The 72,089-nt window shown below is 33.8% G+C and overlaps 5 protein-coding genes across 8 annotated transcripts; 3 read left to right on the plus strand and 2 right to left on the minus strand.

Annotated features, from left to right (window-relative positions):
- Window positions 1–1,340: 1,340 nt before the first annotated feature.
- LOC122593925 lies at window positions 1,341–4,175 on the minus strand. Its single transcript, XM_043766386.1, has 2 exons — window positions 3,989–4,175; window positions 1,341–2,648 (listed from the first exon to the last, which is right to left on the minus strand). Exon 2 carries the CDS (start codon window positions 2,326–2,328, stop codon window positions 1,630–1,632), a length of 699 nt encoding a protein of 232 aa, XP_043622321.1. The 5' UTR covers window positions 2,329–2,648; window positions 3,989–4,175; the 3' UTR covers window positions 1,341–1,629.
- A 1,198-nt stretch (window positions 4,176–5,373) lies between these two features.
- LOC122594530 (probable L-cysteine desulfhydrase, chloroplastic) lies at window positions 5,374–9,858 on the minus strand. 3 transcript variants are annotated; one of them, XR_006323027.1, is made up of 3 exons: window positions 8,394–9,858; window positions 6,119–6,266; window positions 5,374–5,813 (listed from the first exon to the last, which is right to left on the minus strand). XR_006323027.1 is itself a non-coding variant. In XM_043766975.1 (2 exons), exon 1 carries the CDS (start codon window positions 9,746–9,748, stop codon window positions 8,399–8,401), a length of 1,350 nt encoding a protein of 449 aa, XP_043622910.1. In that variant the 5' UTR covers window positions 9,749–9,856; the 3' UTR covers window positions 5,404–5,813; window positions 8,394–8,398. The 3 variants fall into 3 exon arrangements, 1 of the variants encoding a protein (XP_043622910.1); XR_006323026.1 differs by having other exon boundaries at window positions 6,119–6,252; window positions 8,394–9,857; XM_043766975.1 differs by lacking the exon at window positions 6,119–6,266 and having other exon boundaries at window positions 5,404–5,813; window positions 8,394–9,856.
- Window positions 9,859–15,176: 5,318 nt separating this feature from the next.
- LOC122594414 (aspartic proteinase A1-like) lies at window positions 15,177–20,673 on the plus strand. 2 transcript variants are annotated; one of them, XM_043766876.1, is made up of 13 exons: window positions 15,177–15,262; window positions 16,556–16,910; window positions 16,986–17,046; window positions 17,140–17,234; window positions 17,325–17,437; window positions 17,563–17,731; window positions 17,829–17,933; window positions 18,180–18,293; window positions 18,382–18,446; window positions 19,197–19,344; window positions 19,448–19,567; window positions 20,108–20,196; window positions 20,286–20,673. In XM_043766876.1, the coding sequence occupies exons 2-13, from the start codon at window positions 16,569–16,571 to the stop codon at window positions 20,368–20,370; spliced, it is 1,506 nt and encodes a 501-aa protein (XP_043622811.1). In that variant the 5' UTR covers window positions 15,177–15,262; window positions 16,556–16,568; the 3' UTR covers window positions 20,371–20,673. The 2 variants fall into 2 exon arrangements, with proteins under 2 accessions (XP_043622811.1, XP_043622810.1); XM_043766875.1 differs by having other exon boundaries at window positions 15,180–15,266.
- Window positions 20,674–27,326: 6,653 nt separating this feature from the next.
- On the plus strand, window positions 27,327–36,497 carry LOC122591307 (methionine S-methyltransferase). Its single transcript, XM_043763560.1, has 11 exons — window positions 27,327–27,670; window positions 28,457–28,650; window positions 28,852–29,058; window positions 29,150–29,245; window positions 29,833–30,210; window positions 30,719–30,955; window positions 31,510–31,644; window positions 32,104–32,424; window positions 32,967–33,146; window positions 33,858–34,817; window positions 35,996–36,497. Exons 1-11 carry the CDS (start codon window positions 27,400–27,402, stop codon window positions 36,290–36,292), a joined length of 3,276 nt encoding a protein of 1,091 aa, XP_043619495.1. The 5' UTR covers window positions 27,327–27,399; the 3' UTR covers window positions 36,293–36,497.
- Window positions 36,498–49,952: 13,455 nt separating this feature from the next.
- LOC122591724 (17.8 kDa class I heat shock protein-like) lies at window positions 49,953–50,564 on the plus strand. Its single transcript, XM_043763971.1, has one exon. It carries the CDS (start codon window positions 49,953–49,955, stop codon window positions 50,562–50,564), a length of 612 nt encoding a protein of 203 aa, XP_043619906.1.
- Window positions 50,565–72,089: the final 21,525 nt, after the last annotated feature.

The raw sequence follows: 72,089 nt of genomic DNA on the forward strand, positions 1-72,089 counted from the left end.
TGGTCATGGACTTGTATTTGATTAAATTGTATGGATTACCAATCCTTTTAATGCATCTAGATTTGTCTCTACTTAATTTCCATGTCATGCTGTGTTTTTCTTGTGATATCCCATTATTCCGCCTTGTTGGGGTGTTACAGATTAGGTGTTCCGGTATAGAAATTTCCCACGAAAGACAGGTCAGGACTCGGATATTCGACAAAAGGAAATCTGTTATGACCCGAGCTTATTTTGCCACCTCTAAGTAAAACATATAGTGGATATGGTTATAATCCCCTCATGTGTTATCCAACCCTGTCGTGAGCTAGTAACTCTTAGATCACAAAAGGTGTATAACGAACACACTATACACGAGACGTTACCCTGTGCTGATTTTGTAGTTTTTTTTTTAATAGCAGAGGCTACAACATATGATACAAAGAGGGTCCTTCCAAATTAATAGCTACTAGCTAGGCCAATTTCCAATCACATTTTTGCATTGCTGGATGGATTGCAGATTTTTAGGCCAATATCCTATAATATTTGGGTTAAGTGTTTGAAAGTGTATACCACTATAGCTCGAAATCTGCAGAATGCATCCAACTATAAATGTTGGCATGTTGCTATTATATATATATATATTCAACCTTCAGATATTGTTGCTCTAAGAACCCGGCAATATTTTTGCACGAGTGGCCAATTATACCAACGCCACGTGGAAACTTATATACACGTCGCTTCAGCAAAAAGACCACAAGATGCATATCATAGCAATAACTGAAAGTTGGATACACATAATATCAACATTTGAAACTGGATAGATACTAAGGTTTAGAGTTAGAGACTTAAAGCTATAGTTGGATAGTTACTAAGATTTAGAGTTAGAGACTTAGAGCTATACATTTCCAAACACTTTTCCTATAATATATTCGCATTCTTTTGTAGCAAAATTCACATGTGTACCCTAAAGTATGAGATATATGAACCCCATTTTTGGTTTGTGTTAACTGTCTAAGTAACAACATCATAGAAAAGCATGTATATGTTGATGCTACTATAGAAGACACACCTATATGTTGCTCCCAAATGAAAGTATCAGAATCAGTGATACTTAATCTTACGGCAAACAAGTCAAGAAAATTTATGTTGATTTAATTAATTCACTGTTATAAAGCAGCAAAAATGACATGCTGTACAATGTGTGTGATAATTCTCAACATCATTACAATGAGACAGTTTTTAACAAAGTGAATGTCCCAAGTAGAAATTTACACAATCACTCGAAGAAATAATATAGCATCATTGGAAGGTGAGGATAAAAATCATTGCAGAAAGGACTGAATAAAATCATGGATACGAAATGCAAGAGGCAGAAGGCATAACTTTTTGGTTTCCAAACGTAATACAAAAGTTGATAACCATCATAACATCACATGTTCAAATTATAAAATTACTAAGAAATATCTTGGTACTTGTATAACTCACATACCTTATTATGTGCAGCTGTAAAGCCTAGAATATTGACCTTCAAAAAGAAAATATCTAAAAATAGTCATAAAAAATTTACCCATATTACACTAACCTTCTAGATAGTCAACAAAATAGCTGATGCAGGCCAATATTCTTCCACATAGCTGCATCATTTTCGGGCTAATTCTTGTTAAGGTCAATTTCCATAGCCACCCTTCCGTTCTGGCCTTCAGAGGTTGCATTTCCAATTAATAACCTATGCAGCTTTTTAGTCTCCCTTAATGTTTCCAGAGAACTGTCTTCCTCATTATCAGTGACCGAATCTATCAAAGATGGTCCATGATTACTCTTTTCAAGATTCATAGTCTGTTCCACTGCCCATTTAGCCGTTTTCTTTGCTGAAACGGCCTTAGTTACGTCTATCATGGCATCATAATCCGCGTCGTCAGTTACCTTAACTAAAGACTTGCACACTATTTTTGCAGCTGTTAGGAGTAATTTCGCTGCATTCTTATCAATCCCCTCATAACGCCCATTATCTCCTTCCACTTCGAATTTTTTTAAAGTAAAAACCAATCGGCTCGGATCCTTACAGGTTGAGCACACAAAAGGCGCTCCTGCAGGTTTTTCATTAGCAGCTAAGCATTTGGCGTGAGTGAGTGAACGGCATCTATTGCAGATGACAACAAGCTCAGATTGTTCTGAAGGGACGTAAAAACAGGTGGGACAAAAGTACAATCTATTGGAAAACAGCACGCATGATGTGCAGATCTTTTGGCTTTTATGTCCATCCCAGACATGGTGAAGGAACTTCTGATTGCCACAAAAACAGCTGCTGCAAATGGTATCTTTGATTTCCGTAGTAACTTTCTGATTCATCTTTAAGATCAAAATTCGCGAAATGACCAAAATTAAATGAGGCGGAAAGAACAATCTAGGGTTTCGGATACGAAATGCTAATGAATGGCGGAGCTTGGGCTTTCGAGATTATATAGTAGCTATGGTGAGGTGGATGACTGACAGCCGTTGGATCTCAATTCAGATTTTTAGATGACTTTTCATTTAAGATGCCAAATTTACAAGGTAATTCTACATACACCCATATGCTTTCATTTTACCCTTAATATCACCTCCAACGATGGTTAAAAACCTCACTAACATCCAGTGTACACCTTTAAAAGCTTACCCTACCCCATCACCTGCAGAAACAGAAAAAGAAACAAGACAAACAAAAGCTCAACTTGTCAAGATAACATTAGCGCATAAAGCTCAAACCATTAATCCTTGTGGGATTCTTTTCACATATTACTAAATATAACTCACATATGAGATCAAAACTTTTCCGTATATAACAACAATCTATAACGTTAACATTAGAACACAATCTCGGTTATTAAATTTAGATTGCATTCTTGTATGATCATAAAAGAAAAAAGTAAGTAAGTAAGTAAGTAAGTAACTGCTCAGTGCCGCCTTCCGCGAGTTTTGAGCGCCAATACCTCGACGGTGTATGGGGGAGGTTAAGATGTAGGCAGACCTTACCTCTACCAAAGTAGAGAGGCCGCTTGCAGTTTCTACCTAAATGGTAGAAAAGGCCCTCCAACCTTTGCATAGGATGAGGATCGAACCCATGACCTCTGTCTCCAGAGGCAAGGGTGTTTACCACTGATCCAACTATGCTGTTTTTTATGATCATAAAAGAAAAAGGAAAAAAATGCTCGCAAACTCAAAAAGCCTATACTGTTTTACGCTAATGAAAATGCAGATTATGATTTGTTATCAGTGATTGTAAAACAACCAAACAAAGGACCTGAAGTAAATCCGAAAAAATTGAAAATCAAGAACTTGAAATACACAAAGGCAGTAGAAAAGGAGATATATATTTTAAGCATAAAGCGAGATACAGCCAACCGTTAATTAGCAGCTCATACAACCGTTAATTATATATGTTATTAATGAACGTATATAGGCCAAAACACTTAACTGCAAAAATGCACATATGGTAATTCCAGATTAAAGTACAAAAATTCCACTTTTTTTCTTAAAAAAAAAAAAAAGAAGAAGAAGAGAGGCCAAAACGCGTGACTGCAAATACGGGGTTTATGTGTTTAAATAATGAATGCAATAACCTAAAAAAAGGTATGTATAAAAGCAAGCTGATCCAAACACCCCCTAATAAGTACATTTTCTATAGGCAGGCAGGTATAATGTAGATCATATCTCGGGTTTTGATTGTAGGTGTGGGGGGCAACGTCAATATTATCTATACAAGTTGCAAACTACTCGTAGAAAATAGTAATTGTATAGGAGGTCCTTTAGGTAGAACCAGGAAGCAGCTACCTTAGGCAGGGGTGGACACTGTTTACATCTCAACCTTCCCCATACACCGCGTAGACGTTATTGGGACTGTAATCCGTAGAAGAGCCGAAGAGGGTATTGGGTATTACTAAATAACTGCTTAATATAATAATAATAATAATAATACAGTAATAAATATAAATTGAAAAAATAGATGAATAGTTGAATGAAGGTTAGTTACCGAAAGCAGACATGTAAAGCAAGTAGTGACACGGAGAGTAAATAGTTTCCAAAAATGAAGGTACTGTCTCCTCAATCAAGCAAGCAGCTGCAATTCATAATTTTGATCATCCACAGCCACCAAGGCAGTAAATCCCGTGGGGATGGGGTAATAATAGAAATAAAGAATTCCATCAAAATGTTCCCAATTATTATTATTATTATTATTATTATGATTATTATTATGGTACTTACATCTGGAATACACGAATGAAACCAGTATAGGATAACTTGTTTCCCAAACTCCAGTATTCATCTTTACTTCAGATATCAAATAAATGCTCAGTCTCGAGATTCACATTGGGCAAGACCCACCCTGATCACTTTGATTCTAGTTGGAGGTAAAATGTAAATTTGATAGTCTGGTGCCTGGTGGTCTCTCCTATATTCTGATTCGAATAAATTAGGTGTTCGACTGTTCGTTGTTGGTGCCCCATTCCTAGCTAGGGTGGCCTTTCAGAAAAGTTAGTTACATACGGAAAATGTTATATACTTACGACGACGGGTGGTGGTGACTGTTGGTGGTGGGTGTAAGTAATTGAAGTAAAGATATAATGGATATATTTTAAAAGATAAAAGATTGATGATGTAAATTAATTAATCAAGAGTAAAGTGGTAATTTTGCATTTAACACTTTTATGAGAGAGAAAATGATAATTACTATAAGATGTATAAATATATTTTTGTTTTTTTCCCAAGTGGTGTTGTTTTTGTTCGTTGGTTTTCGGTCAAGAATAAACTTATGTTTGGTTATACATTTGTGAACCATTTCTTTTGTTAAATGAGCAAACATATGACATACAATTTCGTTGAAACATGTCAATCTTTAATGGATATAGCATGTTGTTTATCATTGGGGGTGGTTGTTATTGTCAATGTTCATCATTTATTGAATTTACTCATGTCTTTTTAGTATAAAGCGCTCCCCGTAAGGTTCACATCATGTAAAAGGTTAATCATCGACTATGCAAAATAAGAACACCTTGTATGCAAATTTGAAAATTTTCAAATACCATGTGACCCTCGTATGCCATTTTCACTTTGACCATATCCAACGTCAATACAACATAAAGAAACAAAATTGATCATGAGCTACTATGTCATAGAGATGTTAACCATTTGTTCACTAATTGCAAATTTTATTAAACTCGGTCTTTACATGAGTTCTATCATTTTGTTTTGCTGATAGAGATTGTGCAGAAAACAGGGTAAGTAGATGCTTTAAAATTAATATAGAAAAAGGGTTTCAAAGCATGAAGAGGGTTCCATATTCTCAACTTATTGTTCTCGGTACAGTATGTTTGTATAACTGCAAAGCTTTACAAGGAACTAGATTGCAGGTTGACATGATCTAAGAGTGAGTTTTATAAGACAAGAAAAAAAAATTCCAATCATCATCTTCTTTTTAGGTTGTCCCAAAGGTATACAATTTGTATTTGAAATGAAGTGTTTTCCCTACTCTCCAGAATTGTAAACCAACCATCTTATTTGCTATAACAATACTTGTACAAATAAAAACCCACTTTAGGCTTTCTATAATGGTACAATGTGAGAGTTCAGCGTCGAGCCTTGGTAGTTAACCAGGTTAAATGCAACTTCAAGCAAGTTTTACAAATGTGGGAGCTAAACAACAATAACCACAATGCCCATTGAGATTTCTAATTCATGAGGTGCTACAAGCTTTGTTACCTTCAAATCTAGAAGATGGTTTTCTGCATCTCAACTTGAGATGTTGTAAGAAGTATTATTGTCACCAGCCTCAGCAGCACGGTGATTTTACATCCAAGCTACAAAAAAAAAAAAAGAAGCAATAATTGGTGAACTGTTGGCTTCCATTCTAATGCAAAACAAAATTGATTGAAGAAGTCAGACAAAATTAGGAAGAAAGAAAGGAACTTAAAACGAATCATAACAGATCAAACAAGAAAACCCAAGCACCTGTTTCATGACTAAGATATTCAGGAATTCTGACAATAAAGCATGACAGAAGCAATTTCTAAAATTTAACAACAAAAAGATTGTTTTAAAATGTATTGACCTATCGATGAAGACATATTGTATGCATACAAATTCATCTTATTTAGAAAAGCACCTTTGTGCATGCATGCCTGCCTGCCTGGTGACCTGAGCGTAAAGTAACTGGCTGAACCTTTATTTTCTGTGATTATACACAGACATTTATTCCATATAAGGACCTTCTCCACCTACACCATCTTTCCCGGTAACCTATTCAGAAAATACTATGTTCTGTGGTTACAAACAAACACAATCTACTATAAACACAGTTCAGTAAAGTCCTGACCGGTAACAATAAACTTTTATCATGAACCCAGTTTGATTCATGTTGATAAACAAAGCAAAACAATACAATGGTTTTTGCAATTCGAGAAACAAGGATCTCCTAAAAGTCCTTAAGCCTCAATTAATTCATCCATAATCGAAGATACAACTCTAATGATGTATAAATACTAATCTTATGACCTAAAAGTCCTTAATCCTCAATTAATTCATCCATAATCGAAAATACAACCCTAATGATGTATAAATGCTAATCTTATGATGATACTTATTATCAAAGATACCCTAATATATATATATATGGGGAAAGATAATTTGAGACCAACTAAAAAAAGTCCAAAAAAGGACCATTGATTTTCGTAAGTTACACACCACCATCATGATCATCATGATCTACTATGATATACAAGACTTTTTTGTAAAAACACTAAGACTTTCCAGCGACGGGCCCACAGAAAAATCATGTGTAATAAGTTAACTTACACATGATTTTTCTGTGGGCCCATCGCTGGAAAGTCTTAGTGTTTTTACAAAAAAGTCTTGTATATCATAGTAGATTATGATGGTGTACAAAAATCAATGGTCCTAGTTGGTCCTAAAATAAGAGGTGGTCTCAAAATATCTCACCCCTATATTTTATATATATATATATATATATGATAAAACTTATCTACTAAATGAATATGAATCCTTATTAAATACAGGTAGTCATAGTTGTCAACTCGTGAAGCAATTTTTGGGTAACACCATGTAGAGTTGGGAGCAACTTCAAACCCGTGACCCAATTCTAGAAAACATCTCCCCTAGTGGCCTCACATAACATTTGCGGTGGGGAAATGATGCCTATACACCCAAAGGCTACCAAAACCTTGAATATACTTTATAAAAATGGTACAAGGAACAAGCATCGAAATCTCTTTGTACTTTCTTATATGAAACATGTTTCTAGTTTCAGCTCACATTGTTGGATTAAATGTTTTAATTAGTAAAACCTCAATCTTAATAAGATATGCACTCTTTTAGTATATAACGAATAACTTTTAGTTCATTTAAACTCTGACACATTACGTAAGACTAGATATCTTCTTATGCTCACTTCTCATGTTCTGCTACAAAAATGTTCTACTAAAATGATGTTCTGCAATGCAAAATATGAATGCTAGCTAAATCCTATGACATACCACTTTACTTTTTCCGTGTTTAAATACGTTTGGTTTTACTTTTATGAATGCTAGGTAAAGCCAATACGTTTCGAAAATGCAGATTAAGTTTGGTTCTACAGAGCAAACAACTTGTTTGTCAGATATATGGTTATGATTGTTGGTGGAAAAGGATGAAGTTGAGTGAGCCGAATAACAAGTCAGATGAAAATATAAATATGGGTCCAAGAAGATTCAGTTGGGTTGACCCACTCACTATATTGCCCTAAAAAAAACCTCCAAGATGATTTAATCTCCTAACAAGTCCTCCTGGTACCATGTGCATAGTCATGTAGATTCCACAAACATTTTTTTCTCACGCTCACCCCCTCTCTCAATTTCTCTGAAAGTCGTCATCATCTTCTTGTTAGTAGGATGTTTAGGAGGACGAATAAGAAGGATATATCACTACTCATAAGATATTTACCTCATTATGAGTAATGAAGCATCCTTTTAACTCATCATCCTAAAAGTCCTCTTCCTAATAACAAGATCACGATAGTTGAACAAATCAAGACCAAAGATTAGAGAAGAGAAAGTGTGAGATCCACATGTTATGAGCGCATGGCGTTAGTAGGAAACTAGGATTCTTATGAGGATGAGTTAGGAGAGTAAATAAAACTACTTATTTACCATTCATTTTAACCTAATATGATCCACGTTTACACTCTATTCATTTTTGTCCGTTTAAATCTACTAATTCCTTCGACTATTAAAGCTTATGACAACAGAAGCACATCCAAAGACTAAATTATACAACCCATTTTATCATAGATTTTTTATCTATTTGATAACACCTCTTAATGAGTCAAAACCTCGAATACACTTTACTGTAGAGAGAGCAACAGTTAATATAAATGAACAGCATACCTCTTTCAATCTTGAAAACTTGTACAAGTGAAGCCAGAATTCACAAGATTGCTAATGGCATCTCGAAATCTGTAATAATCATCAACAGTATTGTAAATCTGATGAGAAATCCTAGCATACCCTGTTACCGGATTAACCTCCCCATCCTTAGGTTGCCGATAATATATCGGCACTTCAACCTTAAAATTCTCCCTTAAATGAGACCTCAACTTTAACCCATCAGAATCACTCATAATCCCTAAACAAGCAGGCAAACCAATCATTGCCATACTCGAACACATTTCCGGAGGTGAACCAAGATGAGTCCCCCAAGCCTTCACTAACATTTCCGCCATTTCCAAAACCTTTTCATGATTCCATTTCCTTAATCCCTCAATTCCGCCTTCAAACTTATTAACAAACTCTAACGCCTCGGGTACAACTAACTGTGCACTATAGTCCCTCGTCCCGATCCACGAACTCTCTATCGCAATCCCATTCCCGTATTCATGAGACACTACCGGATGATGCAAATTCACCATTTCAGGATTCCTACAATGCAAAAACGCAATAGAAGGCGGACAAAACAACCACTTATGCAAATTACTAGTATAAAAATCCGCCCCTATATCCTGCACATCAACCTCAATCGAACCAATCGCGTGTGCAGCGTCCACAAATATCCGATCCACACCTTCGTCTCGACACATTTTCACTAACTCTTTAACAGGAATCACAACACTAGGCATAGAAGTAATATGATCAATCACAGCTAACCTAACTTTACGATTACCCGATTTCCCTAATTCTAAAGCAACTCTAAAAGCATCAATAATTTCAATATCAGAAGAAACAGGAAAAGGCATTTTAACCTCAATGACATGACCACCGGCACGAGTCACATACGCCTCAACCGACTTCTTAACGGCACCGTAAGCGTAATGAAGCATGACTGCAGTATCCCCCGGGTTGAATTTCGACTCGAAAAACGACCATTTTACATGTTGTAAGACGATTGCGGCGGCCGTGGTGGCGTTATCGACGATGGAGATTTCGTCGACGTGGTTGGCGTTGATTAGGGTTTTGATTGATTGTCTGGAACGGAGAATTGAGGGTTTGAGATGATTGAAATAAAAGTCGTCGGGTTGTTGAAGGAATTGGAGCTGGTAATGGTGTTGGGATTGGATTATGGAATTCGGGCATGACCCGAAACTGCCGTTGTTGATTCGGGCGATGGTTGGGTCGTGATGGGCGAATTCGGCGGAGATATCGATGTTGTTGTTTTTGGTTTTATTGTGAGATGAGGGATTATTGGGGTCGATTGTGGTGGTGGTGCCGTTGAGTTGGTGGTGGTGGTGAGGATTAGTGGAAGCCATGGTGGTGAACGGCTGATGATGGTGGCCGTGAAATGAAATGAGGGTGGACTGGGGGAGGTAAAAAAAAAAAAAACAAGGTAGGAAGTGGGTTTATGAATCAGCATTCAAATACACTACTTGGTGATCAAAAGATTGCATTCAATCATTTTAGTTTTTTATTTGAAATTTGAAATAAGGACTCAAAGCTAGTCACTAGTCAGTCCAACAAGTGAAAGCTACTAGTTGGATAAAAAGGCGCTCGAACATGACTCGGATCGATTGGTTATGGTGATGCAAATTTAGGTCGCGTTTGGTTCGTTGAATGTTTTTGAAAGAATGAAGTTTGATGGAATGAAATTAAATTCAATTAATGTGTTTGGTTGGTAAAATGTAAAAGGAATGTTTTTGACATAATGACTAAAATGACATTTATGTCCTTCCTAATATAAAAGAAATTTCCTTTTATTTCTCAAAAAAAAAAACACACACACACACATAGATCGGATCTCTCTCTATACACATATCAGATCTCATTTTTGTTTCTTTCCCTCCCCAATCTTCTCTCGATTTTTCGGCCATCAAAGATCGCCAGACACCGCCACCAGTGGTTACATATTACGATTACAGTGATTACATATGGGTGGCTGAGATAATATATTACTCCATTTCTCTTTCTTATCGCCGATCTCCATTTTCCGACCATCACACATCACCGGCCACCGCCACCAATGGTTACATATGGCGGTCACAAGTGATTACATATGAGTGGCCGAGATAATGCATTACTCAATTTTCTCTATTTTATTGCCGGAGTAAACATTCTTTCCAATTTTCGACCATCACACATCGTCGGTCACCACCACCAGGTTACGCTGCTACCGAAGTAACAATTACATATGGTAGTGATGGTTGTAGGTGGAGGTTTACCATCGGCGGCGTGTGTGTATTTTGATGGGTGTGTGTTGAGTTTAGGTTAAATGTGGGTATTATTGTCTTTTGGAGATAAATGATATGATGGAATGAGATTCAATCAATACCTCTAAAGGAATGTGAAATCTGTATATGGAGGAATCTTTGACAACCACACACACCTATAGAATGGAATTAAATTTCAGTTCCATCAAATTTCTCCAGAATCCATGAACCAAACGCGCCATTTATATCTTGAATTACTTATTAAGATGGAGGGAGTGGGGCTTGGTGAAGAGATGGCGTCGATTTCATCGAGTCGGTAACTTCGTCGTAACCTTCTCTGAAAGAATATCAACAATCAACCAAAAATATTACCCGAATGATTATTGTTATTATTTATTATTAAGAGTTTGATACAACCAAATCGAATATTATGAATACGAACAGAATCTAATCATCCAAATGATGATTAGCAGCAGAAACAGAATTTGTATATCAAAGTGATATACAAAATTATACAGAAAATATATGAATAATGAATGAACAAAAGAGAGAAAAATATATGTGTGTATCAAATAAGGGTTATGAACCCTAATCTGCTGGATGCGAGTATATATACACTCCAACTTTGGAGTTTCCTTGAAACAGTCCTCCATCTTCTAAACTCTTCAAAATACTCCCTTGTATCGTCTAACTTCAGAATTGTCCATGTTAAGTCCCTGAAAGTGTCTCAAATGTTTACCTGCAGTCCAATACTCAACCAAACATGAGTAAGTTTAAAGATAACTTGTACTCTTAACATTCTCGGCAAAAGGAAATCGGCGATGACTTTGGTGAAGTTCACCGAGGAGAGAGAAAGAGAATGGAGGTGAGGGAGGAAGAGTGGATGTAACTTTTGTGCAGTTTATTGACTCGTTAACATCAACGTAACCAAATTGATGAAGTTTGAGGAGAATTTGAGAATTTTGAGTTCCAGTGTTTTTATTGGGTAAAGACAACGCTGCAAATTGGGTAAGATCATCAATTTTGTGACCATTCCACTCGGCCTTACCACTATAGTAACCATCAAAACATTTTGTAATTGTGTTAGCCTCTGATTACCTTTTTAAAAATACTCTTTTGTTGGAATAAAAATATGAAACAAGGATGGACATGTCTCAAAACTTTCTATCTTCATTCAATGAAAAAAAACAAAAAAAACTGGGGTTCTATCTTACTTCGAGTGAATTGTAACAACAACATTATCACCCTTGTTGTTGTCGTCATTTAAATTTGATGGAGTTTCCCTTGTTACACCTCCATTTCTGTTATTGTTTCTTCCACCATAACACAAGGGCCCAGGTTAAGAAATTAAAGATGGGAAAGTCGCAACCAACGACAACTTTGTATTTGGCTAAGGTGGTGTTTAAAATATCGATGTCGCTAGTTTCGGGATTGCGTGGCGGCCATTGCTTTACACCAAGGGCGAGTAAATTCCATTAAATTTAAGCACTTTGGTTCAGATGTGCTCCCATAATCCCATTTTCTAGTTGTCTAGAGTTTTTTTTTGGTTTGTTTGAGGCGATTACGCTTTGTGAAAACTCATAACTTTATATCAAAAAATGTCTTTATCTGGTTTGTGAATACATACATATCCTTTGAAATGTGCATCCAATTCTCGGATAATAACAAAATGATGTTGAATAAAATGATGTTGGCTTGTTTTATGTTACTTATTACTTTAAAAGCTTTGTGTAGGTTGGACATGTGACTTGGAAGTTCATTGAGCTAATATGGAACAATATAGGTTAACAACGAAGCGCAAGCGCATGTAGTGAGTTTAACAACAGCATGTAGTGGTCAGTGGTCACTGCATAACTTAATGGCCAATATCGTTTTATTCAATATCACTTGTGTTAAAATGGCTAGTTTATGCTACTTATTTACGTTAAAAGCTTAGTATATTTCGAACATAGGCTTGGAAGTCCATTGAGCAAGTTTGGAACAAGTTTAGAATATATTTTAAACGTGTACGTAAATTTTTGCAATCGTGAGATTATTTGGTGGCTGCTCGATTAGCTAGCCCATTTAACTATGTGTTTTTAACATTTGGTCTTTATGGGCCGCTATATAGGGCCTATTCAAACCCAATTAGCTCCATTTCATTTTTTGTGAAAAATGTCAGTTGTGTGGGCTCACAGAGAACCAACACAATCAATCACCCTGTACCTTTTCTTTTCTGTTTTTAAACGTGAACATAACTGTACCTACCACTCACATGAAAAGATATTTTATATGTATCTATTTTTATTTTTCAATCTTATATAACTTTTAAGCCTAGTTATCAATTTACCTTTCTAACATTTTTATGATTACCATCTATCAACAAGTACAACAAAAAAAATAGTGTGATATCTGGCTTTACCCGGGCTCCTATCTGGTTTTCTTTCTCGTTTGGGTCACCTACAAACTTTCATCCAACTATTTAGAAATCAAACATAAAAGATAATAAAAAACATGATGTTACCCTATACAATGAGTCGTTACAAGTATTCAGAGAAAAAACCTCAAAGTTATGCTATCTCCAAGGATCGAACTCAAGACCTTGGGTAAAACCGAGAGTGTCTTTGACCAATTTGACTGATCTTCGTTGACAAGAAAAAATTAATTGAAGAGTGCCAATCAATGGTCTTTTTAAGTCGTAATCAAAGTACCAAACATAATTGAATTTCCATTTAACTTCTCGGACTTTTGTAATTTTTATTTTACCCCATAGCCTTTGTTTTCGTTTACAATTTCAACATTACATATAATTTCTATCTACTTTTTAAACTCTTAATACATTTAGTTTGAAGAGTACTGTTCTAAACATTTTTATTTTGACGCTATTTGCGAATATTATTTATCTTCGATTTGTTCTTTACGCATTCCATCGAGTGCACAAAACGTAGATGAAAATAACTTCGTAAAAAACTTACAACTATTATTATCAAATGAATATTTAACTTGTCAATGAGTTGGTGGCCTATTAATAAGGTCTTAGATCTTGAAAAAATGTATTAGAGTTTCAATCTTACTTCCTACGTTTGTGGACATGGACGGAGCTACTATGAGGGCAAAACTGCCTCAACTCCAATTTTGGTACAATGTAAATTTTTTAAAATTTAACTGGTATATTTGTAACTCTTTTCTAAAATTAAGAAAAAATAATTAAGAAATACATACAAATGTTATCTGCGTTGTTATAAGCTTATTATTTGAAAGTCATTGGTTATAAAAGCATTAACTTTGAGATATATCTCTCTATTGGCAGAATAAAAAACTTGAGTTGTTTTGATTTTTAATAGAACGAATGAAAAAAAGTTAAAGAAAAAGATTTCTTTGTTTGGATATGTAAACGTGTAGTACACTAATAATGTAGCCGTTTGTGGAAAAATTATTTTTCTTTCAAAATATGATATATGTTTATCACAAACAATTATTTATAATAATCATGATAGTTTTGTAGGAAAGATATATATAAAAACTAATTATTAAATAATAAATATATTTTTCAGGTTTCTTGCATTATTTACATTTTCATTTAATAAAACCTTGTCTCACACATGCAGTATTTATTTTTTCAAAATAAACTCATATTTTTTGGATATGAGTGTTACACTCGTTGTGGTGACGAAATTATTTTAAGCGTCCATTTTGTATTATCGAGCTAGGGTTCAATTTTTTTATATTTTCGGATACAGCTCTTATATGCATGACAAATAACTTTCAAAATTGCTCCCACGTAAAAAAGTTGTTTGTGGAGTTGATTATAAGGGGTTTTCGAGAGTCATATGTTTTATCCCAGACATGTATGATTTAAATTTCGCATGCTGTTCAATTGGATGTCACAATGCTAATTATTACTTACTAACTCGTTAAATTATTTGTTTTTGAATATTTAACCTCCTATGCAACTTCAATTCACATGTGTTAAATATAATATTAGCAAACAAAGTAATAATTAAACATTTCTAAATTATCTGTAATATTAAAAATGGATAGTTTAAGAAGAATGTATAGGGGTATAGGCTTTGGTGATTCCATGATTTGTCTTTCCATTGGCAAGTTTTGCAAATCCTTGTTTATTTCAAGGTTAGGTTTGAATATAAAGGCTTTTGTTGGCTTTTAATGGTTCCGGAAATTTCCAGGAAAGTATCGCCTTCGCTTTTTATATGGCTTTTTTTCTTTTTGTCAATAGTTTGGCGTCAATTGCAATTTATTTATGTTCCGTACCAATTTAAACTACCTTCTTATTATTATATATTTATTATATATTATCTAAGATTATATTAGCAGTAATAATCATAATCGTGATACATAATCCTTTGGTATAGGCCACAACACGTGTTGGCAGATGCACATGGTCCCTCGCTCAAAAATATTAAATTCGTAGTACGTACTACGTAGTAGTGAAGTAATTCTAATCCACACCACTCTCCCACATTCTTTTATTCATTTTATTTTATTTAGTTATTTATATTATTATTATTATTATTATTATTATATTATATATTAACTCCCCCTCTCCTTTGCCATCTCCAATTCAATTTACTCTTATTCAGAGGAGATACTTTCACTACTCTTTCTCTCTACTATCTGGTGGTAGGTAGGCAACTCTACTCTCTTTTTACCACTTTCTATTTTCATATCAAATTTTACTGTAGCTTTTTATCTCTATTTTTTTTACTGTATATCCCTCATCATGTTAGTATATCATCATATATTCAGATCAGTTAACTTTTTTTTTTTAAGAAACTTATTTCTATTTTTAGTAGTAGTTTATCACTTTGTTAAATATTTGTTTGATTTTTACTTGTTGATGTTGTTGTTGTTGTACTTCAACAAATTCATAATATATTACTACAAAAAGAAAGAATAAAATGAGTCGTTTCTGCTTTAGATGATGAATAACAAGTTTGTGTACGTTGACTATCTTATAAAGTTTTTACTGTTTGTTACTGTGTTTCTAAAAACAGAGTTACCGTTATCCACTAATATTAGATAAAAGTCTACTTAAAAAAAATACATATCACTAGTATCTATTTGGGTTAATTGTATAGAAATCCTATGTATTTTTTGTTTTGTCCCTTCTAGTCCATTGGATTTTTTATTCTCTTTCATGTCACTAAATTTTAATATTTGTCTTTTTAAAATGACGATTTTTTGGTAATTAAAAATTTAGCTCAACAGAGACACAATTTAAAGTTTTAATCTAGAAAAACTTATAGAAGGCCAGGACAGAAGTTACAAAATATTGAGCTGATTTTACTGTGTTAAACCGTGGGGTGTTTGGGAATGCGATTTCGGGAGATTATCTGATTATTATGTTTCCAAATCGCAGATAATCTAAAAAAAAGTGTTGGGCGAAAAAAAGTGTTTTATTGAGAGAAAACAGTTTTTTCAAAAACTAGGATGGGACATGCCTTTTCGAGATGACAAACGATCTATAATCAAAACACAATCCCTTAATATGATTAGATGGTACTTATGTAGTTTTTAAATTTAAATGTTATCAAAGAGCGAAAAAAAAAATTCGGCTGGAGTTCATGTGTCATTTCTTATATAGGATCGAAAAAGGAGATGATGTGGCACTTGTGTGTTTATGTTACCTGATCTTAAACTTGTTTAGCGATTTTGCTTACTATCTTAGTATAAAAATAGATATAGATAAGAATGTATAGGTAAATTAGATATTGATATGTGAACCGTTAGAAGTAAACTCATGACTGCTAGTTGTAATGAGAAATGTTCAACTAAATGGAAAAATTTAACCAGCTAGCTCAACGGTGCTGTCTTTGGACTGTGTTTATTATTACTATACACGTATGTGCATTACAACTGTACCTCGATGTGTGTGTGCAACCTGACACGCTCCAAAACGTTGTATGTTGTCAGGAAATTGTTCAACATGGGAAATCGGTATCTTTGGTTAGCTTTTTGTTTATGTGCTTTACTATCATCTATTGTCGGTGCTTCCTCTGATGGTTTACTAAGAATCAACATGAAGAAACGTCCTCTGGATATTAATAGCATCAAAGCTGCTAAAAATGGAGACAAATACAAAAAAGATCTTACAAACAAGCTACTAGGTTTGGGTGATTCTGATGCGGATTTAGTCCCTCTAACCAACTACTTGGATGCCCAATACTATGGAGAGATCAGCATTGGTACTCCACCTCAGACATTCACTGTCATATTTGATACCGGCAGTTCGAACCTCTGGATTCCATCCTCCAAGTGCTATTTCTCTGTAAGTTCCGTTTCATATGCGATCCATGAAAATACATTAACTAATTGTGTACTTGACATGTTTGCTTTTGTGCAGATTGCTTGCTACTTCCATAACCGGTTCAAGGGAGCAAAATCGAGTACTTACACCAAAATTGGTAAAACATGCACCATTCTTAGAGTATTTATTTCTGATACTGGTGGCTGATTCATCCATTAATCATGCATCTTTTTTGCTCTGTAACGATCAGGGGAGAAGTTGCAGATAAACTATGGATCTGGTTCGATTTCTGGATTCTCCAGTAAAGATGTTGTTCAAGTTGGCGATATTTGTGTCGATGATCAAGTGAGTCTTCTGATTTATGTGAATTGATCTCCGATTGGGTTGTCTTTTCTTTTCCCATTTTCATAATGCGTGGTTTGCATTATATTTCAGGAATTTATTGAAGTTACGAAAGAAGGAAGTTTGTCATTTGTAATTGGAAAATTTGACGGAATTTTGGGACTTGGGTTTAAGGAAATTTCAGCTGGCGGCCTGCAGCCAGTCTGGTACCAAATGATCTAAACTATACTCTTTGTATTCTTACTTGTTCTTTGTTAATAATGTATTTAGTTGGGTTTGTGTCAAATTCGTATCTTGTTTCCTGTGTAACTATTCTCTTCTGTAACTTCAGGTACAACATGGTGGAACAAGGCCTTGTGAAAGAGCCGGTATTCTCCTTTTGGCTTAACCGGGATGCTGCTGCTGATGAGGGAGGTGAGCTTGTTTTCGGCGGTGTTGATCCAAAACACTTTGTAGGGAAGCACACATATGTTCCTGTGACTAAAAAGGGTTACTGGCAGGTATGTATCTATAAATTTCTGATGTTATTGACTTCCAATCCACAAAAATATGTTAAGCATTAGTTAACCTGCACTTCATTTTATGTTTATCCTACAGTTTGATATGGGTGATGTCCTTATCGGAAACCAATCTACGGGATTCTGTGAGGGTGGCTGTGCTGCAATTGTGGATTCTGGAACATCATTGCTTGCTGGTCCAACCGTATGTATTTCATAGAGCTTTTAATGCAGCTATGTGGTGATAAGAAGGGTGGATTGGGTTGGGTTACATGTCTAAACTAGTAAGTAGTAGTTTTTTGGTACGGATTGTGAAGGCTTGGCTTGACAAGACTCGTCTTTTCCAAAAAAAAAAAAATAATTCCTCAAATACACTGTTAGCCATAAAATATGATGAATACGATTGGAATTACAACTGGACCCTTAAGCCTTAACTATCTGTAAATTTCAGACTATTGTGACGGAGCTCAACTATGCAATTGGGGCTGAAGGAGTATTGAGCAGTGAATGCAAAATGTTTGTTAATGAATACGGAGATATGATTTGGGATCTCCTAGTATCTGGGGTTAGTATTTCATATTCTCCTGAGCCTTTATATTGTCCTTCCGTTAGAAGTTCGAGAATAAACTTTATGCCAATGATACGACTTTCAGGTAACTCCTGGAAAAGCTTGTGCCCAGGCTGGTTTATGCTTCTCCAGCGGATCTCAGTCTGTGAGGTGAATGCATTCATTATATATTAGTTATTACCAGTGTGGGGACAGTTGTGAAAAGGGTTTGAGTGTGTATTTTTAGTGACAATGAAGGCTAGATCAACTGGCTGGAGTCATCCCTGGTTTTACCCCAAGTTATGGATTCGACTCTCTAGAGTGACATGTCCTGGAGGTTTTTCCTTTGAATCACCTGTAACGGCTTATGGTCTACATCTCGTAGTCTAGAATACGTGCAGGGCTTCACCATTATACGGTGAGGTGTCCCCTGATGTCGAATACCGACTAGCTGTTAAAAAATTTTTGTATTTTTAGTAAGGGTTGTATGGGGTTGGCCCACCCACAAACAGTTTTTGTTTTAATACCATTTTTTGAACTTTATCAATTTCGTATATGTGAATAGTTGTTACTATACTTTAAATGCTAAAAGCCTAAAAATAATAATCTAACTTTTTTAAGAGGTTTATGAATTTTAAATATACTTCGAGACTTCTGAAAATCTTTTAAATGCTCCTTTTTAGTTAGACGTAATTACTTCTCTAAATTATTAAATTCATTTCTTCATTGGTACAGTTATTTCAATATTCCGGAAAGGTAAATTTTTTTATCTAGTTTGATATCACTGGTTTTTTTATGTCCAGTCTCATTGTTTCGTTGGCACAGTTATTTCTCAAAATATCTGTAATCGAAGGTTTTTTTTAAATGAGTACTATACAAGTGTACAACTACTTATCTGCCTAACTATCACTTTTTTTGCAGTTCAAATATTGAAACAGTGGTGGAGAAAGAGAATGGGGGAGTTAAGGATACAGTGTTTTGTGAAGTGTGTCAAATGGCTGTTATTTGGATGCAAAATCAGCTGCGACAAGCTGAGACCAAGGAAGCGGTGCTATCTTATGTGGACAAGGTGATTCTTGATCTATGTTCATTCTCATGTCTGTAACTCTGTATATAAATATACTTATTCTTGGTGCACTTTTAACTCATTTACATCTGGCCATGTTAAATAGCTTTGTGAGAGCATACCAAGCCCTGCCGGGGAATCAGTGATAGATTGCAATAGTCTCCATAAGATGCCCAACGTTTCATTCACCATTGGGGAAAAACTTTACACCCTCACTCCAGAACAGGTATGATTCTTAAACTTAATGAATTATAAATTTGTTAGCCTTCTGATTGTAATGTTTGATTTTGGCTGTCAGGAAGAATGTTTTTCCGCTTCAATAAGTGATGATAAATTTCAAATTTGAAATATAAGTTGTTTTGCTTTTCTGTTAGTTACGGTATCTCCAATATATGCACCAAATAGCGCATCAAAATTTGGTGAATTTGTGTACTTAGAGTATCTTTTTACATCAAATTCGAAATATTGATCCTTACGTTTAATATGGAGATATTTCAATTGTATTTAACCTACAACGAGTCAAATGGAGGGAATTTTAAAACCCTAACGAGAATTGAAACAAGTCAAACCGATAAAAGATTTGCCTGAAGTATTTCCTAATGTTTACAGCCTCCGAAATTACTTTATCAAGTTTTTGTTAGAATTCTATATTTCCTCAGCTTTTCCATGGATGCATCAAGTCTCTGTATATAATTGAAGTTGCAAATTTAGTTTTGACTGTCAAAAGATTCAGTTTCAAGTCTTATAAATTACCGTTCCTTTACAGTATATTATGAAAACTGGAGAAGGGATGGCTGCCGTCTGCATTAGTGGTTTCATGGCATTGGATGTGCCAGCTCCAGCTGGTCCTCTATGGTATGTATCATTTATAACACAAAATTAAAATTCAGTTGTAGAGATTTCACATTAATTCTTAATGAGGTCTTGTCTTGCGTGCTGTGCAGGATTCTTGGAGATGTATTCATGGGTGTTTACCACACAGTGTTTGACTATGGGAATCTGCAGCTTGGGTTTGCTAAGTCGGCATAATTTATCAGCTGATTAGCATGGAAACTGGAGACTCGTGTAAATAAGTGGATCAATTAATGGAATTACCGTTTACTTGAATATTTCCGTTTCCACTACCCGTATCAAGCATGTTAGGAGGTTGTATGTTATTTGTATCATTTGTGATTCTCCATGGTCACATATGCGTAAGTTATGTAAAAGTGCACTCGAGAAAAAACAAGTGAGTAGAAGTATGAAGAAGGTATGATCAGTGTTGTTTTAGTACCAAATTTCCCATTCAAACTCTTAATATATATATAACTATGCTCTACTAATGTTATTGCATATTGCTCTTCCTTCTAAGTTTCTTATTCAATCATGGTTGGAACATCAGTTTGTTTGGTGAAAACATTTGAATGGATATCGAAGAACCTGTTTATAGACAAACAGATTCTCCAACCGACCAGATTCACTAGTTGCGGTAAATAATACAAGTATTTATGCGCTTGTAGCAAATGGAACATAACCTGCGACGGGTGGAAAAAAAAAGTGTGTAGGTCGTTTCGAATACCATATCATAGTAAATAAAAAAGATGTATATTATATATTGTTAGGATTTTATTAACCGAATAACATAAATGTTTTAGATGACGACTATTTGAATGACAAAAACATTTTATTAGATCAGAGTAAGCAGCGGATAATGTTAATAAATTATTAAATCTAATATAACATCTTTTGCCTAAGATAACATATGCATGCAATACAAGTAACTTAAATAAATACAAAATAACCTCGTTGAGATGGTAGAAATTCCTTATTAAGATTGAAGATTTCGGAAACAAGATTCCAAGTGTAGAAATCCTCCAAGAGTGCGTACACGAACAATGCCTCAACCGAGGATCTGCTAGGCAACTTTAAGCTTACGACTACAACCAACCGAAACCCTTGTGAATCACCCTAGTCGAATTTGACTTCTCTTTGATGGGGTTGGTCGAATTCGAAACCCTTCAAGAGGAGGAGATTTCAAACCCCTCACAAACACAAAAGGCAATAAAGCTTTTGCTGAAACTAATTTAGGGTTTAACTAAAACCCTAAATAATTAAACCTAAAACAATTCGGGGTTTTGGTGTTTTTGCTTTGCGAGAGTCGAACCACATAAGGGAAAGAATCCCTATGTGTGTGTTTTGGGTTTTTTTTTTTTTAAATGAATGAATCAATTAAGGATTTGAAAGGTTTATATAGACAAAGTTTCTTAATCATATAAGGAAACTAAAAACTCTAAATCCCTCTATGAAGATTTTGACCACCTCCTTCCTATCCCTTAGGATTTTCGGCCATGAGGTCTTAGGAGAGATTGGGTCGGGCTTTCCATATTTCAATTAATCTAACTATTAATTAATTTGTACCTTTAATTGAACTACTTTTAAGTAATAAGTTAATTATCCAATAAATTAAAACTAAGTGTAATCGACTTTTATAAATGACAGTTGACGGTTTATACATTTATCTTAATTAAGGTTGCTTTAATTTCTAAATGGATAATTTAATTAAATGCGTAAATGATCAAGTATTATTTTGTAGCTTTATGACTAAACATTATAGATGTTCTACTGTGTATGACTCTACCTGCCCCGGAGAGTCAAATTCAACATTAGGCTCTTCATACTGAAACTCATAATTTTGGTCACCCACATCTATCTTGATGTTCTCGAAAGAATCCATCCGAAACGATTCAATACACCACATTTATATCAATATTATATGTATATAACTATACTATATGTATATATGAATACATACCATGGAATGAATAAAGAAGCGGAATGAAAACGAAATTAGGAAGCATAATGAAAATGAAAGAACAAAGAAAAGGAACAAAAACCGTATTGAATCTAGCACGACTAAATCCAACATGAATAGTATTTGAACCAAAAAGTTTAACAATATGGGTTTCCAATGACTCACTTTTAGCAACGACGAAGTAGGTCACGGAAACCCCATATCATTGTTCGTCAGAATATCATTATGCAGTTTTTTCCTACCCTCGCTACTAAAAGCCTGGTGGAATTACCAAACTTCTGATCGGCCTACCAGGTGTCAAAACGAAAATGTTCACATCTCAAGCATTTATTCCTTTCCGTTACGATTTAAAAGTTTAAGGTTTTATTTCGTTGAGCATCACCATACGCATCATTTATAAAGGTGGAAATGTTGATTTGACTCTTCACAAACAATTGCTTTATCGTGTTCCACTTAGTAGTATACTAGCCTTGTACCCGCGCGATGCGGCAGGGCATAAGAAAAAAACACTGGTTAATTAACGGTACCCGCGCGATTACCGGATCACCGTACCTATGGCTATGTGTGTTTTAGATGGCGGAGACAACGACAGTTATGGGGGGCGATGGCTATGTTTGTTTTAGAGGGAGGCGGTTCTGAGGGGATGTATGTGTCTGTTTTGTTTTGGGGATGTATGGGTGTGTTTTTTGTATAATATGTGAGCAACTTCGAAGGAAGGGAAATGAGACAAATTGGGCGTAAGGTTTTCTTAAGGGTATTTTTGATATTTCAGGATTAAAGTGTTTGGTGGTAGTGTAAATTAAAAGGGTAAAATAGGGAATTTAAAGGTAGAGTGTTTAATATGAAGAGGGGTAGTTTGTTTATATAAGGAGTATAGATTTGCTACGTTTGTTAATTCGTTTCAAAAGTTAGAATGAGATTTTGAATACGCATCTTATCATATCTTAATATTAATAAAACTAAATATTGTATCGTATCATGATATATATAAAAATGATACCCACATAATATGCAACCATATATGACTTTTAATTATGAATTATTTGTAAATTTCGGCTAAGACACCCAACAAGAAGTGATGACGGACGACTTTGGCAACAATTGACTCCGACTTTAGATTGTTTTGAACATTGATTATTTTTTTTTTGAACGTCATTATATTCTATTCATACTCTTAAATTATACGTATGCCTGAAAACTAAGACTCTCGAAAAACTCATATTAATCCACCCTCACAAATATGACAAGTGGAACTCGAACCCAGGTAGATCCTCTCATACCAATGAGTCACCAACCCCATTGGTTTTTGAACGACATTCTATTTTATTCCTATTCCTTTGACCATTGATTTATAAATTTTCAACATTTAATGTTGTAACTTTCAACATTGCCATGTAATTTTTATATGGAATCAACAATTAGTTAACATTATTATTTTAGTCTAATCATATGCATATGCGAGATTCAAATATGATACATATAAAATCAAATTGACTTGGATACACATAAAAAGGTGTAAACGAGTCGAGCTAGATCTTGATAGTGTTCCAGCTTGAGCTCGTTTGAATCTTAGTGTTTAAACTTGAGCTCAACTCGTGATGTATTAAGAAATCTTGAGCTTGACTCGAGACGGCTCGTTTGTCAAAAAAAAAAACTAAATGAATTCGAGCTCGAGCTCGGTAAATGATCAATATCTTGATTATTTGAAATTCGTGAAAAAAGTTCGTTTAGGATCAACTCGATTAGTATTTTAAAGCTTGATTACATGTATGTATATATATATACAAATAGTTATATTATTATATTATATATGAAAGCTCGTTTAGGCTCGCGGGCTTAATCAAGTTATGCATTCAAAGCTCGATCTCGATTACTAAACGAGTCAATTGCTAAGCTCGAATTCGACTCGAGCTTGTTTAGATTCGGCTCGAAACGAGCTTTTTACGAATCGAATTCGAATAATTCTCGAGCAGGCTTGACTTGTTTACACCTCATACATACACTTAGTTAAACTCCTTTGATAAAGTTTGAGAAACATCACCTATATTGAAATATCACCAAAGACGAAGAATGGTTTATTTTTAGGGTTTAATTGTTTAATACATAAAAAGTTTACCTATTTACACAAATTTCCTATTAAAGGTAACCTATTTTGTTTTCGTCTATTTAAAGGACCATATTTCCAAAAATTTCTTAACAAAGGGTATCTCGTTAGTTTTTGACAGACGACGCCCGTTAAGTGCTACGTCACTGATGCCACATCATCAAATTATTGACGTGGCAGTTGACTTTGACTAACTTATCCAAAATGAACATATATATTAGTCAAAGTCAACTGCCGCATCAGCAAATCTGATGACGTGGCATCAGTGATGCGACACTTAACGGGCTCTGTCAAAAACTAACGAGATACCTTTTATTAGGAAATTTTTAGAAATAAGGTCCTTTAAATAAACGAAAACAAAATATGTTACCTTTAATAAGAAATTTGTGTAAATATGTTACATTTTTATGTATTCTTCCCTTATTTTTAACCCAATTTGAAACAAAAATATAATTTGAAAATAGTGGAATGGTTTCAAATTAGATGAACCTATGTAATCATGAAGCATGGAGCTTAAATTGAAGTACGGAAAATGGATATGATATAGTTATGTATCATGGAGATACAACTGGGAGGATAGATATGGACCAACATGGAGATTGGGATGTGTGAGTTTCTTAAAACAAGTAGTTTTACACAAGTTAGCATTTTGATGAGCTATAATTTTAGGATCATTCTTATGTTTATTTTGATTTTTGAATACCGCATATCACAAGTTTTGTAAAAGTGAAATATCTATCTAAATAATAAAACAGTAATTATCCCAGCATTGTAACACATCTTCCTTATTATAAAGCTACCCTTAAATATTGTCACATAGGATTTATTCTAGGTGGCATCCCCATATTTTTTTACAATATATTTATTTATATTTTCATTTATTTATTTATAAAAAATATTAAATATATTTTTTGATTTTTTTTCCAAAAATACACACATTACTTGTGGTAAATATATTGTTTATTTCTAAAAAAATATTTTTCCAAAAATACACACATTACTTGTGGTAAATATATTGTTTATTTTTATACAAATATGTTTTCTAATGTCCATCGACACAATTATATAAAATTTTTAGGTTTTCTCTTTAATTTTGTTCTTCACCACTTTCAATATGCAAGTTAACCGATTTGTTATATTTTATGTGTTCTATTGCATGTCTTTTTTATTTTTCTTAATTTATTAATTATGGCACAACTTAATTACAGTAAGATTTATCTTTTATTTGCTTTATTGTTATTGTTATTCAACTACAATACTTTTTTTCTTAGATTTTGGGTGACCATTTTAATGGCAAATCTCATGATGGTTGTTAATCAAAGGTGTTAGTGAAAAATCTTTCGTTTTTGTATATAAAATTTTTGGTTTCAATTAATAATTAACAACATAAATAATAAATAGACTGAGTTTATATATACTATTAAAGCAGAAAAACAATTTGTTAATAATTATTAGCGTATATATATAATTTTAGCCAACACTTAATTGAACTATATTTTTTTTAAACAACTGCGCATCGCGCAGGGTAAAAGACCTGGTTTTATATAAATAAAACAAAATTTTTATGACATAATTACTTTCTAAATAATGCTTACTTGTCATTATTAGAATTCTTCATATTAATTATTTCTTGGTGATGACCGCACTATGCGACAACGCTGGTGGTAGCGGAGGCAAGAGATGCGGTGACTAGTGGCGGCGTCGACGTCGGATAATGTAAGATATTTATGTAAATGTAATTGACGTAAAAAAAAAGTAGTTTAGTTAATATAAGAATTGAGGTATAAATATTGTAAATTATTTCATTAAAGGTATTTTTGGTAGAACATGTATGTTAAGTGGTAGGTGTGTTGAATGATGAATGTATTTTAAGTACATCAATTTTGTAATTTGAGATAAATAAAGAGAGGGTTGATGTATTATATAATAGTATAGATATAAATAATCAGAAAATTACAAAATTTAAAAATACATAATTCAAAATATAAGTTTAAAATTGCTCCAAAAATAACTAGTGGCTACTTAAGTTTAATTTTTTTTTTAAATTTATTAAAGAACGTGTTACTAATTAGTATTCGAGATCCCATAATATCACCCAGTTAAATATTATGCGGAGCTCAAATATGATACTTTCAAAAGAGAAAACCTCCCTTACCAGCCTTATATGTTCCCCATATGTTATAAGTAGGTGATCACTTTTATATAAGGATTCCTTACACAACATAATTATAACTAATATATTAAAGAAAAGCATATGCAAAGGAATCTTACATGAATGGTCCTAACTTAAGTCCTTCAAGTCATTACAAAACCAAAACCCATCATTATGCCATATTATTATACTTAAAGCTCAAAACACTTCAATAATTATGATTCATTTTCATATACAAAAATCAAAAGCAATTAACAATTAGCATCAACAAAAGAAGGGTTGCAATTCCAAAGTATCATCATAAAAAAATGATATATTTTTCTAAGAATTAATCTTAAAAATTATTTCAAAATTATAAAAAGGTGTCATGTAAATTCTACCAATTGTTTTTTTTGTTACTTTTACCCTTGATTTTTTTACAGGTCTTATCTAATAGCTGGGAGGATTTCTTATAAAATATTAGAAATATAATTAGTTTTCTATGGATTGTAATTTTTTTTCTTTCTATATCATTAATCAAGCAAGTTGTACTTCCCCTTATAGCTCAATAGTTGAGCACCACCTTTTTATTCTGAAACTCTCGAGTTCGAGACATGAGAAAGACATTTATAGAAGTTCTCCAGTGAAGCAGGTTTGAGTCTTGCGAAGGAGGCAGAGTTTTATCCTAATTAAATGTCATGCCTTCAGGCGGTTTAGTTGTGGGTTCTCCTCCTGCTAGTATTGAGGGCGAGGGGGCTCTCTAACAGGAATTCGGTTAAGACAACGTAAGCTAAATTCTCCCTTACGAGCAAATGATCCCCACCTTAAATTTTTCTTTTTTTAATAAAGCAAGTTTAGAAGGGGCCGAAAGTGTAAAAACAACAATGATGAAGTGAAGTCACCAAACACACACCTCTTTTTCTTTATATATGATAAAAAAAATCCCGCGAACATCCCCATCGATCTCTGTAGCAAAATTTCTATCACACACACATATACATACACACACAAAATTAAAATAAAAAATAAAAAATGGATAGTGGTGGTGGTGTAGTGAAAGGATCATTATCATATGGATCAATAGATGAGTTCTTGAAAGAGTGTTCAGAATCAGGTGACTGTGCATACAGTGCATTAAGATCATTATTGGAGCGACTTGAAAACCCGGATACCCGGATTCAAGCTCGGATCTTTTTTGCAAATTTACAGAAAAGACTTGAAAGCGATGGTGTTTCCCCACAACATTGTCTTGATACTTATCATTTCCAAATCCAAGATATTTATCTTGAACAATCTAATGAAGGTCTCTAGTCCCTTTCTTTATATAAAATATTTTATATATCTATATCTGTATGTATATATGCATCTAATTTTTACTAGATTGTAGATGACACATTAACAAATTGGATACGAGCAATAGATACGATACAAGTTAGATAAATACAATAGACTTTAGACTAAAGCTGAATTCATAGATAACAACGTATGCAAGACTTCTCGATATTTGTGAATAATTTACATCTTTTAAAAAAATAATATAATAGACTTTTGGACTAAACCACCTCCAAGTTGGCCTAATGATTATCATCCTAGACTTTTTTACAAGAGGTAAAAAAAAGTAAAGTACTACCCAATATTGTCTTTGATGGTGTATGGGAGGTAAGATGTAGACAGCATGACCTCTACTTAAGGTAGTGAGGTTGCTTCCAGAAAAGGACCTCCGATCTGCAAGGAGCAAGGATCGGACCCTCTTAACCTCAAATCCCACTAGATACAATCTTGGAGGTGGTGAGGGAAAAGGTTGGAGACAGTCACGAGCTACCCCGGTTAGGAGGTGTACATATGAGTAAAAGATATCGCCCTCCCCTGGTAACCTAAACAGGGAAAAGCCTCTAAAAGCTCTGGTCTAAAACTCGAGTTAGTTTGCCAAGCATACCCACGATCAGTTACTAGACAATTTATGTGATCTAATGCAGCTGTTAAATCAGTCGGAAGCAAAAACCAGGCGTTGCTTTGTTGCTAAGTATGTTAATTGGGAATTTTAAAATTTGGAACCTTCAAATTGAATATTTATATATTCCTCATACAGGTTACCAGAAAAGAAGAAAGTTAACAATGATGGTGATACCCAGCATCTTTATGCCAGAGGACTGGTCCTTTACTTTCTACGAGGGGTTAAATAGACACCCGGACTCTATCTTCAAGGATAAGACGGTTGCTGAGCTTGGTTGCGGAAATGGATGGATATCAATAGCCATTGCTGAGAAGTGGTTGCCTCTTAAGGTCATAATTATCCTTGTCCCTCAACTTTAAGCCTAGCTATGGCGTGAACTATTTCGCTGATTCCCACTCCTTATGATATATTTTATTTTGTATGAACAACTTATTACTATTATTATATATGTTCTAATGCAGCATGTTATTAATCAAGCTATGTAGGTTTTTGTTATGATATCTCAATTTCCTGTATATAATGTCTTGCAGGTTTATGGCCTTGACATAAATCCACGAGCAGTAAAGATTTCATGGATAAATTTGTATTTAAATGCTTTGGATGAAAATGGTCAGCCTGTCTATGACCACGAGAAGAAAACTTTGCTTGACAGGGTAGAGTTTTATGAATCTGATCTACTATCTTACTGCAGAGATAACAAGATAGAGCTTGAACGGATTGTCGGATGCATACCACAGGTATTCTTATCTGTCATTTGATAACTCTTATTTATTTTGTGCTTTCTCTTGTTCCATGTGGTATTAATTGTCAGTCAACTTCGTTTTCTAGATTCTTAATCCAAATCCAGATGCAATGTCAAAGCTGATTACAGAAAATGCCAGTGAAGAGTTTCTGCATTCACTTAGTAACTATTGTGCACTTCAGGTAAGCAGGACACTTTTTATCTACATTTTTGTCTCTGCTTCTCAGTTGTCTCTAATGTTTCTTATATTATTGCAAAGTTAGTTAAGCTAATTCATTAGTTCCGATTCAGTTAAAAAATATAAGACAAAGAACCTCTATGAATTGTAATAGTCTAGTAGTGTTATAATCCTAAGAGGAATAATAAAGTATCTTATAAAAAGGTTATATCTGTTTAGAGCCTTTTCGTGTATTTAGATCATGTTTTAAGTTACTTCATTTCAAAGTTATTTTCTTGGAGATTGAAAAGTCATAATCATGAAAACGTTGTGGTCATTACTGGATACTTTAGCGCCAACAGTTATGTATACGAAGCTGAGCCCTGTAGAGCTCATTTATTTGATACAATGATGTATATTCACTTCATACATATTATTAGATAACCGATCCATAGGATCAAATACCAAATATATTAATGTATACAAGTATCCAACTTATAAATTCATGTCATTTGATTTGTTCATATGTTTTAAGTTTCATATGAATATCTTTTTATTTTTAGCCAAAACACTATATTCCTATTTCATCATCTTTAAGAATTGCATGCACAGGGTTTTGTTGAGGATCAGTTTGGTTTAGGTCTTATTGCTAGAGCAGTTGAAGAAGGAATTGATGTCATCAAGCCTATGGGAATCATGATCTTCAATATGGGAGGCCGTCCAGGTCAAGGTGTTTGCAAACGCTTATTTGAACGTCGTGGGCTTCGTGTTAACAAGCTGTGGCAGACCAAAATTCTTCAGGCATCTGATACAGACATTTCAGCCTTGGTTGAAATTGAGAAGAATAATCCACACCGTTTTGAGTTCTTCATGGGACTTGTTGGAGACCAGCCAATATGTGCCAGGACAGCATGGGCCTTTGGAAAGGCTGGTGGGCGGATTTCTCATGCTTTATCTGTTTATAGCTGTCAGCTTCGACATCCTAATCAGGTCCTAAATATTATTCTTATTTCTTAATGATGAAGATTTACATACACCCCTATCCACCTATGTGCCGGATGATAATTAAACCCAGTCTCTCAATGCGGGGCACCGTGAGTACTGATAGGCCATAAGGCTTATTGGTATCAGGTCCTTACTAATTAAACCACAATGTTATGTTTCATCTCTAGAGAGTCATTGAGTAATATGTCAAAATGATAAGGGATGTACATGTTGAAAGCATCCAAAGTGTACTTTAAATCTATAAAACTTCCTAAGGTATTCAAAACACTGGATTAGTTTTGAATAAAAGTTTATGTAACCATAATTGTGACCGTAGTTATTTATAAAATTTCTACACAGCATAAAAAGCAAATGGATAAGAAGTACTTCAGGTTAACCTAACCACCTCAACTGCTTTGAAAAATTAACCTACCCTACAATGCCATTAACTTTTTGCCTCATACATGAATGTAATGTGAAACTGGAATAAGTACTGACCTAACTAAATTTACAGGTTAAGAAAATTTTTGAGTTTCTCAAAAATGGGTTTCATGACATCAGCAATTCCTTAGATTTATTTTTTGAAGATGATTCAGTTGCCGATGAGAAGATCCCTTTTCTAGCATATCTTGCCGGTGTCTTGAAAGATAACTCTCGCTTTCCTTATGAGTCTCCAATCGGAAGCAAACGGTTCCGTGATCTTATTGCAGGCTTTATGAAAACATACCACCATGTCCCACTTAGTGCTGATGTAAGCATTTTCTTCTGTTAATGTAGGATTTGTCTGGATAGTATCTAGAACATGCTACAGAAGACACGGTATTTGAATGTGCTTTTGCTGTTAAACTTGTAATAATCAGATAATTATAGGGTATGGTGTCTAACAAATTCCGATCTTGTAAGGAATTAATAGATAAATATCCAGAAACCAGAAATTGCATTTTTGTAAAGAAAGGGCAAATATTTTGACATGTGTAGGTTAAATTAAATGAAGGGTTAAACATATAACATTAGTTTCTCTTTGGATAATTAGTTTTGTCGCAGCTGCATAAAGCTACTTATCCGAAACTGATTACTTGACCTTTCGTTACCAGATAATTAGTAGTGGAATCTGTTTGTCTAAACCTTGAAAACTGATTATTGTGATTTCACGTCATAATAATTAGAAGCAAAATAGCAAATACACTATATGTTTTGTGGTTTGGAACAATGCCAGCCTTCTTATTTGAGCATTGATTTATCTTACAGTCTTGTGTAACATATAAGATGCATTCCTGACTCGCTTATTCTTAATTTTTCTACTAGAATGTTGCTATATTTCCTTCAAGAGCTACTGCTATTGAGAATGCCTTGCGTTTGTTCACTCCGCGTCTTGCCATTATTGATGAACATCTAACCCGACATCTACCCAGGCAATGGCTAACATCACTAGAAATGCAGGTATGGTATATTTATGAAGCCATTTCGTTTGAAGTTTATACTATTATTATGATGCTAAATGTATTAACTGTTTTACCTCATTCCTCAGAATGTTCTGTGGATGTTATAACAATCATTTTGAAATGGCATCATTTAATTTCCTAGCATTAGAAGTCTTAAAATCTAAAATTACTGAATAATTTGTCAGGGCACTTAGTTTTTTATAATTATATAAGAGATGTATCTGAACATTCTAATTAATTTGTGCACCAAGGGAAGAAAAGGACAATCACCTACATTAAAGGAGACCAAATTAACCAGTTTCCATTTTGGTTGTTAGCTACCGATCATCTATGTGACCCATGTAGTGAAGTTCATAAGTCATAACACAGATCATCATGCTTTTAGTTATGTGCTCTGGAGACACTATAAATATTGTTTATTCAAAGCTGTACATGTTAATTTTGTTATTCATTTTAGGAAAAAAAGGACAACAAAAGGTCGACAGATGGAATCACTGTTATTGAAGCACCTTGCCAGTCAGATTTAATGATTGAGCTGATAAAAAAGTTAAGGCCACAGGTGGTGGTGACAGGGATCGCTCAGTTTGAGGCTGTTACTAGTTCAGCTTTTGAGCACCTTTTACGTGTAACAAGGGAGATTGGGTCTCGTCTTTTCATAGACATATCTGACCAGTTTGAGCTTTCCAGTCTACCCAGTTCAATTGGAGTCTTGAAATATTTAGCTAGGACTCCACTGCCTTCTCATGCAGCCATAATATGTGGCTTGTTGAAAAATCAGGTATGTTTCTTCTTTGATTAGCTAAAGTAATTGTTGAAAACCATAGCATTAATTGGTGTTTGTAATCATCTAGAAGCTCTTGAATCTAGCTTACCCACTTTTAGATGCGATAAATTTCTAGCCATTTACTTACCAGTAGGCTGGTTTGGGCTTTTTTTTGTATATTTAAATCTCAAGTTGATCAAATAAAATCTTCTAGGTAAAAGGGAAATGGGTCAAATGGGTTGAAAGTTGCGCAGAGTCTTTTAATTAAATCGTACAACTTCCTAACACCTTTCTTTTATAAATTCAGGTAATTATTGTAATAATACTGTTCTGGTATACATAATTAATACTAAATAGTTATAAAAGAAGTTCAAAGTTGGGTAAAAGGTGTTGCGATTCATTTCATCTTGTTTTATAAAGGAGCTTTAATAGTTTGAACCTCTTTTGATCCGTTACCCAGCCCACCCATTTTGGCGTCTCCTTTTGCATCTGTACAGTCTGATCGTACAGTTTATCATCATTGTGTTATCTAATCATCACACACATTCTTTTTCCAGGTTTATACAGATCTTGAAGTAGCTTTTGTGATATCAGAAGAACAAACTGTCTTTGATGCATTGTCAAGGAGTGTGGAACTCTTGCAAGGCAATACTGCCCTTATTAGCCAATATTATTATGGCTGTCTTTTTCATGAGCTTCTATCTTTCCAGCTTCCTGATAGACATCCTCCTGCCGAGGTTCGCTTTATGTACTTAAAGCATTAAAGTTTATCAAGTTTTGTATATTAAATCCTGTAGAGAACCCAAATTTTCCCCTTTATTGATGCCGGGTAAGGAATAGGAATTACGATCACTGTTTGGGTTTCCCAAAGTCAAAACATGTATACAACTCTTTCTAAACAAAAGATATTTTCGTAGAACTGATCTATAAAAATCAAATTGAATCAAATCATTTTTCTTTGTTATGCTTCATGGAGAAGCAAGCTGATACTTTTGACTCTCTATAGATCACTCAAATATATAAAACTTGTAATCTCAAAATCTCTGAGATGGTTGTATTCTACATCTCTGGCCCAAATTGGAAATAAGGTTCCTGCTGAGTAGATGTGGGTCAAGTTGACTTACAAACACATTTTTCTTATTTTAAATAAATGGTGGAAAATTGCACCAATGATTTAGGAACTTGTATGCATTATTAAATAGAATTTGGGTGGCCTTACCGCCCATCTGAGAGTTTCCTTTTACCCAAAATTTCTGATTTGATCTGTTCAATATAGAACACAACCCCCATGGACTTATTTATTAGTGAATAGGTAGAACTTCCACCCACAACCTTTTGAGTTGGTTTTAAATATTGCTTCTAGATGCTCTATACATACATTTGTCTTTGATTCTTCTTGACGCAAGTGAAGTTTAAAGAGTTGACTTTTTAATTTTATTATTTATCAGAGAGAAGCCGAAGATGTAAAATCTAGTGAGATGATAGGATTTTCAAGCTCTGCAATCTCAGTTCTGAACCAAGCAGAACTATCTGTTAGAGATACTGACAAATCTTTCTTAATTCACATGGATGTGGATCAAGTATTTTTACCTACACCAACCCCAGTCAAGGCTGCTATTTTTGAAAGTTTTGCAAGGCAAAATGTCACAGAATCAGAGTGTGACATCACTCCCAGCCTTAAGCAATTCATCAAGAATTCATACAACTTCTCAGTTGATCACACTGCAGAATTCATATTCGCAGACTTCCCATTGGCCCTTTTCAATAAACTAGTTCTCTGCTGCATTGAAGAAGGTGGAAGCCTATGTATACCGAATGGATCAAATGGCAATTATGTATCATCTGCCAAGTTCTTAAATGCTAACATCGTGCCTATCCCTACACAGGCTGAAGCAAGTTTTAAATTGACAGAAAAGCAACTTATTAGTGTATTGGAAACTGTTAGTAAGCCGTGGGTCTATATTTCTGGCCCGACAATAAACCCAACAGGGCAGCTTTACAGCAATGAAGAAATTAAAAGCTTGCTGACAGTCTGTGCTAAATTTGGTGCACGGGTTATAATTGATACTTCATTCTCTGGAGTGAAATTTAACTCTAAGGGCTGGGTTGGTTGGAATTTAGATGCAACTTTAGCAGGATTAGCTGGAAAACCGTCTTTCTGTGTGTGTTTACTTGGAGGCTTGTTTTTTAAGATGCCTACAGGTGGCCTTGCATACGGCTTTCTTGTTCTGAAGCAAGGATTTTTGGCTGATGCATTTCACAGTTTCTCGGGACTGAATAAACCTCACAGTACCATTAGGTATACTGCAAAGAAGTTGCTGGATCTTAGAGAGATGAAAACTGATTTAACAGTTGCTGATGAAGGACAGGGGAAAGTGCTGGCTGATAGATTCAAACGCTTAAAAGAGGTAACGCATTAGCAATATAATATACTATCATCGTGAGTTTCCACTGCAGTATATTCTCTATTTCATAGAAAGTGGGGGACTGGGGGTGCTTCTCTCTTCGCCCGAATCCTTGTATATGGTTCTGTTAAAATGCCGTGTAACGGTTGCAAATAGGTAATGTTAGATTGTTAGGGGTGTTGGGTAACAGGTCAAAATGATTTTCCCTATGGGTGGAAACAGGTCACTTTGTGTTGACCTGAACCACTTTTGGTCCAAAATTCTTAAAAGTTTTTGAAAATATATATCTCCAGAAATAATCTAGTTATGTGAAAGAAAAGAAGTTTCACGTATTGAAAATACACTAGTGTGACCTTCTGAACCGTTTTGTGCAAGTTAATTGTTATTAGTGGTTTTTAATTTACCTGTTGCGTATATTAGAGATTAAATATAACCCCGGTTAACCAATAATTAAGTAATTGGGTTGAAATTGCCAGCTCGATGAGGTTGGAGAAAGGGAGCATTGTATACTAATCTGTAGATAAGAAATATTGGCTGTTTTTCATTAGTAACGTAGGATGAAATAAAAAATGCCGTGAAGTCTATGGTTGTGAAAGAGGAATATGAGAACAATACAAATATTCTTCTCTCACAGTTTTGAACATGGACATAGCAAGTGGAAATGTTAGCATGAACTTATATTTTACACTATATTCTCATATACTGATATACTTAACTACCTAAGGGAAAATCACCCCTTGGAAAATCTCAACCCTTTGGACCCTACAAAACAACCCCAAACAAGTACGCAACCTTACATATATATCAACCCCCTTTCTTAACTACAACCAAAGGTGATATCACGATGCTCTCCTTTTTAGTTCTGCCACTGCATTATGTAGGTAGAAGGCTAGTGGCTCTATTTCTGTATTTTGCTGTTTATACATGCTCACATAACACCTTTGATTGTACTCTTTAATTCTTATGTTCCAAAATCTCACTCTTATGTCCAAAGAATATCTATTCATGCTTACACTTTTATTACGATGCAAGATTCTGTTCTTTATCTCAGTTTTGTGGGTTTATCTTTGATTTTAAAACACAATGGTTTTAGAAGAGATTTACAGAAATAAAATGTTAAACTAAGGTTGTCGTATTGTGTTGTAATACTTAAGATAATCCATTGTTTGTACTATAAACAGACACTCGAGAGTTGTGGGTGGGAAGTAATAGAAGCTCGTGGAGGTGTTTCTGTAATTGCAAAGCCATCTGCTTATTTTGGCAAATGCTTCAAACTTGATAAAGATGGTTCTACATGGGAAGCCAAACTGGACGACACCAACATCCGAGAAGCAATGTTGAGAGCCACTGGATTATGCATCAACGGGCCATCTTGGACAGGAATTCCAGGCTATTGTCGTTTCACATTAGCCCTGGAAGATATTGATTTTGACCAAGCTTTGGATTGCATCGTCAAATTCAAGCAAATTGTCAACTAACTCTGATGACTTTTACATTGATGGCAATCAACAATCTTATTATTTGCTTTTGCGACTTAATTGTCGTGAATTAAGCCATTCATGTTCATGTTACTGAACTACTGTGATTTTCAACAAGTTTCAAGTGTTGTATACACATTTTCATTTTGAGCACATGTATAAGACTACTTAATGGATATTATTCTATACAAGCATTTCCAATTAAGTTACATACACAAGCATACACAAAATAATGAGGATAGATTCGTTTTCGCCATAGTACTATTCATCTGATTTCAATCGAATTTTCATTGCTGCATTTGTTCTCTTTAATAAACAAAACGTTTATAATTTTTGTGGAAATGTGATTTTTTACCTACCTTGGGTACAATCTAAGACTAGACTCAAATGATATATATGCATTGTATGTTAGTGGGTTTGCATTATTCAGTTGAGAATACCTTAACACACCTTATTGTTGAAAAAAAACACTTTTAGATTATCTCATAAGGGGTATATAATGGTGTGTTTATTGGTACAGAAGTACAGTAAAATCCTATTTAAACACACTTTTGTAAATACTTCCCGTATAACATGATATGATTTATTTACTCTGACATTAGAGTAAAACGTGTAATTCTTTTTTTTTTTTAACATTAAAAAGATATTTTATTTATATGAAATCTAGCAAGCAGTTAGAAAACATACAATTGCGGGGAACTAAAAAGAGTATTACAGAGATTAAAAATTGAAACAGTTCCAATGGGTCCAACTAATTGATCCAGAGGTTGCTCTATTATTCAACCAAAGAAAACTTAACCCTTTTAGTTACTTAATGGCAAAAGGAAGGGAGGGTGATTTGTTGGAAAAAATATGGTTATTCCTACTCTTCCAAACTATCCAGCAGAAATTAAGAATGACTAGATGGATGAGTTTCTGTTTGTGGGGGTTTGTGTAAATTGTCTTATGATATTCCATGCGTTCGTAAAGGTTTTCGGGTGTTTGAATAGGCAGCCGACACTAAGATTGAAGGAAGACCCATAATGATTTTGTAAAGGGACAGTGAATGAAGTGGTGTTAAGTGTTTTCATTTTGAGAATTACATAAGGAGCAAAGAGAAAAAGGGACATTGATATTCCTTTGTAAAAGACGATCAATCGTGGTACACGTTGCATCTCAATACGCCATGCCAGTATGTTGACCTTGAGGGGCGTGAAATTGTTCCAGGGGAAAGCCCATTGCTTGGGCCCAACAATTGCATTCTCGAGTTTGGATCTCATGGATTTAATTGTGAAGGAAAGAGAGCTGTTTAGTTTCCATTCCCATGAATCATTATCGCCAGACAAGTGAGTTCTTTGGAGCCGAGATAGTAGAACCAATAATTGTTGCAGTTCAGTTGTGGTGGATGGTGGTCGTGTCCATCTCCATTCCCATTGTGAGAAAGTACCAGCACCTGTGCATCGATCCTTGATTAAGCAATTCTTTTCTTTTTCGAGCTTGAAAAGATCAGGAAAGGTCAACCTCAAAAGTTCGTCTCCCATCCAGGTGTCAATCCAAAACCTAAGAGTGTTACCGTTGCCAAGTGAACCTGTAATAAAACACTCAAGAGCAATATCAAACTCGGATAAGTGGGAGCTTAAACCCGCAATGGTTTTCCAAGCTCCCACAAAGTTATTACGGACATGAACAGGAGAGCAATTCCTAGACGAGTGATGAATGGCAGTGATAACTTGAGTCCATAAACTAGTAGGTTCTGTACGAAATCTCCACCACCATTTAGACAAAAGAGAAAGATTTTTTATTTGTAAACTACCTAACCCGAGACCACCCGAATCCACAGGGGAGATCACACGCTCCCAAGAAACCTAAGGTATTTTCCTACTAGACAAGGAACCCCCCCCCCCCCCCCCCATATATATGATCTACGAATAGATTCAAGTTTGGAAAGAACACTTACCTGTGCCTTGTACAAGGAGAAGAAGTAAGAAGGGAAACTATTAAGCATGGATTTAATAAGAGTGATACCACCAAGCAGAAAGGGTGGAGGCTTTCCAAAGAGATAGGCGGGTTTCAAAGGTTTTGATGACTGGTGCCCAATTTTTGATGAGATTCATATTGGAGCCAACAGTTAGTCCAAGGTACGTGATTGGAAATTGCCCAGATTTGCACATGAGGGTCTCACAAGAACTGGTACAGGCTTCTAATGGAAGGTTTATTCCATAGAAACAGGATTTTTGGCTATTAATCTTGAGACCGGATACAAGGAAAAAACATCTCAAGATTCTCGAGATATTTAAGAGATGGGTGGATGACCATTTACCAATAATCATAGAGTCATCGACATATAACAAGTGGTTTATACAGGGACCCTGATTTGGTAATCTTATACTCGAAATTAAGCCTAAGGATGAGGCCCTTTGCATAATATTTGAGATACCTTCCATCACAATTAGGAAGAGGAAGGGTGATAGAGGATCCCCTTGAGGGACACCCCGCTCACAGTTGAACTCATTAGTAGGACAACCATTGATAAGAACTGCCGAACGAGTGGAGGCTAGAATACCTTTAATCCAGAGGGTCCAACGAGCAGGAAAGCCCATTTGGTCCATAATGGAGATTAGATAATCCCACTTTATCGAATCGAATGCCTTTTCAATATCAATTTTCAGACAAAAAGCTTCTTGTTTCGTTCTTTTCAGCCAATTTATTATTTCATTAAGCATCAAAGGACCGTCCATTATGTTTCTCTTTGAGAAAGGCTGACTGGGTATTCGAAATAAGCTTTGGCAGTTTCTTTTTGAGCCGATTCGCGAGAGTCTTTGAAATAACGTGTAATTCTTACATTTATATAAAACGGGTGTATTCACTTAAACGGAGAGTATTGAATATCGTCAATATAATATATTAATGGACAATAATTTATAGGTTTAATCTATTGAAAAATCAAGCCCCAAATTCTACTCTCACGCTCACAATTTATTTAGATATATATAAATTTGAATATGCAGAAAGAAATAAAATAATATGGAAAATTAACAATAGCTATAAATAGCCTACAAACAACAACTAGTCCAAGTTCTCTAACTTTCATGCCACTCAAACATTAACATGCCTAAGTTTTGGTCAAACTTATGACTTGGTGTATTCTCTAAACTCTAAACAAACATGTGATAAATAAAACTAACAATAAAACCTAAATATTCAAAATAAGTCAACATTAAAAGCCACATTCACCCCCCTTAATCTTGACCCATCATGGTCTTGCTATATGAACCACGCAGGTCCGGTCTTTATCTTTCCAACGTGAACACTTTTGGTCCTTCTCTCACGACTTCGGCCTAATGTGAACTCTTTCGTCTTTGTTCACAAACTGTGTTCCTTCTCAGTCTATGTGAACCCCTTCGGTCTTGGTCTTGGTTCACAATCTCAGTCTTTCGGCCTAAGCTTTCTTCAATAAAAGCTTCTTTTGGTCTACGGTCTTTTCACGGTCTACTTTGGAGTGAACTTTTGGTCTTGTCACACCACAGTCTCGGTCTTACTCATTCTTCACACAGACTAGTTATCCTGTCTCATGCCCCCCTTTTTTTTAGCCATTCGGCCTATTATGGCTTCTATCTTCACGGTCTTACTACTCCTACCTTTTCTAGTTACGAGTCTCTAACCTTCTTTTCTTTCATGTCATTGAAACAAATTGAAAAATACCTTTTTTTTCTTCGAAACAGCATGAAACACAAAATGTTGAATTGTGTTTAGTTTGACTATTGACACCATCATCTTCGGTTTCTGCCACCTTTGTTTTGTCTATTGACTTTGAGTTACTAACAGCAAATCCATCATCACCTCTAATTTTATTTGACTTTCCAAACATATGTGACAATCATAAGCAACTTCTATCTTTAATCTCCTACAAATTACCATGGTTGACTCGGCCTCTGTTGTCATTCTCTTGATGAGTTCACCCAATCCAATGCTGACTCCGCCTGCATTTCCCTAACTCAATCCTTTTTTTTTTTCTCATCAGTCTTTGATCTTCTCAGGCGCATCTCCGATGTAGGTCATCACCTTGGTCACTGTTCTTTTTCTTTGGTCTTGAGCTTTAAAAAATTTTCTTCGGTCTGGAGCATCTTTTTCTTCCTTGGGGCACTGCTACGGTCTTCTTTCTTCTCCTTGCTTATTTAATTCACCAGCACTCTTACTTTCTTCCTTTTGCTGATTTCAATCAAGCCTACTTGTCCTTCACTGATTACCTCAGTGGTTGGACACCCGGACGTTTGTCCGTGAGGTCTTAGGTTCGATACTCTCAGGCGTGAGATTTACATGCTTTAGGTTTCCTGGGCCTTCGTGGAGCATTTACCGGGTGGGGCGGGCAGGATGGAGGGAAAAGGGTCTTAGGTCCACGGTAACCAGTCCTGATACCCATGGCCCAGCCTTCGCTGTTCTAAAAAAATAATAATAATAAAAAAATCAAGCCTACTTTCTTTCCTTTCTTCTCCGGTCCAACAGCCAAAAAAACAGTTGAACCCGTTCTTGCCATCGACTCTCAAACCGGCAAGATATTCACTACCCTAAGCTCTGATACCAATATGTTGGAAAATTAGGCTCCAAATTCTACCCAGACACTCACATTTACTTATATGTATATAAATGCTAATATGCAGAAAATGTAAAATAATATGGGAAACTTGTTTTTTTATTCAAATAATAGTTATAAATAGCCTACAAATACCAACTAACTAACCCAAGTTCTCTTACTTCAATGCCACTCAAACGTTAATATACCCATTATTCTTACTCGACCATTTTGTAGGTTCCAAAGTTGTTATTGGGGATTTACCGATTTTTCCGAAAAGACTTCATTACCCAATGCATCAAATCTTGGTCATGCAATTGCGGCTAGGAACATTACTTTTGGGGTCAAGATAGTAATGTTTGGATGGTTTTGACATGTAAAACCATTTTTTATCTATGTGAATCACATTAAACATGTCGCGAAATGTCAATGATCGAGTAATAACTGATAGACAACACCCCAACCTTGCTTTCTTATTGTCATCGGTTAAATCCGGCTCGATCGCATTTGTATGTGGTCTTAAAGTTCATTCTTTGATTATTTTATGCATTGTTGATTTTGAAACGTCTATTATTGCTTTGCTACACACTGAATATTTTTTCAATAACGTAATGCGACTTCTACTCCGCTTAGATACATAGAAAAGTGTCACCACATGTTCAAGGGTTCCATGTTGCAATTTTCCATCAACGTTTTGTTGCATTAACATTTGGTAGATGATTTGTCTTTAGTTATTGGTTAAGTTTTTTTTTACACGTGGGTTTGCTAAATGTTCCATATCGACGGTAAATGAAAGGGAGAAAGCAACTCTAGTGAAAATGTGAAATTTAAGAACATTTTTGTCGTTGGTGTTTGCAGTAGGCAGCATTTTTAAACAAGTCTATATGTGCCCAAAAAGAATAGCGGCAAAAAATGGCAGTAATCTTAAAAAGTTTAACTCTTGGCGTCTCATGTGAGTAAAAGACAAAATGATTGTAAGCAACAGTTGGTATTATGAAAAATAGCAGGGAAAGTAAGGCGTAGTGGAATATGAGTAGTTATGTTAATGCGAAGACAAATTGGTTAAGAATTTGTAGTTAAGGTTATTAATGTCATTTTATGACAAAAAAACATAATAATCAAATATTTCTTGATCTATGAGCTTTGGGTCCCATGACAACTAATTAGGGATGATGGGAGTAATCAATATATTAATCAATCTTTATGTCACAGTTCCAAACAGCTTTAATTTTAAACTAATCTTTATCAAATCTAAACAATACAACTTAAATTCATGTACCAATTCATACTATGTAAATTAAAGTTAGATAAAAATAAACTAAATAATGTGAAAAAATCATGCAAACTGATATGCTCCTATAGAACCAGTAAGTGAAAGATCCAGCAATGATATATACAGGATAATAGGATATGACATATAATAAACTTCAAAAAGAATCATATATTCTAATGAATTGACACAAAAAAAAGCTATGAGAACTTGTTCAATCTTTTCTGAAATAGATGAACAAATTGATAATATAAGCTTCTAGTTTCATATTTTCTCAAACAGCTGAATGCTTGTCAAAGAAAATTAAAAAAAAAAAAATTATCCAAAAGAACTAAAAATAAAATTAGATGATGTATATATGACAAAAAATTTCAAAAGGTATAGGTCAAACTAACATTTTTTTCTTCCCGTATACTGGGTATCCATCCACCAAAGACAAAGAGATGCAAGATAACTTTGGATCCTGATTCGTTAGATCTAAAATATCACAACATGAATAGAGAATAATTTAAAAAAAAAGATTTTACAATCTTAAAGGTAATGATCATATAATAAGTATAAATAATAAAAATATGTAATGAAACAAACATATACAATCTTAAAGGTAGTTGCAAATACCTAGATCTTAGATCTTGGCAAAACTCCAGCAACAATTCCAGATTTTGTTTGACAACCGAAGATTCACAATTTGTAGAGAAGAAAAAGAGTTGATGAAAACTTTGATGGTTTGGTAAAGATTTGTAATCCTAAATTTCCAGGTCAATAAAAATTAATCTTTATTATAATTTTAACATTAAAATAATTTTCTAGTATTTTATTTTTAAATATGAGATTATTTTAGTTTGAACTTTAATAGATAACGGATATTTTACCCTATAAACTTTAAAAGAGGAGTGACACAAAGTAGAGGTGCCAACCATCTTTCTTTTGGTGTCTCATTCTTCCACTCACAAACATCAAACTTCTATATTCTTCAAATCCTTCTTCTAAATTACTTTTAAGAAATTTTGTATCCTCCATTGCATCTAGTTCAAGAAAAATCTTCCAAATGATAATAATAATTATCAAGTTTCTAGCAAGAGAATATGGAAGATTGAGAGTAGATATATGTGGGTGAGGGTTGAATTTATCAAGAAAAAAAGAAAAAAAAAAAGAAAGAAAGTGTGGTTTCCCATTTATTTGACTAATTGTTTTTGAAGGTGTGATTATTCCTTGTTTATTTAATTATTTTAGAAGTTAGAGTCCTTACTATTATATTGAATTGTGGAAAATGGAGGTTTTCTTTTAAATTAGTTAATTACTTTTTAATACAAGTTAGGGTTCTTGAAATTTAATCAAACTGTGAGTTTCTAGTTGGCTTGCATGAAAGTTTCAGCGATTGTTGGTGGGAACAAAATTTGACAGATTCTGTCTCTGATTTTGCAACATGAAGAACACCTCTGTATCAGATTATTAACTTGTTAATCACTAAAAAGAAAATGTAGGTTTATGTGTCTTTGTGGCCACTGAAATGGGGTAAATTTGTGGAGTAGAACTCCAATGATGAAGTTTTGAAGTCCATATGGTCAATTTGATTTTTTTAGCAAAAACTTGATCATGTGTCTGTTTTTGAAATGAGTGAAACGCAATTGTGAGAGTCAAATCATGTGTTGGTCACTAAAGATAAAATGTAGCTACATGTGTCCCCTTTAAGTGACCACTGGAAAGAGGTAAAAATATGGTGTAGAACTCAAGTTAGGATTATTTGAAGTCAAAGGTCAAATCTGTTTTTTTTGTCAATAAGAACATCAATTGTACCTGTTTTTAAAACGAGCAGAAGTCACTTTTTAGGACTAATTCACATGTTAGTCACTAAAGATAAGATTTAGATATATGTGTCTTCTTTAATTGGCTATTGAAATCACGTAAAAAGATTGAGTAGAACAAAAGTTATACTTGTTTGAAGTCATCTTGGTCGAATATGAAAATGGTACTAGTACTTTTTGTATAAAAGTGTGTTTGGCCATATGATAATGTTATAAGAGATTCATGTTTTGTAAATCAAACTAAGAACAATGTGAGACTATAAAAGATCGGTTTGGTGCTAAGATGCTATCGATTGTGGCTAGGTGGCCTAGTATGTGATTGATGATCTTATATGTACTTGTGATTATTTGCTAGGTTTAAAGCTTATATATGTGTTCTTGCTGTCTTCTTGATTGTTGATTTATGGTCGCGAAGAAGGTGAGTATTCTTGCATATCTTATATATATATGTGTGTGTGTGTGTGTGTGTGTGTGTGTGTATGTGTGTGTGTGTGTCGGGTCGATTTCTATATGATGGTGGATTTCGTGTGTGGTAATCGATTTGGCGTTAAGTCTAAGTAGGGGCTATATGATGTATGAGGCCTAAGAACCTCTTGATATATGATGTATGAGGCCTAAGAACCTCTTGATATACGATGTATGAGGCCTAAGATTCTCTTGACCATGGGGCCTAAGAATCTTGAATTATTGATATGATATGTATGAGATATTGATTGAGTTGACATTGTTCAATGTTATGCATTACTATAAAGATAAGTATATAGGTATGGTACGACGGTGCCATAGGCTATATGCAATAGGCCTTTGTGCATTGCCCTCCTATGTGTGTATAAACGTATGCAAGATTATTCACCAAGTTTTGCTTACCTTTTAGTTGTTTACCCTTTTGATATGTTGTCCCCGAAGTAGAAACAAGATTGTTTTTCTTGCATATTAAAGTTGAATTTGGATTTGGAAATGTCAATCTCTTTTGTGGTAAAATGGTTTCTTTGCTAGAACCCGTAGTAGTCCTCTTGATCTTGGCTCTTGATATGTCATTTTGGTAAAGTTATTGTTACGTCAAGTGTTAGATTCAAGGATGTTTTGGTTATTTATAATGAGTCTTTTGATGTAGATTTTACGAAAAGGTCATGCCAAAATTTCTATTTTTTGTGCGATGTCTTTTATAACGAGTTTTGGTATTGTATTTGTTGAGATTTATAGTTGAGTACATTCTTGAAACAAAATTCTTATAAAATGGCCGAGTCGAGTTCGGTCCTTTCAAAATCCTAGAATCGGAGGTGGTGGGTGCCTGGGTAAGAGTTGATTAATAAATAGCAATAAAGGAAAATCAATCTTGAACATTAGATAGAGGAAATAGTGTTTAATTTTTATATAAGAAATAGTATTCTGATGATAAGGAATACCAATACATAAAGACCTGCAAGTTATAAAAAAAAAAGGTCTACTAAGTTTAACCGGTTTCTGTTCTTGTAATTTCCTGGGTAAGAGTTGATTAATAAATAGCAATAGAGGAAAATGAATCTTGAACATTAGATAAGAGGAAATAGTGTTTAATTTTTATATAAGAAATAGTATTCTGATGATAAGGAATACCAATACATAAAGACTTGCTAGTTATAAAAAAAAGGTCTACTAAGTTTAACCGGTCTATTCTTTACACGCATTTCCGTATCTTTGTTGAGTGAAAACAAATAATTAATAAATTTATAAAAGTATTATCATAGCATCATCCACCCGATCCTTGCAGTTACAAATTGATGGTGTTTTACTAACATGTCATATCTACGTGCATATATAAAACTAGATTAAACTTGTACGTTGTACGGTAAAAAAAGTTAATTATGATAGTCATTAGCTAGAATATATATATAATTGAGGATACATTTTTAGTATTTCATATAAAAACTCTATATATATAGTATAAACATAATAATAACTTATATAAGAATGATAAAATATTTTAATTTTGTAAGTTAACCTTAAAAAATACAAAATTGACCAAAAAAAAGTATTTAAAAAAATCATTAAGGTAATCATAGAAATTGTAAATCTACTAATACTTTATAGAAAACTACATTACTTATAGATATGTTAACGAAATAATACACAAAATGTTTATGCCATATTAAAAAATAATTTGTAACATTATAAATTTTAAAAAACATATTACGATTTGATTTTTTCATTCTATTACGTGTATTGAAATTGATGATATATATAAATATAAATGTAGATGCACGTTTCGTGCATAGATTATTGTCCGTTGCAATGCAATTTTAAGGGCTGATTAAGATGAAGAGAAGGCATCATCAAGGTCGTGATGACGTCAGCACGAGGCATCTAGTTCGTGTGAAGGAAGTCGAAGCCCATGAACAAGATAGAAGCCCAACCCGTTTCTACAGCCTATATACTAGAATTAGGTTACAATTGTGTTTTAATGATTTTAGTTGCTACAGATTTCGTTCATAGCGCATGGGGTAGAGATCTATACCCCGTGCCAGTAAGATGTATACTAATTTGGTGTAATATTTATATGATTAATGATATTCACGAGTTTTGCATCTGTTCTTATCTCTTATTCATCATTCAGTTCGTGTTTATATGTTCATGTTTATTTAGAATCCTCAAAGACAATTACAATCGGATTCCGCACGTTTGTAGTTGTTTAGATCGTGATTTAAACGGTTCGACGTGTTTCAACAATAAATTATGTATTATGCACATTTATTTTGAATATATAATCAATAGTTGCGACCACCAAAATCACTAGTTAACTAATAATCGGTAATCAAATTAAGATTAGAAATTGAAATATAGATAAAGAGTTAAAACTATAAATTTATTGATGAGTAATTAAAATAAAAATCATACCTTAAAATACAATTGTAAACTTTATATTCTATTCTTCAATTTTATGCGGATTAAATGAACCTAAATAACATAAACATGCAAAATCAAAAAATAGTAATAATTTGATAGTTGATGTAAAAAAGAAAAGCGTGAAATGTTTTATAATATGGTTTGAATTAACATTTTCAACCTCTTCATACATATCGATTAAACCTAGGGAATCTTTACACTATAAATAATCTTATACCATATGTTATTATCTTAATAGGATAACTATAGAATTATAAGTATAGTATTATGAGTATGATATTCGATATCTACATATATAACGGTGTTAATTGAGATGTTAGCCAAATAATATTATCTTATTATTAATATATTATTATTAATTTTTTTTATGTCAACTAAGAATCAAATGTGATATATACTTAAATAAAAACTATTTATCAACAATTGACAAGTAAGCAAAAATTTTACTTGTAAGCTAAATTGTAATGAAATATAAATATTAAATTGTAATGAAATATAAATATTTTCTATATTCTTTCTTAGTTATAGAGAGAGATGAGTGTAAAAACTAGATTGAAACAATCTAATTAAAATTGAATTAAAAGTATCGATATTGCTATGTCAAAATTATTTGTTCACAAGTGTAATTGGAGTTACTTTTAACTACGAAGTTTAACGCCCGCAATGCGGGCTACAATAATCGTGGATGCTTGATGCTGCAGGTAAATAAAATATAATTGTTTAAGGGCAATGTTAAAATCACGTCCAAAATTCTACTCCATTCAAGCCCAAACAAAAGAACCCAAAAATGAAACAAAAACAAAAAGTATAAAAAAAAACTACAAAACAAAAACTAGAAAACATATATATGAAACAAACCTTACCAAATTTATTACACTTTATGATATAAGCTTTTCATGATATAAGCTTTTCAACTATTATACTCATCCAAAACCCGTTCATGATATAAGCTTTTCAATAAATTAATAAGGGTTTAGTAGTGTAAGCAACTTTGTAGCTTTTTCTATTGTATGTAAGTATCAAAAATTTATTACACTTTATGTAAGTATCTTGCTAGAATTGAACACTTAATGTAAATGTTTTACGTTGACCAATCAAAAACTTCCACGTGGGCAGCTCATATGGTTGCCACGTATACATTTTTACATTAAGCGTTCAATTTAGCGAGATAGTTACATAAAATGTTCAAAATTTTTGATGCATACACACAATAGAAAAAGTTGCCAAAATTACTTACATTCCAAGATACCTAACCCAATTAATAAAGGGATAAGTACCTAGGAATGTAACGAACTATGTACAAATGTTTATGTTGTGTAATGAACTACATAGATGTTTATTGTATGTAATGAACTTTTAAATCTAGGTTATTGGATGTATTCGACCAATCGAAAGCGTACAAGTGGCAGCTTAGATTGTTGCCACATATACCCGGGTACATTCAATAACCGAGATTTGAAAGTTCATTACATACAATAAACATCTAGGTAGTTCATTACATAACATAAACATTCATGCATAGTTTATTACACTATCAGGTACTTATCTCATTAATAAACATGCTTTAACTTTTACTTTAAGTTTTCATAAAATATTTTAGCTTTAATATCAATTAAAACCACTGATCATTATCTTGACCTTTAATGATTATACAATACAATATCCTTGAAGTCAATATCTTAAAAATCAATTCAACTCATTAAGTAATACTATATATACCTAGTTATTGATCAGTTGAATTTAATTATTAGCACTCGTAGTTTTTATTTTTATTCTTAAGTAAACCGATCATGGTTAAAATCATATATTAGTATATATATAAAAACCAAAGGTACGAAATTGCGTGCATATTATTTTATTCGAAATTAAAAACATATATATAAAACATACGCCAAATAATTCAACAAACATTTAGTTAGTTTAGATGGTAATATGCGTTGCCCCTGACATCTTTCATGTAAATGTTTGCTCTTTCCCTTTTTTATTCAAACATATTTTCCACTTTTATCTTTTCAAATTTTGTTATTAATAGACAATTTTGAAAATTTACAATAGATTTTATTTTCTTAATTGTTTTCAAAATAGTTTTGAAGGCCAACATTTTTCACTTTAGTATCTTTGTTTAATATAAATGGTTTTGTTCTTCATGTTACGTTTTAGCATAAATATTTGTTTTCTTTTTGATATCTTTTTATCCTTTTTCGTATTAATTACAATTAAGATATATATTATAGATAGAGTTGAATTTAACAACAACGCACTTTGATGGATTGGTTTAAGGGCATTTGTTAAATTACTTCATGGACTGATGTTGCGAGTTTGAATCTTGCGGGTTTTCCCCCCTAGAATAACTTCTTTTTTTGTAAGCCTTCAGGTTGTACGTTTTTCGCCACCTATATTATATATGAAACACGTTATATCATTCTTTTGTGAGTGAGTGACGTTATAGTTATTAACATAGTCATTGTTATACATATTTTATTAATTTATTAATACAATTATAGTCGTAACAAATTACGAGTAAAACGAAAATACATATTCTTTTGCTGTGTCATTTAATATTTTTTCAATTTTCGTCTATTTCTTCCAACTATATTAACACATACAAATATACTATGTTTTTTTACATACATAATATTGTGTTTTATTTATTTTTTTCCAACCAGATTATATTAACGTAATACATATAATAAGTGATTACATTATTGTTATTCATGTGTCATTATTTACATTAATATATTTACTGTATAATGTTTCAAATGCACGTTATAATTTTACATATTATTACAGACAATTAACGTTACGTCTCCCGGGAGAACGACGCAACTAGTATAAGAGGAACAAAAAATTAGATATTTGGATAAAAGTTAAAATGATGCATGTCGTCGGTGGGTGATGTAAAGTTTACCAAAATGTGATGACATGGCAAGATTTGAGTGGCTATCACCCCATCAATAAACGTCATGTTTCGTGTCAAATTATTTATGTCCCGAAACTTCCAAAAACCACTTTCATGCAATCTCTAGAATCATGCAGACTCTCCTAACACCATTATAAAAGCCATCACCCCTTATCAAATCCCATAACGTACGTCACAAAAACCACAAAATAACAAAAATATATATAAATATCTATATCTAATTAACACGTACAATGGCATTGTCAAAAACGTCTCACATAATCACTCTCTTCATATTGGCGTCGTCCATTATGATAATCTTGCCAACAAAAACAGAAGCTCTAATACCGTACAACAGGCCATTACTCGACATGATGGTCACATCAGAACTATTAGACCCATTTAAGATCCTCGAACAAACCCCATTTAATCATCTCCCTAATAATAAAAACCTCGACCCAATAATCAACTTGGCACGTGCCGACTGGAAGGAAACGTCAGACCATCACGTGATCACACTGGATGTACCAGGGATGAAAAGAGAAGAGATAAAGATCGAGGTGGAAGAGAGTAGTCGGGTTTTGAAAGTGAGTGGAGAAAGGAAGGCGGAGGAGGATGGTGAAGGGGATAAATGGCATAGGGCTGAGAGGATGACGAGTGGCAAGTTTTGGAGACAGTTTAGATTGCCGGCGAATGCTGACCTGGAAAATATTAAGGCGAGTCTTGAAGATGGGGTGTTGAAAATTAAGGTGGCGAAAATGAGTCAAGAAAAGAAACAGGCGAAAGTTATTGATATTATGGGGAAAGATGGTGCTGCGGGTGGTGAAGATATTAAAGCGACTAAGACTGCAGCTGCAGCTGCTTGATTAATTATATTATAATTATTATATAATCCTATGATTATATATATGTGTATGTAATGTGTTTGTTTTTGAAGTGTGAAAGACACAAAAAAATAATAACAGTAATCTGATGGTTTAATTTGTGTACGCGCGTACGTGCTTAATTAAATCTTGAATAATTAGATTAGATATAACTAGTTTTGGATGTTATTAGTTTCGATCTTTCTGCTTATTCTTCCAGGATTTCAATTTTAAAAAGGTGTTTTCTTCTTCATTAATTAATGGTTTGAATATATATGATGCTGTTTGTTTGTCTAGCTAGTTTAAAGGATTTGTGGATAACTTTTATGATATACAATTAAGATTACGAAAAAAATTTCCTTAAATCAGTTTTCTCTTTTTCATATATCAGATTTTGTATTTTTGGTTTAGCTTTTTCTTTTATATAAGTTTTATATTACAATTCTTATAACACGATGACTGAAAGTATAGTAGAACCTAGAATAAAACATTCACAAATAAAAACTATTATAATTACTCAACTATTATAATAATTACTTTATTAACGTCTTACACCGGCCATTTACTTTACATACACACACGAGATTCCTTTTATTTTGATATACATATTTAAAACAACATTTAACTTACATGTACTATATATACACAATTAACTATTTTATGATCTCGATCTTCATGTGTTACTAATTCCGTGCACGATGAGTACCAACGTATATCAACAACTTAAGCATATATTCACTATCATTCCACCTGCAGATTTTCATCAAAACACAATCAATCAAAAAACATTTCAACCAAAACATGCATGTAGAAAACAAAAACCCTACACATACCATTAGGATGGAGCGGAGAAATTGTCCTGTGAAGTAGCAAGAGTCATCCGATGCAAGAAACACGTACAAACGATGGCGCAATTTCGTAAGGCTGAGCTGCCCATGGCCTACCCATTAATTGGCGTGTCTTTTCCGAACTCTGAGACATCACTCTCACCCTGAATACGCGTCAACTGATGTGGTGTTGATAATGCTGCATGCATTCGTTCATGTACTTCAACGCATGCCTAGATTATGAAATCGTTATTTTACGCAAAATTGGTCCACAAAAGTGAATTAATATATATACAACCGGCCTGAAGCTTGCCAGCTGGTTTGTAATTTGGGTTCATGAATTGTGGAGTTGGATCCATGAGATGTTCTGTTCCTGGTTGATCGACCATCTTGTCATTTTATTAATTTTATTCTTTTTGAATTGTTGTAGATATGATACTCAGGTATATTTGTGTTTCACTTGGATTTCTCAAAATACACGTACATGCAACTCAATGATATATGATGTTGGCAGCTTGGTGAGAATTTATATATCTACTAGCTATACATGTCTATCTAGATAAAGTTGATGGATTGGTGGTGCCACGTATAATAAAAAATTCACACGTAGCAATTAAGTATGTAAATATGTGGCATATATGGAGCTCCTAATTAATGCAACTTAAAGACCGGTAAAACAACTTGTCTCTATGACTCATAAAAACCGGTTGACAACAGGTCTTTATGCTAAATATAGAGGCCGATTTCACTCAAAATAACTGGTCTCTATTCTTTATTCTCGGCTTTATTATATGTTCCCGCTAAATGCATACAAACCATTTTGTTATTATTTAACAATAAAAGATAGAGCCCAAAAATAATTGATGCTTAACCATCAAAGCCAAGTAGATATATAAAATTTCTTGATAAATTAAAAAATTATTTTATTTGTTCAAAAACTCAAAATATAAAATTATATTAATAATATGTATATTCACATGTAATCGTAATTATCCACTAATACTGAACTGTAAATACAAGTGAGAAAAAATATACAAGCTAAATATCGTCTAATCTCATCTTCCATTTGTATTTGGATACAAGCCGCAACTTTTCTTCAATTTTACATCTGAACTATAGTTGAGGATCTAAAATAACAAAAAATATGAAACGATATGATATATAATTATTATAAAGCCAAATCAAAACAAAATGTTCAAATAAATATGAATAAAGTTAGTAAAAATATAAAAAATATCATAGAACTAAAACTATAAAGAATCAAAGTCGTCCTAGTTTCACTTCGTAGTAGTGAAGATCCGTCATTGATGAATTGCTTTCGTATGTATCCGGTGGATACGAGTTTCGCGAGATCTGTAAAGATTTAAAAAAAATAGATCTAACAAAAATAAAATAAAAAAACCATTAAATATAGCTCTGAATATGCAAAATAGTGTTTTTACGTGGCTTTTGTTTGTTTGAAATTTTAAAGATGAAGGAAAAATGGTTGGGGTTTGATGATAGATTGATTAGTGTTCTTGTGAGTGATTTGGGTGGTTGGGTTGAAGAAAGAAAAAGAGGATGGCTGTGAAAGATATGAAGAAAGGTACAGTTAAAGGAGAAACACAAAATGACAGATAAGTGTGTCAATAAAAAAAAATCTGAAATTTAAAAACAGAATATGGAGCGTTAGATGTGGTGATTTGGCAATCTAAGGGATTCTCTTTTTTGTTTTAAACCATATCCGATTGACTTATCCAACCACTTCATTTCAATTTTGGTGAACCTATCTCTACGATTATTAGACCATCCACAACGGGGTTGTTTGTGAGAGATCCGTGAGTGACGCGGAGGCTGTCCATAGAAGTGTCTTGATGTGGGTGATGATGTGGAGGATGTCCATCCTTGGACATCCGTGAGGAAGGATTGGAACAGATGCCTTGATCTATTCGTTTTTTTTTTTAATGAAATGGAGATTTAATACCTGTGAAAGAAAACTCACTTCTTTGTTTTCTAGCGATTGTATTGAGGTTTTATTGTTTATATATATAAAAAAAAAAGCTTAAGTTTTTTTTTTTGTCAATGGTGGAAAGGTTTTCTAGTCAAGAAGATGACAGATATAGATGCAGATTTCTTTAACACATAAATTCTAAAAAACCCATTAATGTTTGTCCAAATTACAAACCATGCCATTGAAGTTTTCTATCCCATTTTTTTTTCTTTTACTTTTATGGATAAAGTATTAACTCGATCGATCTAATGTATTTTTAACTAACTACTGATGTATATTTTAATTATCAATTAGTATTATTTGTTAAATAAGTTTTTATAAAGATTAAAAGTAAAACATAAAATCATTAATGAGGTGATAATTATTTGGTTGTTTGTAAGAAAGATATCTAATATTATTGTTGTGGGTAAAAAATGTTTGTGGGAAGGATGGTTGAAAAGTTGATGTGGCATGCTAATTAGGATGTTTGTTGGAAGGATATCCTGAACTGTTGCTGATAGTCTTAGTATTATATTTTATGCTAATGGTAAATAAAATGTATATATATTAGTATATTATACTCATGTTTTGTATCTTCGTATTATGCGAATTCATTAAGTTAAAATTGACATGAATAGAAATGTTATAAATATATAGAGTTACCTAGCTATGTATACCGTATTAGACATGCACTAACATGTAATTTGTAGTAGTGTTATATGACCGAAAGCTGAATCATATAGATGACAAATGACATTATATTTGTATAAGGTGTTTAAGTTTGTGTAGAGTACCTCGAGTAGATTGGGAAGAGGCTTTTGATTTTTTTCGAGGTGGCAAAACGTCTAGCTAGTAAGAAGACAGGGAAAGTTAGTTAATTAGTTTATAATGAAACGGAGTTAGTTATGTATGTGAAAGAACCCGGTGTAGCGGCCTTGTTGTGCTGTGAAACTCTTCTTTGTTGCTTTGGTGCAGGCGTTGTAGGGTGGTCCGTGGAAGATGACGCGGAGTTTGTGTTGGGCAATGGGAGCGGTGTCTGTATTTCAAGTATCCTGTTGACATTAACGAAACCGCTAAGTTTGACTGAGAGCTGCAGTTGCTTGCGTTGCCCTTGGATATTTTTTATTTCAGTCGGTAGGACTTTAGGGTCAACACAGTTGTCTCCTGTGATCGATCAGTTCGTGATACAAAATTCCTATTAGTTGTTCCACAGCGCGGTTGAAGAAGATTGCTTCAATTTGACATAGCACGAAAGTAATTGGTAAAAGAGAATGGTAATTACCTTTCTTTAATTCGGTTGTTGAAGGTTTGGTATTGGCGGGTCGACGTAAAACCTTGTGGCATTTGTCGATGTAAGCTGAATTTCCTCTGAGTACTTAGACACATATGTTGCCGTAACTGCAATGATCGATGTTATGTAGCACAGTCACTTAATTTGTCTATTGAACGACCCATATCTTCCCATAAAGTCACTTCTATTGTCTTGCTCCTTAATAAAATGACATGAAATTAATTATAGCTGCGTGCGCTAGCCAACTTATATGAGAAATCATTTTAAATAAGTGAACCTGAAAAGATATCACATTAGTCGGTGCACATGATAACTTGTGGCTGGGTGACTTAATTAAAGCCATTAGCTTAGCAATGTTGTAATGTGACCATTTTGTCTAGATGGATGGCTTTCATCACTTGAAGGAGCCAATGCCTCGATCCCATATCCCTAAGAGAAAGCTAATTAAAAGGTTGGTAAAATATAAGAATAATGGAAATAGGAAGAAGTTAAGAAATAAAGATTTACCGTTTCGTCCATAAAAAGATATGAAAACTGTTGAGTATTGACAATAATATATAAATCAGGAGAAAGTAGGTTCCACATATATGTGTTGGTTATTGACAATAATATAAAAGCTGAATTCGTGTTTCTAGTTTGTGTTTGTCGGTGATTATTTGTTGCAACATCAATATTGTCTCATGAACGTGTTAATGAATATAGAAAAAAAAGCATTACGTGTGAACCCCTCGATAGTTACAGATCGCTCTCGAGATCGTCTATTATTATGTCATGAGTGCGAAATCCTCACGAGATAACTAGTTTGATTAGTTAAGGTGTATATCGCTTAATTATCAAGTAGATAATCAACCGTATGATGCTATATTCGTTTCTATAAGCTATAGAACGAACTTAGAAGTCTGGAGTACGTGTATGTCGAATATTGTTCCTCAATTTAGGGTATTCATTCGTATATATATGTTTCAGATCGAACTGGGCTTGCTGGGCTTTGTTCTTATGAACTTAGCTACCCAGCCCATGTAACGAAGTTAATCTTCGTTTGTACCAAACGAAGTTTATCTTCGTTTGCCTCTAACGAAGATATACCTTATCTTCGTTAGATGTACGACTTAGTTATATTCCTTAGTGTTTCATCATTCAAGGAATCCTAACACATATTATGTTTGTATTTGTATAACACACAACAAACATCATACATAACACATATATATAATACCAAAACATGTAATCGATCATTACAAAAACATAAAGTCCATAATCTATCAATTACATATATAGTTACGACATAAAATAACATAATGTCTTAATCTAACCGACATATTAAATCTAAGTTGCTGTTGTCACATCAACGTGCATCAACATTACGCTACCCAATGCTTGACATATGATATCTTTAATAATTCATACAAAAGGTACAACAGCTAGCAGAGTATGCCTTATGCCTCAGTTCCTTCATAATGTACAGAATAATAAACACAAACATAATTCAACAATAGTTTTCGACTAAACGAATGAAAGTCGATGTTGTTACAAACTTGCGAAAGTCGGTTATAACGTATAAAATCAACTGGATAAACCACATGATGAACCCTCCACGAAGTAGTGTATACTTTGTTTTGTTGGAATAAACATGATTCGATTCGAGTGATAAAACATCCTCAATCGTCCTGTGGAACCTGTAAGAACATTAAAGCATAATTGCTATTGATTTTGGGTTCCCATAACAAGGTGATTGAGTAATAATGGGATGAGTAATTCGGCTGGAACATGATGCACGAATTTGAGAGGAATACACACACGAATTTTAGGGTTCATTATGTGTTGAGATTAACCTTAACTTAGGGTTAATGACTCTCTATTTATAAGGAGAATATTTACACATTCAACCCATTTGGTGTTTAATGTGTGCATCATTAGTCCTCCTAGTTTACAATCACCTAATGGGAAACCCTATCCTATGTCTCTAAGAGTAAATAAGCCCATTATATCTTTACTAGACATAGGGATTTCAGTTATTGTCAATTATCATATCAGGAATGACACATGATCAGTGACGGTCACACTAACGTGGTTCCAACATTCTCCCACTTGACCAAGCGATCATTTATCTATGAGTATTTAGTAAGTTCTGGAATAATACTCATTTTGTTTTAAACCGAAATCATAGCCTATAAGTACAGTCGTAGAGAAGAACATCAACTCAGGACACCCACTAGTCAAACTATGATTCAAATTTAAACTAATAAGCAATGATCAATTGACTAAGACAAATTTTGTTATGTAATGTCTTTACACTGTTATGAGCTCGAAGTGTAACTAATAGACAAACAAAATCTGAATAAGGAGGAAAATTTTTCATTAACATAATAATAATGACCAATAAGTACAACATGCTATCATAATGGGTCTTTTAGTAAGCCTCATCTTCGACAGGTGTCCTACGAAGATTTTAGGAGGAAGACCTTCGGTCATTGGATCCATAGCATATTTATGTGTACTTATGTACTCAATACAAAGAACATTTTCCTCAATCCGTTCACGTAAATTAAACAGCATCTTTGTATTGAGATACATCTCAGCGCTAGTTGAAATGTTACTGTTCAAAAATTACGGTAGCTGAGTTATCACAGTAAAACTTCAATCGTCTAATAATAAAGTTGACGACTTTCGAGTCCACTGACCAGGTTCTTTAATAACATCTCATGACATGAAATTATGAACGTTCAGACATCATGGTAGACGTTGTAGTCAGTTCTACTTATGACTCCGTCAAAAGATAGGTTTGCCAGCTAATCATAAATATACATCCAGAAGTAGATTTCTTATTAGAATTAAAACATCCCACTACTTCTAAGTTGTCACCTCTTCTATAAGTTAATATGTAGTCTTTGGTCCTTTGCAAATATTGTAGAACCTTTTAGCCGCTTTCCAGTGTGCTAAAGATAGTTAACTCCCAAGCATACTGACAATATAAGCGATATCTAGATGAATACAGACCTGAGCGTATATAATGCTCTTAACTACTTACGAGTAAGGTATCATCCTCATTTGTTCCTTTTAATCTCAATGTTTGGACTTCGGAAACAATTACATACGTCTCCTTTTACTACTAGATCTATATAGTGGGTGTGTAGTGCTGCATGTTATGGCGTTCTAAGATGTGTTCAATATAAGTCTTTTGAGAAAGAACTAGAACATCATTACGCCTATCCCGATGTATTTCGATACATGTGACATTAAAGGCATCATCGAGATCTTTTATGTCAACATTCTGCGAAAAGTAAACGCTTCGACTCATGCAACATATCCAAGTTATTACTTGCAAGTATATCATCCACGTGCAAAACAAGGATTGTAAATCTACTCCCACTGATCTTGAGATAGGTGCATTAATCCACTTGATTTTCTTAGGAAGTCTTTTCCTAGACTTCATTAAACTTAATGTGCCATTTTAGTGATGCTTGCTTCAACTTGTATATGGACTTATTCAACTTGCAGATCATGTGCTATTTACTTTATGGAACTTTAGGTTCACATGTATCCGTCTTAATGCAAGTTTGCATTTAGGAAAGTGGTCTTGACATCCATCTAATGTAACTCTAAATCATAATGAACTACGAATGCCATGACGATCCTTAAGGAATCTTTATGAGACAGGAGATAAGGTCTCTTGATAATCGATTCCTTCCTTTTGAGTAAAGCCCTTCGCAAATGGTTATGGCCTTATAGCGTGTGACGTTTCCATTCGGGTCTAATTTGGTTTTGAAGATCCACTTACAACTTATAGATTTGGATTCTTCAAGAAATTCAACCATGTCCCAAACGTTATTATGCTATATGGAATTAAGCTCTCAAATTATGGCTTCATTTCACTAAGCGGCATGATCGCTATTAATGGCTTCTTAATAAGAGGTAGGATCAGTAAGCTTTCCAATGCCCTCAACTTCAGTTATGAAATCATCAAAGTTATGGTCTTGAGTGACCTAGATAATCTCATGAGTTGATTTTCAGGTTCAGTAAGGAAGATGCTTAAACATTATTAATAAGATGCTTTAACATTAGTAGTATCATGTTTAAGAGGATTAGGTTTTTTGATTTTGATTAGGAGAAAGTGGATCAGTGATATTAGGAGCAACGTTGGGTACAAGAGGAGTTATCGGAGGAGTAATAATAACTAATGAGTGGTTCCCCCGCTTCTTGTACTTCCTGCAAATCTTAAGTTATGATTTGTCGTGTTCCCACTGATCTCTTAGTTCTCATGAAATGTGACATACTCGTGTCAATAATGCTAGTAGAGTAGGAAAGACAATAAAACTAATAACCGATAAAGAAACAGGTAAGGGATTTAGGATCCAGTTTCTTTAAGTTAGGATTATAGAGTTATGTTTTGGCAGTACAACCTCATACGTTCATATAATTTAGACAGACATTTTCCTTTCTGTCCAGGAGTCTTAAGGACAGATTCTAATGGAACTCTTATTGAGTACATGAACAGTTGTGCGTAAGGCCTAAGTCTAAAGGAAAGTAGGTAAGTTAGTGTTGACAAACATACTTTTCACCATGTCCATTAAGGTTTGATTTCTCCCTTTCTTTTTAGCGATAGAAAATTTTGTTGAGGAGAACCAAACATGGTATATTGGTTACTTATGTCTTGTTCCTTTTCAAAATTTATGGAAAGGATTAAGAGCTTAACCACTATCAATATGTCAACCATAATAATTACTTCCTCTATCTGATCTCACAACTTTTATTTTATGATCAAGTTGGTTTAAAACCAAAATTTTAAGATCACTAAAAGTCTCTAAGGGTTCTGATCAGATATAGGTGCATATAACATGAATAATCGTTAATGAATGTAAGTCATGTATGTTCTGATATGGTTGCGGAATAGGGGCTACTAACATCAGAGTGAATTATTTCCAACAAGTTGGAACTTCTAGTGGCTCCTTTCTTAATCCCTTAAGCCATTGAATACATGTTTCAAAATCACAAAAGTCAAGAGAATGTAATAGTCTATCCTTTATGAGTCGTATCATGCAAACTCGTGAGATGTGGCCAAGAAGTTTATGCCACATTATGGAGGAATTCTCTAATTATTTAGGTGATTTTGTCTTTGTTTTAGTTATGTCATCAATATTAGGAGACAACAAAGACTATGAAAAATTATGATCTAGTTCTAACTTACACAACAATTTATCAAAGAAACTATGACCAAGAAATTCATTATTATGAGTAATGGCAATCTCGTCGTAACCATGAATTATTACATAACTTTCAAGGTTTTAAACTAGAGAAATAGATACAAGGTTCCAAGAAATTCTTGGTACGCATAAGGTATCCGCTAGTCTAATACACTTTCAAGTGTTTATATGTAAATCATAAGTCTCCATGGTTTCGACATATAAGAGATCAACCCTTCCAACTCTAAGCTTTCTTTGGTCATTTGATAGCTTCCGAATTGTGTGAAATGCTTATGTTGAGTTAATCACATGAACCATAGAACTAGTTACACTCACACATGTATTAATAGATAAATCAAACATAAAAGAATCAAATATTACACGAAATAAGTTACCTTTCTTAGCTAGCAGTTCCTTGAAATTAAGGCAATCTGGGCACAATGAGAATTTGTAGTTAGGATTGCTAGTCAAGGACTTAAAGCTAGAGGCAGTAGCACCATGACTATCCTTTTGAATTGTAATTGTAGCCTTATTACTCTTATATCTTTCCTCTTAATGGAATTAGCAGTGGTAGTAAGGTGAACACTTTAGGTTGGCCCAATTTAAGACGAACATTTTCTTGCACACACATTGCATTTAGTTCACTCTTCGACCATTTATCTTTCATAGCGCTAAAGTTAATTTTTAAGGTGTCAAAATGAGCATGCAATGAGATCATTAGAAAATGCACAAGAAAATTGTCAAAGACTTCCATTTTAAGACTCTTAAGCTTATAAGTCATGTCAGTCATCTTCATTATGTGTTCACAAATATTGTTATTTCTTTTATTCTTAAGTTACTTGCATACACTTTATACATTCCCTCAGATACTATGATGAAATTCTTGACCATCATTAGTGATAAATGATTCTCCCTATCCCACTTTCTTAAAATTCGCTTTTTGAGCTGCGGAAAAGTTAGCAGTAATAGAAGTGGGTTCATTATGGCGAATGACATAGTCAAGGTCTAGCATCTTTAGAGTTAGAGGTAATTAATCCTTTCATAAAGCAAAGTTTGCACCAATAAGTGGCTTAATGCCTAAGTTAGGTACTAGAGAGGAAATAAGGAAGATATGAATTTATAATACAAGTAACAGAAGATTATTAAAGTAATACCTAAAACTAAGGGCAATAAGATTATAGTGACATAATTAGCTATCTAAGGCAAACCAACTAATGTCTAATAGTAATGGAACTAGCGTAATGCCTAAAATAAGTAGGCCTAATAATAACGTTCCTCATAATGACATAATTAGATAACTAAGGCTTATTAAGTAATGTCTCTAATAGTAATGGAACTAACGTAACGCCTAGAATACGTAAGAGGCTAGAGTAATGTTTCTAAACATAATGAGACTAAAACCATTATATCAATGAAGCTAGTGATAAATAACCTATTGTAAACACCAAAACAATAAGTTAACATAAGGCTCTACTTAGAATTTACATCACCTTTGGGCAGAAGTAACTAATATCTAAGTACAAATGAGCATTAGGTCATGCAACTCAACGCCTGTCTTTTGACCTTTGGGCATAAAATCAAGAATCGTGTATATTATGCATGAAAATAATCCTTTTAGCACACAAAAGTATATTAAATCACCTTTGGGCAGATTCAATATACTTAGTGTTCATTATGCAAAAGGAAAAGAACGATAGCACCATGAGAATCACATTTGACCTTTGGGCACAAATGATGAAACCATGTACATTAGTGCGAAGCCCCCACACTTTACGGGGGTCCGGGGGCAGCGCCCATGGAAGCGGGGTCCAAGGGGCGGCATCCCCTGGCTGGGTCAGCGTGACCACAAATTTTCACTCATAAAGTCCTATGGCAAAAATGTCTTAGAAAAAATTATTTTTGAAAAATTAGAGACAAATTCAGCCACAAAATTATAGGGTAAAATAGTAAGCACGAACACATTCATCGGCTAAAATCATCTTTACTATAACATGAACATAAGTAATAATTCGTGATAATGTAAGCACGAAGACATCAATAAGTCGCGATGACACAAACACGAAGATATCAGTAAGTTGTGAACACGTAAGCACGAAGATGTCACAAATTCATGATGATGTCAGCACGATGAAGTCATAAACTCGTGATGACGTAAGCACGGGTTTTCAGTAAGTCGTGTATGAAATTAAGCTGAAGTTCGTGGTGACATAAGCATAAGTTCACGATGACGTAAGCACGAATTTGTGATGACGTAAGCGCGAGGATGATGTGCAAAATCAAGCTTTAAATTTATAAAACTAGAATTACCTAAAAACTCATTACTACGCACTATCGGGCAGTGGACCTGACCATTTGTAATATAGCTAAGAGGTAAGACCGTGTTCGTTCTCAAGGATTAGATTGACTAGTTGTTTGATGAAATGGTTTGGAAAACGGGTGTTGCTTCGAAAATCCTTTTGACAATAAAATTAAAATGAATTTGAAAGACAAATTGCATAAAAGTAAGAAGAACTTCAGACAATATTAATAAAAGTCATCCACCTTGAATTCACTTGACTTCAAATGTGATTGCATTTAATTAAGACCAAATTCGTTTGAGTTTAAGATAATCGTGACAAGATTAAGGTGCTCACGTGGTACCACCAAGCGTGAACAAATTACCAAATCGCCTAAGTTGCTAGTTAAATTGCCCAAGCCGGTACCACCAAAGCTAAGACAACTTTTCTAACAATTAGTTTTATTGACTATACAATTATCAATTGCACCTATGTGACAATAACGTGGTACCACCAACCGCTATGAATCACGTTAACAAAATTACTCTTTTCTTAAAATTATATTGACTATCATACCATGAACTAGTGATAATTACTCATAGACAAGTCACCGTTTTAAAATCACACATACATTTAACTGGTACTGTAACACCCCAATTAAGGCGGAACAATGAGATGTACAGAAAGTCGAGTATTCAAAACAAAGGATTATAAATAACATTCATCATAGCTTTATTTGATAAAAATAATTCACAATGTACAAACATGTGAACCATTTTCCAAGTACAAATGCGTCCACCATACTTGGATATTAAGTCCACGAACCAAATAACAAGCACATGAAATAGTAAACTACAATGATCAAGGCGGATTCCATTGCCTATCACAAGGTTTGATCTTTGACTCCAAAGTGCAATGCAAATAATCATGAAGCATATAAATCCTCAATACTTAAGCTTATTTCCTGAAAAGCATGAAGAAAAAGTGTCAACTACGAAAACATAGTTGGTGAGTGCATAGGTTTTTATATAAATCTTGGTACATCACCGTTTTAATACTTAGAAAACCGATTACTATTACATTTCGAAATATCCAAACCATATGATCGACAAAATTTTCATATCATGTTATCAAGTTTCCAAATACCATAATGTCATATCAAGACTCGGAAAAATCCATAGTAAAATTTCAGGTTCTCATTTGGCAAATCATCATGAGAGGAAAAAGTATATAAATTGATTAATCGTATATCATACCAAAATCATTCGGTTACCAAAATCATTTCAATATCACCAATTTCAACGTCTTTCAAGATATCATATGAGGGACGATACCCAATCCGTATGTTCAAACAATTTCCAATTATCAACAATATTAATATCAATTTCACTTAGCCACAAGGGCATAATTCAATATCAATTTCAATTAGCCACAAAGGCATAATTTACATAATTTTGATGAGTAAATGCTTGAGCCACTACTACTACCATTTTATCAAGTCCAACAATATATATAATTCATTTCATGGCACAAGCTGTCAATCAAGTGCCGTATTAATAATAATAGGGTCGTGCCATGGAGACGACCATTCAAATTTAAGGTAGCTAGAACACCGCGTGGTCGAACTGGGAATGATGGCCGTCACAAAGGCAACCAAACATCCCACCGTTACACGTTGGGTGGGTGGACAAATCCTAGTTGCGCAACTCTCTAACTACAGGCCTTCACTTTCGGAGTAAATAGTAGTGTACCGAAAGAAAACGGGTTGACAGAACTCAAGCTCATCATGAAGCATTTATCACATTGAACATACGAAACAATTTCATTTCATAATCATATTATCAAAAATCATTTCATACATATATGTATATAAAAGCAATTTTCATTTACATATCATGTTTTTCACCCCGATAGTTAAACACATAAAATAGTTTGAAAGGGGGCTATGACTCACCTTGATATGCCGCATATTATACTCATCTATCCAAAATGGGTATTTTCCATCTATAGCTTCCTTGACCATATATCCATTATGTTCCTCCATCATATTTCAAGCCAAGACTATCCCTACGATAGGACTAATATATGTAAGTTCCTATCTTAAGCCATCACTTAGAAATGCCACTTTTATTAAGTTGTCACTAATTATGGAATCCAAGTGTATTGCTAATGTTCACATCTTTTTAATCATAGAGATTGATGGTGTAAAAGGTCACTTTCAGTATACATGTAGTTATAAGTTGTTAGAATTTCAGTAACTTGTCTTCATTTGTGGTTTCGTTTGGCATCTTAGGTTATCATATGCTAATGTCATATTAGTTTATATTAACCTTATTCATTATTTGATGTGTAACCGATTTTAGGATGAATTAGCGTTTGTGATATCAATTTATAGATTGGTTAACGTAATTACTTATGTTCATTCCGCTTAGTTATATTTCGCGTTACAATGTTTACGCTTATCCCTTTAACTCACATTTTTCTCGATATGCCGTATGATACTTGGTTTTATGAAATTCATTTAAGTGTTATGGGCCATTATCAATTGGGCCAAAATGTAATGGGTTTTTAAGTGACTTGGGCTTAATTTATTTATTGGGCTTACTCTTATTTGGGTTATGTGATTAATGGGTTATATTGGTTATTGGACTTTATGGTTTGTTGGGCCAAGTGGGTCTACTGATTTATGGTTCTATGGGTTTAGTATTTGGGCCGTGTTAGCCCATTATGGTCTTTTAGTGCATCTTTTAGCCCATTATACAAATGGTTAGTTTCCTTTCAAATCTTCTGTTTTTAATTCAGATTTTTATGAAATGTTGGATACTATTTTGGGGTCAAGCCGAATTATTTGGACCTTCATGATTTTTACACAGTGACTTATATGTATCTAGTATTTTTGTGAATTTTTGATGAATTTTTAGATGATGTTTGGTCTCCTTAAAAATTATTCAAACACAAACTGTCCCAAATAGGCACTGCTTGCGACATCAGAAGTTTTATAAGAGTTCTTGATTTTCTGATTGTTAGAAAAATCCCATGATTTAATTTTAAGTTCAAAACACATTGAAATTACTTTCCACCAAGTATGAACTCCTGAAACCTTATGGATTAGGAGATAAAAATTGTTAAAGTTTATAAAATATTTATACCAAATTACAGTTTTGACCAGTTTCAGTAGAAAATTCATATCTTTCATTCTGTTCAGTATTTTTGAGTAATTCAAGTTGGTGGTTATTCTTAACTCGTTCCTCTACAACTTTTATTTTGAAAGTTTTTCTTGAAAATGACCTCACATGCCCAGTTTTCCCGTTCAAAGACAGAAGATGGATTCTGTCAGCTTACTTTATTTGCCCAATGCATGCCTTTACTTTATGGCTTCACCCAACACTTATTTTGGCAAACCCAATACATTTTGTTCATCCTAATTCATCTCTTAACCTTTCATTAGTGTTTTCTCTAGATTTTATTTCATATTTTATGGACAAATCATGTGATGAAAGTGATGAATTTATATTTGTGTTATTGTGATTTCGGTTAGTGATTTTTATGCATAGTTTTGTCTTGAATTCTTATAAAATCCTTATTTCTTGTACTAACTTCAAAAATCCCAGATTATTAACATGTATTTTAACATCAAAATATATATGAAATCATCAATTAAAGATCCATCTCAAATCCCAAATCAAAACAACTTAAACTAGTGCCAATCTAAACATGCATGTAATCATCTCATCATTTTAACAACAAATCTTTATCCATCTTCAATTCAACAACTTAAAAACATATTTTTATGAAAAACTCCAGAAATATATTCATCAAAATATATAAAAATATGACCATATTTCAAAGGAAAAATCACTTTAAAAGTTATTTAATCTATAACAACACTTTTGGGTCTTAAACTTGTTAAATCCTAGAATCTTTCTTCTAGATTTCGACATGCATGAGCATGATGAGAAAGATTCTATCAACTTGCCTTCATCAAGTGTGTTTTTCAAAGAAACAAGAAGAAAACATAAACTTTTGATAAAGATCTTTGAATATAAACATGAACAAAATTAATCTAACAAAGAGGTGAAGATTTATACCCTTGATGAACTCGGTTTTGAAACTGATTTCGGGCTGAAATTTCATGGCCCTATAAGCTGTAAACAACCCTTATTCCAAGCTTGAAATAACCCTTAAACCTTACTTGAATCAACCCTTGATTAATTTAGTATAAACCCTTATTATTGTTATCTGTTAGATGAGATTTATTCTTGCCTTTTTCTTGATTATTTGGGCCGAAATGGAGAGGGAGAAAAGAGAAGAAAATGCAGAAAATTTGAGAGGAAATGAGAGAGAAATGAGAGATTGTGTGTGTGTTGGGAGATGTTAGAGTGATTAAGGTGTGAAGGGAGGGAGTTGGAGTATCCAAGTCTTGTCTTGGAAGTGTAAGGACTAGTTTATTTTTGATACATATATGTGTTGGTATATATGAGTGTAAGACATGGAGGAGAGTGTAAGAATAAGTGGGTTAGTTGTATGATGATTGGTGAATTTTTATAAGAGTTTATATTTATAATAAGTTTAAGTTGTATGCATATCTTTTAATTGGAAGACTTATTCAAATGTTGCAATATATTTATGTACTTATTATTATTATTCAAGCTTACTATTATGTACATAATAGTTTATAAATCTATCTTCAAGATGGTCATTATATTTTTGTGCTCAAAAGTACTTTAATTAGCTTTCTGTTTGAATTGTTGGATATCCGTAAGAAATTTTTGGGTTGTTATCCCATCTTGTGAGTCTTGCATAGTTATTCTTATGATTTAACTCCTTGAAATTAAATTTTTGGTTCGTTGACATTTTCATGAAGTTCAATTAGAACTAATTATAGTATGAGATTGTCTTGAATGATTATAGTTTTTGATTATAGCATTTCTAAGGCATTTCACTGTACTAGAGGGCAATTAGTATTAAGCCTTAAATGTCTAGAAGGCAATTCTCTTAATAAACCTCTACGGATCGATACCTAGATAAGTATAAGTAAATAGTCCTAATTGGAAATTGAGGGTTGTTACAGGTACCACCAACGAAGAATTTATATACAACCAATATCATATTAATTAATAAAAAGAATTAAATCATCAAGATCACGGAACAACGATAATGAAATAAACCCTTTTGAATTAAAAATATTGCAATCACATCATTCGTCTAGTTTCATCAAGGTGGATGATTAAACGTTTAGCCACTCATGATCGATTCAAAATAATAATTAAAATGGAAGAGAAACATGATGTACCAATCGTTTGATAAATTGAAATTGCAAGACAATAAAAGTAGATACGATCTAGATGGGTGCTCGTGAATCTTCAATGAATCCGCCTAAGAAAACTTGCTTGGATATTGAAGAACCCTTGTAGAACAGCTCCTAGAAAGATTTTAGATCCCTTGGAAATTAGGTCATGGTTTTCTATTTATACTCCTCTAATTTTGATGCAGAAAAACGTCCCAGGACTTCAGATCCCGTGCTCCCACTGTGGCGCAGTGGCTTGTGATGTTACCCACTGCGGCGCAGTGGCCTGGGTTTGACTTTGACTTTCATGTGACTGCGGCGCAGTTGCTATGGTAACCCCCACTGCGGCGCAGTCCGATTCCACGTACTAAATTCTTCTTCCCATGACTGCGGCGCAATCATCCTTTGCAACTCCCACTGCAGCGCAATGGGGTAATTTCACTTCGAGGTCGTGGATATGGACTGCGGCGCAGTGGACTAGGAACATCCCCACTGCGGCGCAGTCATAAGCTTGTGAACAATATTCTTCTTTACGATCTTGAAACTTGCTGAACCTCGCCGTCTCTTCCACTTGAAATAACTCTCGGTAATACAAATCAACTTCTAGGCCAATAAATCTTCCGAAAATGTACCATAAACGCGTAACCTGTTTAGAGCCTGAAAACACTAACAAACACATAAACGCGCCAAATGTACATAAAATCGGCTTAAAATACTTAAATAAATGGCCAATAATGATGTGGGCGATGGGTATAAATTGGTCACATCAGCAGAGCTGCAGAAGCCATGATGATGTCAGCACAAGATGACGTCAGTGCGAGGACGACGTCATCACGAAGTGGGCTTTAGTTCGTGATGACGTCAGCACGAAGTTCGTGTGACGTCAGCACAAAGTTTGTGTGATGTCAGCACGAAGTTCATAATCTGCAGATTTGTAGTTCGCGAAATTCATCAAATTTGAACCGAATCATGACTTATAGCTCGTAACATGGCTCTGATACCACATGTTGGAATAAACATGATTTGATTCGAGTGATAAAACATCCCCAATAGTCATGTGGAACCTGTAAGAACATTAAAGCATAATTGCTATTGCTTTCGGGTTCCCATAACAAGGTGATTGAGTAATAATGGGATGAGTAATTTGGCTGGAACATGATGCACGAATTTGAGAGGAATACACACACGAATTTTAGGTTCATTATGTGTTGAGATTAACCTTAACTTAGGGTTAATGACTCTCTATTTATAAGGAGAATATTAACACATTCAACCCCTTTGGTGTTTAATGTGTGCATCATTAGTCCTCTTTGTTTACAATCACCTAATGGGAAACTCTATACTACGTCTCTAAGAGTAAATAAGCCTATTATATATTTACTAGACATAGGGATTTCAGTTATTATCAATTATCATATCAGGAATGACACATGATTAGTGACGGTGACACTAACGTGCTACCAACATGTTTGTCTTCTAAAGTTAAATTACCATCAAAAGAAGAATTTTTTGTACGGATACTAACTTTTTCGAGACCTTTGATGTAAATACGAACTTTGTTTCAAAATCTTGTAAAACTACGAAAAACGGTAATGAAGACATCGGTCTTTCTTTTTTTTTTTGAGAAAGCTTGTGACTCCAACACCGGTCTTACTTTATCTTGACAAAGCTGGTCATCTAGACACCGGTCTTCATTCATTTTCTCTGTTTCCTGAGTAGCCGGCCTCTCAAACACCACCTTTACTCCATTCCAACCAAGACTGGCGATTGAGAAACCAGTCTTCTAATATGTGTCACGCAGCTGAAACATTTGGATAAATTTGTACGAATGGGAGATTTTTTAGAGCTTGTTTCTTGCAGGTAGAAATGAAGATGGTGATGAAAATAAGTATGTTCAATTAAATGGTTTGTTGGTATTTGTTTCCTGCCAATGTTATGTTTTGACAATGTTACAGTATTAGTTTTGGATGATTTTAAGGTTTAAGTTTGAACATTGAATATGATAAATGGATATAACACAAATAATGAGTGAATGTGAATGTATGAATGAAACAGAAAGAGGTTTGAAAGAAGTTAGATACTTCATGATTTGTTAAATAAGAAGAGGGAGATAGAAAAACTGGAAGAATATGATGGGGTGTTGGAGTAGTAAAATGGGATTATGGAAAGCTACACACTTGGACTGAAAATCACATTGCATGCATTGAGAGATGGACATCACATGGGCTGTCAAAACAAGAAAATGATATTTTTTTTTTTTACATTTTGTTTATTGAATATAGAAGAACATGATTTAATTTGAATTTATAGGTTGAATTAAATATTAATATGACCATAATAGTTTAAAGTTAGTTTAAATGTTAATATGACATATTTTAATCATATTATCTCTTTATATGGAATGAAAATAAAAATAAGAAGTGAAATTTATATATGGTTGACAGCTTTCAACATTCTGACACGAACCCATTATTCTATTTCATTCCTATTTTATACGCATTTAACAAAGAAACCTGAAACCTATCCGTTGCTATTTGCTTTCTGTCTCTCTCCTTTCCTCCTCCTATCCTTTTTTCTCATCGGAAAAATTAAGAAAAGAAAAGATGATAACATTTGTTATTTAGTGTCGTATTTTTTAACACATAAGTGCACCCGCTATTGTGCGGTTGAAGACCGTGTCCTAAACACCGGCTTTAGTACAAAGTCAAACAAGACCGGTCATTGTAATACCGCTCTTTTGTCGACGCTTTCAACACGTAAGGGAATACCGGTGCTGGAGATATACCGGCTTTCTCTAGATAAGGCAAGACCGGTGTCTTTAACACCGTTTTTTGTGGTCTTACAAGATTTTCAAAAAAAGTTCGTAGTTACACCAAAGATCTCGAAAAAGTTAGTATCGGTACAAAAAATTCTCAAAAGAAATTGGAAAATTGGGATGTTAATACCTGAAGGATACGAATTAGGTGAATGGATTGTTCTTATTCTTCGTTGAAGCCCTGTGATCACGCCCAAGTTCCTATGCGCAAGACCTAATATATGTCAAAATAAATTAAGATAACCTTGATTGTAGGTATACAACTGATTTATTGCTAAAGTGAAAAAATCAAAGACAGATGTAATATAACATCAATAATTGTTGTTTACATAAAAGAAATATATTGAAGAAACAATAGATGAAAATAAAAATATTGATTATGTCACCTGTTGTAGGTGCAGACACAACGAAAGAGTAGTGAGTTTTGAATTGAGAAGAAGATATAAATTGCAATTTTCAGATATTATTCTTGTACACGTGTCATGTCAATATGTGTAGTTTGTTGAGAAACCACTACCTGTGTGATGTGTAATTTGAGTGCATAATTTTGTTGAATCGTTTTGCTCATAAAAATCACCCATATTTTAAATTTATAAAATAAGGATATACTATAGTTATATTACACACGGGCAGTGTATCCTACTGCGTATAGTATTGCTAGTAGTAAGTCCAGGATTGTCCACAGGGAATAAGTATTAGTAGTAAATAAAAATATTAAATTTAACCTAAATAGAAAGTGTAAAATTGGGGGGTTGTCACCGAGTTGTCATGTTGCTTAACAAACTAAATAGTGGAAATAACTAACCTTTGAACGGAAGAGTACAAATTATGCTGAACTAAAATGAAAGACATCAAAGTATACATGGCCCGAATACGTAACCTTAATGATCCTTGCGTTTTTTTTTTAATTTTAAAATGTAAACTGAATTGAATGTTCAAAGTGGCACATATAATCCAACGTGATGGATCCTTGTAGAGGTCAACCAAAACTAAACTAAACCTGCACCAACGGAGCTACTTCGTCTCACTCAAACTAGCTACTGCGGTATACGATAACTACTCTGCTTCTTAACACGACTAGGCTACACCTCCTCTAACTACAATGACACTTCAATGAACTCGAACCCTTCACAATTAACCCGTAAACTAAATCGAAAATCACGAAAAATACTTGTAAGTATATCTCATGCGAACATGCAAACTGCAACGAAATTTTATGAAACTTGACACACTACTTAATGGATCATAAATGAACTTATAACAAATTTTAGATTATAATTTTAACGTACAAATTTTATGCTCTTTGGAACTGAAGTTTTTGAACAAAGTTTCGAACTTAATATTGAAAACGAGATGGAACTACTACTTTAACTAAATGTAACTTGCAAATACTTTCTGATGCAATATCCACATAATACAAACTGATTTTTTTGATTTGACAATTGGAATTCTTATTGGAAGATTAAAAGAACGCTTAGTAAAGAAATTTAGTAACTTAGAATATAGATTATTACACTATGAAATGAGTTGACAAGTTTTGACGGAAATTGATTTGGAGACCTCAGGAGACTTCCCAAGCACACTTCTAACATTCTCCCACAAGCTTCCTTTTATAGCCATATTTTTCAACTACCTTCTTAAGTATGGAGACATTGACAAGGTATGGAACAGTTGTGAATAGGAGGATTTACTGTCCATACAGTATGCAGCTTCTTGGAATTCAAAGAGCAGATAGAGGCAATGAGCTATAGTATCTTGACCATTCCCACGAAAGCATGCATAGAGTAAATAATTTGCATGTGATTCATAATTTCAGGAGGTATGTAGGCCCATACATGCAACATCTTCCAATTTTGATAAAGTGGAGATGGTGACAATAAATA

This window comes from Erigeron canadensis, chromosome 3, assembly GCF_010389155.1.
Source record: "Erigeron canadensis isolate Cc75 chromosome 3, C_canadensis_v1, whole genome shotgun sequence".
Classification (NCBI taxonomy): Eukaryota; Viridiplantae; Streptophyta; class Magnoliopsida; order Asterales; family Asteraceae; genus Erigeron; species Erigeron canadensis.

Coding starts and splice junctions, on each gene's coding strand:
- LOC122593925 (XM_043766386.1), bottom strand. CDS start 2,328: ATGAATCAGAAAGTTACTACGGAAATCAAAGATACCATTTGCAGCAGC.
- LOC122591307 (XM_043763560.1), top strand. CDS start 27,400: ATGGATAGTGGTGGTGGTGTAGTGAAAGGATCATTATCATATGGATCA. Junction 29,059..29,149: donor TTGTCGGATGCATACCACAG/GTATTCTTATCT, acceptor TTCGTTTTCTAG/ATTCTTAATCCAAATCCAGA. Junction 34,818..35,995: donor GATTCAAACGCTTAAAAGAG/GTAACGCATTAG, acceptor TACTATAAACAG/ACACTCGAGAGTTGTGGGTG.
- LOC122594414 (XM_043766876.1), top strand. CDS start 16,569: ATGGGAAATCGGTATCTTTGGTTAGCTTTTTGTTTATGTGCTTTACTA. Junction 16,911..16,985: donor CCTCCAAGTGCTATTTCTCT/GTAAGTTCCGTT, acceptor GCTTTTGTGCAG/ATTGCTTGCTACTTCCATAA. Junction 19,568..20,107: donor ACACCCTCACTCCAGAACAG/GTATGATTCTTA, acceptor GTTCCTTTACAG/TATATTATGAAAACTGGAGA.
- LOC122591724 (XM_043763971.1), top strand. CDS start 49,953: ATGGCATTGTCAAAAACGTCTCACATAATCACTCTCTTCATATTGGCG.
- LOC122594530 (XM_043766975.1), bottom strand. CDS start 9,748: ATGGCTTCCACTAATCCTCACCACCACCACCAACTCAACGGCACCACC.